Source organism: Copadichromis virginalis, linkage group LG22 (assembly GCF_057382275.1).
Source record: "Copadichromis virginalis isolate Kocher_CV1m ecotype Utaka linkage group LG22, C_Virginalis_male_GT1.1, whole genome shotgun sequence".
Lineage (NCBI taxonomy): Eukaryota > Metazoa > Chordata > Actinopteri > Cichliformes > Cichlidae > Copadichromis > Copadichromis virginalis.
In genome coordinates, this window is record NC_140638.1 from 23,432,251 (window position 1) to 23,504,339 (window position 72,089).

Here is a 72,089-nt window from a genome sequence, read left to right on the forward strand (position 1 = left end):
AGCACAATTTCAACAGTATGTCTCATTTTTTCTTCATGATAAAGAAACGCTGCTGTAGTAAATGAAAAAACCCTGTCAGCATGACTCTTTGGCCTTGAGTTGTAACAAGTAAATGCACAAAATTACAGAAATCTATCATTTAATTACTTTGGCATCGTATGAATGGCCATGGAGGAGGTGTTTGTCTGAAGGAAAAGCTGTAAAACTTGTGAAAATACGTTTCAAAATTGAAGTTCAAAATCTGGAAGCAATATTTTTAAAAGTTTTTCTCCTTTTTTCATTCTCTCTTGCACACAGTTTACTTACATCAATGCCATTCTCCCCGGGTGATCCGTCAGGACCTGGCTCTCCTGGCTCTCCCTTCTGCCCCTACAGCAAAATCCACACCGTAAAAACCGTGTTCAAGTAAATCACAAGTTAAAGTTGCTGCAAAATTAAACTGGCACCGTGACAGTACAGACTTACTGGTGGGCCAGGTGACCCGGGACGCCCTTTCTCTCCCTGCAGATAGACAAAGGGCATGTGTTAACCCAACTAAACATACAGTACACGCCATGGTTACACCTTTGTGTTCACAACTGTATCATATTCATCACCTAAATGCCTTTCATTGCTACGCATCGCCTCATAGAAATGAATTTAGGAAGATTTATCACGTCGCAAATTTCACGAGACAGCATGAGAAAAATGTGCCACATAAATATATACTGTACTGAGCACAGAGAGGTGCACGGGCAGATGTTAATCAGTTGCTCCAGTGTTGATATTATAAGCAATCTTTAGATGGACTCTGAAGTGTAAGCGTCAGCCACACTGGCTGCGTTTTCTATCAGGCTTTGATCCCACTGTTAAGCCTTTGGATGAGTGAGCAAAGAGTGACAGGTTTAATAAGATGCTAAACTGACACCATTTATTGATAGATAAAGAGCCTTTTAAAAATAGTTTTTTGGCTAAAATGCTAATAAAAAAAGAGACTTTTTACATTTGATTTGGTATTGAGCCATAAAGCATGCTATCTCCACACTGCTCTAGAGCAGCTTCTGTTTCCAACACATTTACACAACTTTGCCTGTTGTTAACCCTTTGAGTAACTCGCACATATCACGTTACTGTGACCCAAACTCGGGTCTGAGGCAAGGATCTCTTCTCAAAGACCCCTCTCTCTGCTGGGAACAGAGCTCTTTTGTGCCGGTGTTTTCATTTGCAGCGCTCTCTGCTGGTATGAATTCAGTACTGCGCCACACCTCCTGATTTGGTATTTCTCCAGCACAATGAGGAGCTTTGTGGGAAAACCTATTTGGCAAACCTGTGTGGATACTCACATCAATGCCATCTGACCCAGGAGTGCCAGAGGGGCCGGGTGGGCCTGGCGGGCCCGGAGGTCCAGGTGGACCCCTCTGAAACACAGACAGAGAGGAAAAAAGGTCAAACAGCAACATTTACTAATTCACTCTGTGCAGTAGCCTGTAGCAACAATCAGGATGCAGTATCATTGTGGAATATATAACTAACAGATGTTAAATATATATTGTAATATCATAGTGGATATTAATTTTCATGGATTTTTATAAAAATGAAAACACATTTGATGTATGTTTTATTTTACCAAATAAGGAAATATAACCTAACCCTCCATCATAGAACCAAATATCGGAGTGGTTACTGCAGGTTAAGGTGGGCAACTCTGAAAGCCGAGTGAGTTTAACATGGAGCATTGCAACAAAAATAACATGATAAAACTGGCATCTTTGAGGAGGTAAACACAAAGGATCGAGGAGGAATGTGGGAGGAAGGGCTAAAAGACTGGCACTGTTTACCCCCACCCAACCCACCCCCCTCCTTCTCCATCCTACTGCCTGTCTTGAACAACATTTTATTGCAAGGGTCAGTCCATCAAGTGATAAAAGAATAAATCCCACTTTGAATTCTTCAGGTGTTAAAACCCCCAAAACAAAACACAGAATGATCCTTGAAAGTGAAAACTCCTGTAAGTCCAGAAGATAACGTGTAGGTGTCTGTTTGAATAACAGCTTTCACGCTCAGTGGACAAAGTTTGTGTGTCGGTGTCAGTGCACACTGACTTTTCCCCCCCTTAAATCTGGCATGGCTGCAAAGATTTGACCCCCAAAAAACTGAAAAAATAAATCCCATCATTCTTGGTTAAATAGTGCTCCTCTTGGCCCCTGTAAAGGTAGCCTAGGTAATGATGAATCCGTGCCTTAAAAAAGAGGGGGCGCCATGGTTAGAAAGACCTAAGAGTCCGTGTACGATAAGGGTGATCCATGAAAGATCCACAAGATAGCTTCCACCCCTGAAAATCATTTTCTTCTACATTCATTCTATAAAGCTGGGTACTCATCACACTTATATCCTTGCTTCCATGCTGTGGTTATTTAATCCCTTCATCCAGCCCAAGATGGCACGAAACCTACAAGATCACCTGAAGATATCCATAGCCGACTGGACCCTTACCGAGGGCCCTTACCCCCTGAACCCTTGAGCCCCGATCAAGTTTTGAGCTCTTCTGTGCCACTCACCACTTGAGCCAAAACCAGGCACAAGGTCTGCAGAATAACCCAGGTCTTCAGCAAGGCAGAGAGAGCAGCCATGGTCCCTCTCCCCTGTCCGTCTCTCCTCGGTTGAGCAAATCCTCTCTTCTAGTGCCTCTTTCTGCTCCCTTACTCCTCTCAAGGCCGGCACAGTGCAGAGCTGGTGGAGCAAAGCTGTCAGAGAAGAAGGAGGAGGAGGGGAGGTCGGGGGTGCTGTGTGCACAGCCCACAGGATGGATGGCAAGTTGAAGAGGGTGGGGAGGGAGTAGGGCAAAGAGAGTAAGAGAGGTGTTGTCCAGCCCCCAGTGCTGGCCCCTGGAAGCAGAAGAAAAATTCTCTGTCTCAGGCTCAACAGTGTAAAAACACACACATACACACGTGTAGTTTCTAAATCCTGTTGGGCAGGATTTACCAAACTTCCCAAATTTGGGGGGATCTGAGCAGTTAATGACACTGGAGTGTAATCACAAGCATTTCATCAACTTCCTCCCTTATTCACATCTTGCCTTTTGTTTTGTTTTCTCGCACTGTACTAAAATAACCTCAGAAAAAAATGTAAATGGATGTGATTCAGTGAGTGAGGAGGCACTGGTGACTTTCAAGCTTGTTCACAAAAATGGGTGTCTGCATCTTCTTTGCTAACAGAGGGGATGAGCGAGCACTGCCAAATAATGCACCTGATCACCAAGCAAAGTCACTTACTGACATCTAGTGGTCATTAAGCAAAGAGCACGTTCGCTCCCACACTAATCCAAAGTGGCCTCTAAAAACTAGCAAAACAGTGAAAAATGACCTCACAGTGACCCCTATAGTACCGAAATTTTATTACACCAGCGTTAGCCTCTGTGGCCACTAGATGGCAGCAAAGACACATCAAGAGATGCCAGTGGGCCTCTAAGATCTCCATCAACGGGGCATTTGCTGTCCTCTGTGATAATAAAGACAGTACTGAGTATGTTGAGAGGAAATGCATTTATTAGTGAATTGAGATCCATTACACTTTGCAGGGGATCTCAACACACCCCCACGAACAATAAATTAGGGAAAACATCTCAGTGGTGGCTTTTGTGCTGGATTTGTTTTTCCCCATTTCCATTTGCAAATCTATCACTCGCTAAATCAAAATTAATTGGTATTACATTTTTCATACTTTACTCAAAGGATTAACTCTAAACTACGTCATGCTGAAAAAAAACCCCACCAAAAAAAAGTATTAACAAGAATAATTAAAACGCAACATGCAGAAAGCCATTTGAGTGTTTATGTATAATACATTTTACACTTGTCTTTTGTGTCAAAACAACGTCAATGTCAGCTTTTTTCTTTTAGAATATAAAGTATTCAATACAAGAGAAAAAAGGGTTCAACTGGCTTCTTAAGTCAGAAAAGGATTTCATTTGATGCCAATACTGTACATTCATGAAATAAGCCAAATTATTATGAAGATATAATATAAGGCGTGTGCTTTGTGTAGTCATATCTAAAAAGAGTGCACCGAATCTTCCTTTTTTCAGGGGCCATGAGCAGGCATTGTGGAGGCAGCAGCCCTCTGCTTTATTATGCCTTTGCGAAGTGTTAACTTCAGTGGCACCTCTCCCACAAATATCTTTAAAAAGTCAATGTCAGCGAAGTTCTGCAAATGAGAAATAGTACTTTCTTGTAATTCCCATGAGTCATTTCCTTCAAGCCGTTGACTGTTGCAACATCAAGTAGGAACTCATTTTAGATGCAATTAATCTGAGAAATACAAAAAGTGATTCAAAAGAAGCTCAAATGCAGAGTTCAGAGCTTTAGGCTGTAAGAGAGTCAAACTTAGTTTAATGAAAAAGAACCTTATGTATTGTTCCTTTTATGTCTCACATGCTTTTATAAATGGATATAGTGCATATACGTGTACAGTTATGTTGGTATTTTGCTGGTAAGTCTGTGGGTTGTGTGATGAGCTGTGAGAAAGAGGACAACTCTTTTTTTCTCTAATATCTACAATCATATGAAAAAGAAAGTTTTCGTATGACTCTTTATAATCCTGTTCAAAACGAACTAGACTGCATGATTCAGTAGCTTGTAGAACCACCTTTAGGAGCAATGACTCAAAGCAATCATTTTCTTTATGACTTTATCAGCGTTTCACATTGATGTGGATGAATTTTGGGGCACTTTTCTTTAAATGGCTTCAGTTCATTGAGGTGTGTGTGAGCATTTCAATGAGGTTGAAGTCTGGACTTTGACTGGGCCATTGCAACACTTTGATACTTTTCTTTTTCAGCCATTCTGTTATAGAGTCCCTTCTGTGCTTCGGATGTTGCATGATTCGATTTCAGTCAAGCTTTAGCGTTAGGACAGATGGTCTTACATTCGACTGTACTATGCGTTGGCACACAGAGAAGTTGATGGTCAATTAGGCAAGGCACCCAGGTCTAGTGGCTGCAAAACAAGCCAAAATCATCACCCCTCCACCACCACCATGCTTGACAGTTGGTATGAGATGCTTGTGCTGATATACTGTGTTTGGTTTTTGCTAAATGTGGTGCTGTATATTTTGGCCAAACATTTTTATTTAGGTCTTGTTGTTCCAGAACTTGCGTTCAAATGCAACTTTGCAAACCTGAGCTTTGCAGCCATGATCTTGTAGAGGAGAGACTTTCTCCTGGCAACTCTTCCACAGAAGCAGTACTTTGTTCAGTTTTTTGTTCTAATTATAATCATTAACTTTAACATTTAACAGACCAACTGAAGCTTGTAGAATCTGAGATCTAGCTCGTTGTTTTGTTGCAATTCTCTGAGCATCACATGTTCTGACCTCAGAGTGAATGTGCTGAGACAACGACTCCTGGGAAGATTGTGGCATTGTGTTAACACACACCTGAATGCTTCACACCAGCAAGCTGCTAAAACTTCCAGTTTTATAGAGGTGCTCACGCTTGCTGATGATCAGTCATTTAATTATCAACACCTGGCTGCTACTTACCTACTTACATCATATGGGAGCAGTAAGTGAGCAACTTGGATGTTCACAGGATTGGATACAGTCATGTGAAAACTTTCTTTTTCACATGACTGTAACATTCAAATAGAAACAACACACGGGCAAAATGCTGCATTGAGAATGGGTTCTGTATGAAATAACAATTCATATAAACACATTTGTTTCTTTTATTGCTCAGAGCTGTATGAGAAAACCAAGTGCTGGGAAAATCCATAATCTCTACAGTAAGCAAACTGCTAGCTCGAGGTTCATTGTGAACAGAAAAGCACGAGTGGTCAACATGTTTAATCAAAATTCAGACATCAGCATCATATCATCACATTATATGATCTCACATAAAATGATGCCACTCTGCCAGAACCTGCTTAGGCTCTTGACTCGCTGCCCACTGCAATACTGGATGCCAAAAGGTAACAGCCACTTTTTAAAAGCCAGAAGAGTTGTCTGTGGTTTGCCTTTGTTTCATTTTGTTTTCACTTGCTGATTAATTTTAGGATAATATTTCATTATGATTAAGAAACGGTTGCAGTTTTAGTGAAAATTTGCCCCATTCTCACTAAGCTTAATCATGCCAAAAAATATAGGCTTACTTTGTGCATTTTAAATGTGATGGATCCTTTGGGACCTTTAAAGATATCCATCTCATCTGACTATTGCCAGAACTCTGTCTGTCACAAATGATACCATTTGAGTTAGATGGCTTTGTTAAAATGCCAACAACAGACATACAACACTGAAAAAGGGGCTGGAATAACACACAGTGAATGAGCCTGGCAAATCAGTTTAGCAGACAAGCTCCCACGGTGCACCAGCATTTATCCGAGTTTGCATTTTCCCATCAAAATCTCGAAAGCTTATAAAACATTGCTACGACACACAGGCGCATCAAATTTCACGCAAAAAAAACTGGGTGTAGCAAATGCATGGAGATGCATCTGCATCCAAAAATCCCGCTGTGCTGATCTTTTCATGGGTGAAAGCTGAGAAGAATCATGATCCAGTTGTTGTCTTTCTCATTACAAATGACTCCCAAGCCTTCTCAAAGTTTGAAAACAGAGACTGAAAACACTGGCGTCTCCCTCCGTTCTCTCACTCCACCCTTTGCCTCTTTTCCCCCTCTTTCTGTTTAAACTCTCAAGGGGTGTGTGTGTGTGTGTGCGTGTGTGTGAGTGACTTAACTCTTGTTTTTCCAAATGCAAGTGATCACACTGTGGCTCACAACAAGATCAGTGCAGCATGCCACCCAAATTCATCACACGTCCCCACCCACAGCACCGACTCAGTTATTAACTGATCTCAACTCATACACACACACACACACACACACACACACACACACTTGTTTTTATATCTTAGGGAGGACATATATTTGACATAATGCTTTCTGTTGCCACTAACCCTAACCCTTGCCCTGAACCTAACCATAACCTAATTGTAACCCTGATACTAAAACCACATTTTGAGGCTCAAAAATGCCTTCAAACTCATGGGGATGGGCATTTTGTCCCCATAGGGACTGTTGGTCCCCACAAGTACAGTAGCAATCCAATTTTTAGTCCTCACAAACACACATAAACATACACACACAGAAAGGGCATGCTTTTGCATTCAAGTTGTGTCTAATTGATATATTATGACTGACCAGGGAGCTTTGGGTTTTTTGCCGGTATTCAGCCCTCTGCTCCCACTTTTCCTGAGAAAGACCTATTTCACACAGACAGAGCGTGTCTACTCCCCTCTCTAATAAGACGCCTGAGAGAAGCGGAGAATGGTAGTCATCATTAGACCCTGACACAAAGGCAGGAAGACACACATCCACCGTGTGATGATGACAGACAGGGTAAATATTATTCTTGAGTGCAGGTGTGAAGAGTAGTGGTGGAGTGATAATAAAAGAGGTCATTAAGAACTGGTTAGGGTTTTTTTCTAAGCAAAACCCAGAAGACAGTACAACTTCTGGCCGTCTGCTAAAATGGCATAGTTTACTGTCAGAGCACAGGGGAGTAGAGGTACACACTGACAGGCTGATGATATGCAGGCAGAGGATGTTAGTTTATATCGCTGTGAAGCGTATTCATTTAGGGTGTTTTGCGGTTGTTCTCTTGGTGTGAAAAACTCCACTCAGTTGGAGGTCGAGGCTCAGCTCATATGTAAAATTACTGAAGATTTCCGTGAGCAAAGGTATTTTAAGTAAAGGCATTTTGCGGAGTCAGTTGTGGAGCTGGCTCCGCAGTAGGGGTGTGCGTATGTGTGTGAGAGAACTAAATGTTCACAGGACAGAGCATTCATATGTTTTTTTCCGTTCCATGTTCAAAAGCTTTACTGGTCCTAGAATAAAAATAGTCATATCTATGCACACTTTGCACTGCAAGCCACTTTGAAAGCACCGGTCACCGAGAGGGTCACCCAGCTTCTCACTGAGCCTGGTACCTGAGCTGAACCTGATGTAGTGGCAAGACCCAGCTGCACTGTGAGAACTGGCCCAGACACATTGGCTGACTAAGTCGTGACTGCAGCACAGATTTGATGTGTGTGTGTGTGAGTGTGTGTATGTGTGCAGGGGGGATAAATAAATAAAACACCCTGTTTAGCAGAAGTTGACCCTAGTCTGAGCAAGGTGAGGGGTTTCTAGGCAACAGAGCATGGCACATGTAGTATGTCGGACCAAAGCCCAGACCTGTGCTTCACCACCAAACATAGATAAGGGATAAAAAAGGGGGATCAAGGATTGTCTCATGCTGTGGTTTCTTACTATTGTTTTTATACTGCGCTAGCTTTAGCCAACACATACAAATATTTCATGATGTGACATTATTATAGTAGCGAGATATTGTAGTTGTATCCCCTACAATTTTTCTCAACCTCTTGTGAAATTGATTTAAGTATTTGGATGATGAAATGCTGTTCTCAGCAAACATAATTGGTGAAATATATTGGCCTGTGGAGGTGGTCTGGCACAAATCGATGTGGTCTTTAAATCCTTTTTGGGCTCTCGGTGTGAGATTTCCAAACTTCAAACATTATAAATACCAACCAGTGAATCCACATTATCACAATAAATTTGTTGCAGATGTAAAGTAGGAACAAAGAGATTATGTTTAAAGTCTTCAGGCTTATTATGGATTAGAGTACCGCATGCGCTTTACACATAGAGCATATACAAAGGATGGACGCAGCAACCATGATGTCACACATTTTTTTTGGAGGGGGTGAAGTCGTGTTGTGAAGCCTTGCCATTTTGGTGTTTTGAAACCAAGGCACTCTCCACATTCACATGCTAGCCATTTGTCAATCACGATACAGGCCAGCACAACAGCATGCCCCGCTTCGATCTACTGTTTGATTTTAATGGGGACCAAATTTTTTAAATGAGTGTCACGTTGAGTTCCTTGAAACTCGATGCTAGCGGTTAAGACCATAAACAGCAGGAAGTCAGCATGAAAGTGTTTATGGAGGTGACACACCCAGGAAGCTGAAGACTTGTGTCCATCTGGATGTTTCAGTGCAGACAGAAAAGTTGCCCCCTGCTAGTCATTAAATTAGATTTCAAGAAATGCTAAGAGTTACGATACTTAGTTTTATCGCTCTGTAGTAGAAAAAAAGGCTATTGCACAACTAGATTCAATCTGAATTCCAGCACTTTGGAATTTGTTGTTGCAGTTCCTGGAGGTGCCGCTGTTGATGTTTTACTAGTAGTTCAATCCATTGCTTCTCCAGTCTGCATGCCTAAGTATCCTTGGGTAAGATACTGAGCCCCACGTTGCTCTCTGGAGTGTTCATCAGAGTAAGAATGTGTCTGAATGTTAGATTTAAAGCATTTAGGTGTAGAAAAAGTGATTGTATGAGTGGGTGTAAATGGGCGAATGAGGAAGAGTAGAGTAGAAGAGCACTATGTAAGAACCCGTCCATTTACCGTTAATTTAATAGAATTTATTTTATTTTATTTTACTTTAGTTGAAACTGTTGATTGATCCAAGTTTGACTTTTTGCACTGATAACACACCTAGCCTAGATATTACAGCACTGATCCTCTTCTTTACCCAAGTGTTGCATTCATTCCTTTCAATCAAAAAGCCCATTGTCTTTGAGGTTACTTTTTGTTGGACTATTGCTTCTCCTTTCTTCGGCCTTTGCAGCTACATCTCTTCTTACAATCCTTTAATCCTCAAGATTTAACATGGAAAGTCATTTATTAGGCTTTTGAAAAATGTTATGTATATTTATCAAAATCCGATTTAGCAAAAATAAACTAACCTTAAATCCCCTCTGCCCTGCTTCCAGCATAAACCCTGCTGTGTGCCATCAAGGTATCCATCTCATCCAAGAACAAAACCAGGGATACAGGTTGGGGTTATTTTGGACTACCGGCATATTCTACTTGAAAAAAAAAAAAGAGTGACATATGTTTTGTTAGGCTGATAGCTGTGTAGAACATCAAATAAATCACAATAAATCCATAATGCAGCAATGTCCAATTTGGTCTGAAAAAGCACTTCAGCAACACAATGGTCTCATACAACCGGCTCTGTGCTCCCTGGATGATCGAAATGAATGTCTCAAAGATTCAGCTGTATCAGCTAACTCTAACTGTATGCTTGTTCAACAGAAAGGAGGTGTGTAACCACACTGCAAAATGCGTGTCTTTCTTTAAAATTAAGATGTTTTTTTAAAAAAAAACAAAAACAAAAAATGTATCTTCATTTACAACAATATTCAACATGCAGGTTGTTTAAACGATCTCATGAATTTGTTACTGCATATATGATAAATGTGCTTTTTAACATAAAGATAAGTAAGATCTTGACATTGTAAGTTCTTTTTTTAATGGGGGGGGGGTTCCATCTTTTGTCTTCTGCTTATTAATATGCATATGAAACGAAATTAACCTCCTAGGACCTGACGTCCACATATGTGGACGTCACATTTTGGGTTATTTAGACCAAAATACTCAATTTTCCTCTACAAGGGCCTGATATTCACTTTCGAGGACATTATACTGCTACTGTTCTATCAAAATTTTAAACCAATATCCTCATATGTGGCTCTTATTTTTCTTACAAACAGAAATCAGGTAAAAGAAAATTCATTTTATATTCATCGGGTCCCAATATCAAAGAGAAATTAAAAATGCATGCCGTGGAAGACTTTGGGTCTTAGGAGGTTAATAAAGAAAAAACAGTAGTAATAGCACGATTCAGCAAGCTAGCCAAAAAGATTTGCACAACAAGAGTGATGAGAAAAACATTGTACTACACAGATGTAGCATTAATTTAGCAAACTGCTCAACAGTAACAAAGAGCACTGACTGGTCACCAAGTTCAGTTGCTGATTGTTTTTTTGTGTGTATGAGTGGAAGCGACTGAGGCAAGTCATTCCTATGTGTTGCATTGGGAGTGACTAACAAAACTGCTGTGAGGAAGCTGAGGAACACACACACAGACACACGCACACACACACATGCACACACACACAAAGAAAAGAAATAAATTGGAATTGAGTTTGGAAGTCTTATGAAACCAAGCTTTCCTTATTTATCACTGCTTATCTGTCTCATAACATTGCTTGCAAATCATTTACGCATAAAACAAGTAAAAAAAAACAACCAACAAACAAACAAGAATTAACTTCTAAATTACAGTTACAAAGTATGAAGCTGTGTAAACATGTTTCATAATTACAGTATTAACACTGAATGGAATGCACACAGGGATTATTAACAAAGGCACATTTAAACTGTTAAAGAGAGCTGTAATTAAATCTTATGCCTGCTGTGACAGTCCAGCATAAGCTCTGAATTGATTTCAGCAAAGAAGAAAGCAGAGCAGTCAATGCTTTTTTTAAAAATCTATATCTGCTTTATGAAATAGCCCGTGTAATATTTTAATAGGCCCATGATGACAGATAAAAGCCTACACATTTCCTTGAAAATATACACAATATTACTCTGAAACCCGTCCCAAAACAATAAATATATAATCCCTGGCACGGTTCAGAACCACACCTAACCTCTAAGCTCCCCGAAACATTAAAGCTCAACAGCCTCCACACGCCTCTTATCTGAGCGTGTTTGCCGCAACAAGAAATGTCTCTATACAACTGCTTTTCATATCAACTTTAAAGCTACGCTATTTCTTAATATATATTTATGAGCTAGACAGTGACACTATTTTCCGTCTCTGTCCTAGTGCCCAAAAATCACTTGCCTTGTCAATCACCAGTTAAGTCAGGAGAACATTTAAGGTACTGTAAGAAAAAGAGCCACAACCGGAACAAGTGAATTACACAATGACATGTGCTATGTTGAAACATGTTAAACTGCATTACAGACACAACAGAGTATTTTACAATATTGTATTAACTAAACAGAACATGAATTTAAATTATATACTTAAATTGCATTTACATAAATTGTACGACTTATTTAGTTAATCGTCAGCTCTGTTTTTGTTTAAAGGATTAAATTAAGCACAATCCAATGTGTTTAGGCATTTTTGTCAAACTTGCCAACAGTGCAGACTCCACTGAGACAGAGGGTTCTCGTTTAGTGATCTGGACCTACTATAACTGCTTTGGTGTACTTGGGCTAGCTAACAAGTTAGAAATAATTTCTCTGTAATTCGTGACAGAAAGCATTACGGACAAATAAACCACATTTGGGTATCATTAAGTTCAAATCCCAAATATTTTTCGCTCTAAACTTATAACCACAGATGTATACATGTTGACAGAAAAACGACACCTGGCTGAAAACGCATAAATTCACCTTCACACTTTCAACGAATTGCAACGGATCCTTTGCAGATATTGTCTTACATGTATTTTCAAAGTAGAAACATTTAAACTGGCGCCAACCAAAGTTCTCCAAACAGCACACTCGCACCAGTAATTTGAATCAACTTCTTGAGTAACACCAGATGGTACACGATCAGCTCGATATCGCACAGCATTTAGGTCTCGGTTTAGAGTTTTCCTGGGGTTTATGGCAATGTGCACTACAAATTGAGCAACGGGTCCTCTCAAGAAGCATACAACTGCATTCTTTTTCTTACTTCAAACATACAAATTTGGTAATAAGTAACAGGAAGTAATCTTTGCCTGCTGCTGCTTAGGGATGGACAAAGTGGGCCAGGATGGGCATATGGTTTGCTGCATCTTCAATCTTTTATTTTTTCCATCTTTTTCTCCGAGCAGGTTTGTTTGAAAAAGCACATCTGTAAACTAAAATCATCTTTCCTCCCTCAAACCTCACTGTGAAGAATTCTTACTTCACCTCCCGTGGTGATCACTTAAGATAAGACTTGTTAGTTTTAAGTTTGAACCGCAACCTACAAAAAAGCAAAAGCGACTTCTTCTCCTTCCTTCAAATTCCTATTTTTCTTCATTTGCGTTATCTCCCTCCCCTACTGCCTCGCATCCAGCCTCATCCATCTCTTTATCTTTCACTCTTTCAATCCTTGTCATTCCTCCCACCTCTCCCAATAACATGCAACCTTCAGAGCTCCTGCACCGCGCATTTGTCAATGACATTTTGGACAGAGTTGCCGTGTCTTTTCCCTTCATATTGCATGGTTGATTGAAACCCTCTGTGGCCAGTGATCCATATCACTGACAACATTTTACTTTAACACCTCCATCTGAGCTGATATTTCCTCAACAGAAACAACCCGGGTGGCCCGGCATTTGGCACACTGGATGGAAAAGCAATGACCAATCACTGGAGGTCAGCGGAGCCACGGTTGCATAATGGAGTTAAGGCAATCAAAAGTTGAATAACAAGGTTTCTAGATTTAAAAAGTGCAGCTAAAAAGGGGATGAAGGTAAAACAGAGACGCTGCCGTGGAAATGCAATTTCCTTGGGCGCTGCCAGATTGCCAGGCAAACAAACACAATGGAGTGAGATTTAGTTTTCTTTAAACAAGAAAATTACAAGGTCTAGCATCAAGGATGTTTGGAAGTAATAGCTGTTTGCAGGAGTAAAATTTGTATTCACTGCAAAAGCTCTACAAGTATTTGTCCCTGATCTGACAACAGGGACATGGAAATGGAAATGGAAAATGTTTAACATGACAGAGGCATGCAGTCAGACAAGCTTATGCGAATCAATATTCAATCGCTGCTGATAAGCTACGACACAGTTAATACCACGTTGGGTAGATGGGCCGGCGCCAATTTCATAGAACAAGTCACTATAATAAGCTGGCATTACGGAACACATTTTTGCATAATTGTGTGTTTCAGCGTACAATTACTGGCTTTAATAGTACATTTTATCCGTTTTCTCTAATCTCCCCCAAATGCAAACAGACGGAAACAACCAGTGACCTGCAAAAACCAGCCTCTGAATTCACAGGCTGAGCTAAAATTGATAGTTTAGATCATGCAAGTCTAAACAGCCTAGTGCTGTGTTTTGGTTCCCACCTGGTGTCAAGGCCACTTTTCTAAAGCCCGTATTGCAGGGGACAATACAATGAACAAACGAGGAAACGCACAGACGCGCGCGTACAGAAACAAACACGGACCCATTTTTGTCAGACAGAGCAGTCGTGAGTAGCTATCAGTATTGGAGGGATCTCAAGCCTTCCCTCATCACCATCAATCTGTCTAAATGACCCCTTTTCTCGGCTCTGTCTCCGCACCGCTGCTGTTGCTCGTCCATTTTGTCCTCGCATTTTATCTCCTTTCAGGTCACTTCAACATCCCCCTCTCTTTCTTTAATCCTTTCATTTCCCACCGCTTATTTGCATGACACCCCTCTCACCCCCCCCACGCACACCTTCCTCCCCCCCGTCTTATTTCTTTCTCTCAACCCTTTGCTCTGTGGTTTTCGTGCTCTTACATGTGCACACCTCCTCCTGTCTCCCCTTGCGCTTCTCCCCCCTCGATGAAACCGCTCCATGACTAAGTGAGCACTGGCGTGATGGATAGCCTAATGGGAACAGATGAAGCATTAAAACCATAATTCACAGGGACATAATGTTCAGAGGTTTTCTGTAAAATTTGCACTTGAGGTGTTCCTGCAGCCTATGTGTATTTGTGTCAGATTGTTAGATTAGCTACATTTATGCACTCATCTATGATTGGGATTTAGTGCCCATTTGTATGTGCAGACATGCACTGACTTAATGTTTTGCTAAAGTCTTGCTTTAGTGTTTTCTTTGGCGGTTTTGTTCAGCATTCTTTTGAAGGAATACATATTGATGATCATCGTTTCAGTCTTTCCCAAATGCACTGCAGCAAAACGCTTTGTCAGAGTGAGCTGGAAATGTTCCATTCTCCACTTCACGGGAAATCACATTAAATTTAGTCATATTAATAAAAAAGACTAAAATCTATTTTGTTGTCTGCTTTTCTCAGAGACTGCAGGTGTTACTATGCGCTCACTGTTCTATTGTAAGCGGGGTTGCCAACTTTCAGATAACAGCAGGAGTGAGATTTAGAGACAGTATTTGAGATTGGGGCTACATTTGTAAAAGTCACAATTTCAGTTTAAGTTGCCATAATATTATTTAGAATTATTATAACTTATTATTAAAGTTATTTCATATTTGGGGAAATGTATAACAGCTCACCTATCTGAAGCAAAGAAAAACACAGTGTCATTTATTATTACTATTACTGGCTTTTTCAAGTAATTACGGGTCCTATGCGTAGAGTTGCTTATATGAATCATGCTGCTGCCTAATACTGCTGCGTAGCATAACATTATGACCACCTGTCTAATATTTTGTCTGAGGCATGGATTCCACTAGACCCCTGAAGGTGTGCTGTGGTATCTGGCAACAGATCCTTCTGCATGTTACGAGGTGGGGCCTCTGTGGATCATATTTGTTTGACCAGCACATCCCACGATGCTTGACTGGATTGAGATCTGGGGAATTTGGAGGCCAAGTCAACACCTCAAACTTATTGTTGTGCTCCTCAAACCATTCCTGAACCATTTTTGCTTTGTGGTTTTTATCCTCTGTTGGACTGGACCACATGGACCAGCATTGCCTCCTCACGTGCATCACTAAACCTTAGCCACCCAAGGTCCTACCAGTGGTTCACCACTATTATGTGATCATTTTTTGATAAATACTGACCACTGCAGGCTGGAAGCATCCCACAAGAGCTGCAAAAAAAAAAAAAAAATCCAAAAGACCACATCATCTGCAAGGTCCTGAGACCACCCTCCACCCCTTGACTGTGTCAGATGTTATGTCCTTAAAAGTTATGAAAAGAATCATAGACAAGGGGCAGCCCTGATTGAGTCCAAATCCCACCTGGAATGAGTCTCTCTTAGTGTCAGGAATGTTCTCACTGCTTTTGTGCAGGAACCGGGGAGCCTGCAGGCCTAATACCCCACACTCCCAAAGCACTCCCCACAGGAAGCTCTAAGGAATGCAGTTGAATGTCTACTCCAGGTCCAGAAAAAACATATAGACTGGTTAGACAAACTTCCACTCAACCTTGAATATGCTGAGGAGGATAAGGAGCGAGTCCAGTGTTCAGCATCCAGGACAATCTGGATTGTTCTTCACTAATCTCCTCTCCTCCCCAGTACCCTGGAACAGAACTTCACAAGGAGGCCAAGAAGTCTGATCCACATGAGGTTTAAAGCCCCACAACATCCAAAGAATTATAGAACTCAGGGTAAACCTCACCCACCACAGGGGGCCCAGCTACCACCACCATTTTTTAAACTACATTGTTGACCAAAATTCAAATTCAGCTATCTACACTGAAAAGGTTTTGTAGTCTAGGATTATGCTTAATCCATGTCTGGGAAACTAAGCCTTAATGTTTTCTCAGTATCTGGATGCATTCACTGAGACTTGCTCATCTCACTTATCACAGGCTCAAGTCTTTTTCTTGACTTTCTAAAAGTTTATTTACAAGTGTCATGAACTGGCTTAAAATAGGGAGAGGCCATCACACATGGACATTTCAGTTTATATTCCATGTGAACTTGTAGAAATAGAAACTATTCAAAATGTGTTTGTTATGTAGAGGTCTTTGCTTTTCTCCTTATTTTAACAGAAGTACCATCATTATATCTGTTACACTGTGTGACATGTTAACTCTGTAGTGATGCTATGTAGGGTGGAAAAAACATGGTGTACAGCTTTTGTCCTATGCATTCGCCCATGAATGAGGGAGTTCAAAGCTTCCTCTTATTTACAGTGAAATGTATTTGGGCAACATGAGAGCGTGAGACAGAGAGAGAAAAAGTGGACGTGTCAAGCTAAAAACATGAGAGTTGGAAACCCTGACATAAGGCAGCACTGCCAAGCTAAAACCATCTGGGCACGGTGCCACGACTAGCTTTATCTGAATTTACTCTCCTTTTCATCTTACACTTCTGAGTGAAAATTCTAATTTCTGATTAACATTTAACACAGATGTGAAGTTCATCATCTTTTCCAGCTTAGCGATGCTGTTTAAGAAGTTCTGCTAAAATGGGATTAGCTTAACAGGTAGCTTTAGGCTAACTAGCACATTAGCTTTTAATTAACTCTTAATCACATATCTTAACGTCACAGAGGTGTGGTCACACTCTGTTGGTATTTTTTTTTTTTTTGGCATATTTCACCCCTTCCCATCTATTATGTGTAAGATAAGCAAATAAAGCTGTAGCTCACTGTGACAAGCTAACACACATCTAAAGTCCTCTGAAAAGGAAGCTAATGAACTCCAATTAGCGAACCCGTTACCGCCTCCATAGCCAGACACTGAAAGCATTTACTCTGTATGCACATGCTCAGACATACACACATAGATATGTGCATACTCACACACAAAGCACCCCCCAGATTAAAAAGCGTAAAGTTGAAAAGTGGACCCGGGTGCACAGTGTCAGGTAAAGGAAACAGACTACTGAGAGTGTGCAAGGTCAGAAGTCATACTGCATGTGTTCCACGTGAAATCTAATGTAAGTACAGGCACGCAAAGCCATATGTAGGGCATGCTGGACTGTTGACATGTTCTTGATACTCAACACACAACACAGTCAATCCTGAGAAAAGCAGCTGCTTTCAATATGTGTTTCATCTATAAACTGCTTTGCATTACCTAATCTCGCTGCAAAACAAGAGAGGTGCCTCCCAATCTCACACACACACACACACACACACACACACACACACACACACACACACACACACACTACCTCGCTCACACACTGCAGTTAGAAGCCTCTAGAGCAGGATCATGTGTGAAGCCACTGAAGGCTTGTCTAACCAGAGACAGTGAATGGAAACAGACCAGTTAAAGGTGACAGTAAACTTGATGAAAGAAATAATTTTTATTATTATTTAATATGTGCATTAGCTCATTCATTGCCATTGTCACATCCTTGCCAAGATTCACAAACCGATTCTGTAAAGATTTTTGCACAGGTCATCAATGGGCAGGAAGCAGCAGTGGTTAAAAACAGACCGCATCACGCTATTCATCTGCCCGTTTCTCGAAGTAATTGCGTGTTTTACAAGAGACAGCTTGCTACAAAAATGCTCTCTGGGCTGTGCATCAGGCATCGTTCTCATAACAGACTGCGTGTGTCACAGGTGAATCGAAATGCAATGTACATTAAGAAATTTATAAAAGGCAGAGCTGCAGGAGAGCCAAGTCGGGATGTTTTTGATTAGGAGAGAAGTGGTTCGCAAGCAAAGGATGGACAAGGAAGTTCAATGAGAGACATACGTGGATCTGGACATGCTTTGCCTAATGTTCCTGTTTTTACGAGCGCTGTTAAATTGTCTGTGTAGACTATTTGGCAGGTTTGAACACAGACTGAGCACCGCATTCTCACAACTCTTTACCTGTATGTGTTAAGATTTAGAGTTAAAGGGAGAAATTGCTCATTTGTCAACACCTTTTTTTTTAATCTCCATAAGCCATGATCAGTTACAGAAAACTGTTTGTCTTTCTTTCTTTTTTTTTTCTTTTTTTTTAAAATTGCAGTATGGTTGAGTTTTATTGTCAATAATAGATTGTTTTTTGGGGTTTTTGGCAAGTGTAAGAATTTCCTCTTTGGAATAGCCTATTTGCTTTGATAGGCAAGTGAGCAGAGGTAAAAACTCTCTCGTATCGAGAAAGAGGAACACCGACCGCTCTATTTGTTTAGTCTCCATGGAAATGAAGGCATATCATTGTGTACACAATCAAAGGGTCCACGGGTGAATCACTCTCTATGGCATTTGGCTTTCTATTCAGTCTCCGGCTCTGAATGTGGAGCTGTGTTTTTGCTGGACCTAACAGTTTGTGATTATGTCATCTTCAAGCACCTTTACAACGAGGGATTTGAACCACAAACGAATGAATACATAAGGAGTTTTTTAAATTTTAGCCGCACAGCATATGTTAAATGAGCGCTGAGCAGAAAGACCTTTCTCACTCTTTGGCTTGTCAGATGTGGTTCATTTGAGTTCACATTACTTCCAGTTTAAATTAGCTGAGCTAAACTTTGTTTTCTCTTCAGAGCAGTTCCCCTGGGCTTGCTGTTGCCTGGTTGCCTTGTTCTCCCAGAAACAGCACGACGGGAGACAGCAAAGCTATGCTACCATCGTCATCACTGTTTAACTTGCTTTAAATACCTGCTTTAGGTGCTTTTTAAAATGTGTCACATTTAACAAACAAATCTGTGGACATCTCTGAGTGACAGCTGGTGTAGAGGATGGTGTTTTTGCAGTAAAAATTATTTTAGAAGAATATATATTTAAAGGGAATCTGGTGCAGTTCTGCTCTTGCTCTCTGGTCCTTCCATCCTGCCCAGATGGAAGGTTTAGATTGCTGTGTGGAGTGATGGGGCCCACAGCGCAAAGCTGTACCATGGGGCAGATAACTCCCCACTGCTCCACTAGAATAACAAAATGGAAGTGAATGGCCATAAGTTTTCAGCAAGTTGGGATTCGGTGAAATAATCTAAAATTAATTTACATTTTTTTTCCTTGTGAATGTAATTTAACCAAAAATAAATACATTTAAAAAATGGTCGCTTGACATTTCTGTCACTTTCACCCGGGGGACAGGACATGGTGATGAGTGGGGCAGATTAGGAAAAAACCCAGCAGCTAGACCCAGATCAGGGAGGAGGGGACGCTGAATGTGACCTTCAAATCCAGCAGGCGGATTGATTCAGGTCCTTTGGGGAGCAGTGGGAAATACCTCGGCCTGACAGGAGACACTGAACTAAGCAACCAGGGCTCCCTTGGGAGAGCACTCGACTATAGGATCCCATGAATTCCAGACTCTGGGAAATTTCTTTCCACACCAAAACTTTGTTTGATAAAACAGAAAATGTGAGAATGTGTGACATTTCAGTATGAACAATATCTAAAAAATATTGCTGTACGGTGACTGATCAAAGGAGATATGCACTTGTGCTGTGTATGTACTGTGATCGGATGAGGGACAAGGCTACATGACTTTTATGATTTAATTGAAATTCACTGTACTGCTATTTCTTTTAAATATTTCGTTTTGGCCTTTTGAGCATCATAAAGGGAAGTACCCGCCATTATATATGTCATGGTCCCCGTGCCTGCCCAGCCGGCCTCACAAGGCTACACTTGTGTTTTTTTTCTCTTTCTCCCCCTATCTCTCTGCCTGGGCGGAGCTCACAGCTGGCTCCCGCCCTTGGCTCTCACAGCTGTTGGCGATCAGCTGATTATCCGTCTTCTATTTGAGGCTGGGTCACAGATCCTCTCATCGCGGGATGATTGCGCTACTGACGTTAGTCTACCTTTCCAGCTCCCGTGGTCTTACACCTTTATGCCTTCGTGATTTGTGAGTGATATCTCCCTTTCCCTGTTCCAGCTTATCTTCCCGGACCTGTGACCTCCCCGCGGTACGAACGTGTGTGAGGACGTGAGCGAGCGTGAGAGAGAGAGAGCCTTCCCCTAATCCCCTGGAACCCTGAATTTCCCGTCACTGTATATATTATTGCACGGGTGTGTAAATAAATTGTGTTTTGAGACATCAACCTGCTCTGCGCTTGAGTCCCTGCTTTCAGCCCGTGACAATATATGCAAAATTGAAGACATCTTTATGCCATTTGACAGACTTGTTCCTGTTTGACTCAGAAGTGGTGGTCCATTACGACCATTTAAACATTAATGGGACACTATTAAATTAATAAAATAATCTGATCGACTTCGCATTGCTTTGTTTAATAAACGTAAAAAAACATGCAGAAAAAACAACACTGCTCCTAAGCTCATTAATGAACTTAAAAGTTTGACAGTGAAAGTATTATTTCTTGTGTTTTATTTTGATAGTGTTTCCTATCCTCCTAGTGGAGCAAACCTGAGATTGGAGTTTGCATCAGCAGAATTGATGTCTGCAGGGAGAAAGATAGATATGGAGTATCCAAACAGTGGATGCATTCTGCATTATGACCACTTATAATTATTGCTCGTTAAGAGCATTTAAAATCTATGAATAATTTAAAAGACTTAAGCTAGCTTTTGGCTAAAGAGTTCCAAATTTAGCTTGCGTTGGCATTTGATTCAAATAGTCTTTTAGTTTCACAGCACCTACTATTTTATCATTCTATAAGAGGCAATGTTGTTTCTTCTGATTTCACTGGTTATATTTAAAAGTAGGAAGACATCTTTTCAGCCATTCTTTCCGATACATCCAAACAATCTAGATTTACGAAAAGCGTGACACTCCAGAGGGAAAAGTATGCAAATCTGATTTTGGAGCAAACCATTTCTTTAAGTCTTCCAATTGTATCTGATTTCACAGATAAAATTAAGTGTGATAATATTAGCGTTATAGAAATGGATGTAAGGTTGGATGTAGGTTTATAAGCAGTTATTTATTTTATGAAAGAACACTGGACCGCGTTCAAACTCCTCTCAACGCACAGCAACAGTCACTTTTCACTTCAACTCATATCCAGTTGCTTAACTGAAAGCAGACTCTGTTAAATGTTACATATTAAATATTTACTTTCATGCTGTCATTGAACACTGGAACCGGTCAGATGATACATGGAGTATTTGTCGACATTCAACAGACCTGAAGCAGCACGATTGTTTAAGCCATCTCCATAAATAATCATATTGATGTATTTCTCTTTGGCGTGACCCTCTTAGATTGCAGCCTGGTTCATTGCTGTTCATTCGGTCCCATCTCCTGCCAAAAAGATCTAATCCCGTCTTTCTCTTCGGCCTGTCTTTATATGAAAAAATACGTGCAATAAAATGTGGGCTCTTTTTTTATTCTCCAGAAAGAGGCCACAGGGGGGAACAAGGTTCTGAGTTCTCCCTCTGGATATTGTGGTATCATTGAGTTTGCACGAGATCACTACTCTGCTACGTCTTGTTACCCAATACACTTGCTATATCACCTCATAGAAGATCGGTCTCACATGTAAAATGTTTAACACATAAAAACCAGTATCTGTGCCTCAGTGGGAAAACTGAGAACCAAAACAAAACTCTTGAATCCATGTTCTTTGATTTATGCAATTAAAGCAACAATTGACTGTTCTCCATAGCAAGAAGCAAAAACGACAGTAGTTGGAAATCATTTAATAAGACACGAGTCAGTCTGATGTATGTCTCACTGATGTCTACAGAGAACGAGGCCGCACTGAATCAAACAAAACCAAAGCAATAGTCTGAGGCTGAAGTAAATATTTTTTGTCTTGTTTTCTGAAGATTTCACACTGACTCAGCTCAGCATCACTCAGATGGGTATGAGCTGGTGTGCAGATCCGAGTCACTGGTATGCTGAGTGATGTGGCCGCACACTGAGCTTTAAAGCTGCTGGGTCATTAAACGTCCACACAACAGCAGCGGAGTGGAATGTGCGACATGTTAAGGGTCCAGAGTCTAAAACACTGGAAAATTATATATGAGATTGAGACGTTCATACTGTACACTGGCTGTCTTAATGCAATAGAAAAAAAAGACCCAAATCTGTGAATTAGGAAGTCAAGTATGAGTCTCTCACTCTTTGGGAGTATTGATCACAGGAAGCAAACTAGAAGCCTTCAAGTCGGATGTGTGACGGGCCAACTTCCTTTCCTCTTATCCTTTGAGAATGATGTTTTCAGCTTGTTTGAGTCAGTAGTGCTTGATCACTGTCACAGTAGAGTATTGGGAAGGAACAAAAAAAGGATGTGTTGAAAGTGAGCATGGTGCCCTGTGGTGTATTCACCCATTCAAGCTATGATTAAGTGGATCATATGTGCTGTAGTGTGGACCGAATCTTTCACAGTGCAGCAGGAGATAAGGCAGAGGGGGCATTTGTGACACATCAGAGAATAGCAGTAATATGAACGAAACATAATTGTGTAGATGGGGAAATGGAAATGGATGGAGAGGCAGGTTTGGTGAGAGAGGTCTGGCTGCGCTGTGGGGACACTTCCGGAACAGGCACTGCTGTGAGGACAGGAAATAACACACACAGATTTGTCCCTGCTTGCCATAATAGGAATGGACATGGCGGGCTTATGCATGTTTTACCAAAATATGACAAACTTAAACAACACAGCAGTGTGTATGTGCCTTGACACTTAAGGTATAAGCCTATGCATTTCTTTTGGTGAGATTTCCTGTCTTCGTAGTAAAAAAAACCTGAGGGTGGAGCTTGCCTCAGTAGCGTCCCTGGAGTGGAGTGTCTGCAGGCAGAAAGATAGATATGGAGTATTCAAACAGTGGAGGCAATATACATTATGACCACTTACCATTATTACTCGGTTGGAGCAATAAAAATCTATGAATAATTTAAGAGTTGTGAGTGCTTCTTCTAAAGCTTTTGAATGAAGAGACCTTTATGTTTATTTTAGCTTGTGTTGTCATTTGGTCAAAATTGTTATTAAATTTTAGATTATTATTGTGTTATTATATTATTGTTCTCCAAGATGCAGTACCTTTACTCCTTATTCCACTGCTGCAATGCATACAAGGGCTTTTTTCTTAGCATGGAGACTGTATAAAAACATATATAGCTACTGTCATAGCATCCATTGGTTACTGATACCATACACTGGTACTGTTGTAAAAGGCCCTGAGATAATCTTTTTGGCTAGTCTCATCTGATCTCATCAAATGTGTCCAGCCAGTTGTGGATCTGATTGCCAAATTAATACTATGTGATGGTGCCAGATTCTCAATCACTTGTATACCATATTTATTGTCGTATGTCTGTGAAGGTTCTCAGTCATCCAGGTCATTGTAGTCAAAGGAGCTTACAAAGAAAAGCGTCTGGAGTTCTTTAAGTTGCTTGAAGATGTTTCACCTCTCGGATGAGTATTTATTGTCCCTTTTCTTCTCATGGTTACCATAATTTACTAAATGCACATCAGGTAGTCTTTAGTAAGGTTTATAACTGAACCTTTAACGCATTAGCAAAGTGTTTACTCAGGCCGTAGCAGAAGGATAACTTATTTCCAACAAACATCTATACAACCACATTAACCAGAGGAGTTTTCACTAGTGAGTATTGGAGTAGCCTTCAAAATATGTCAAGTCAAGTTGGCTTTATTGTCACTTCAACCATATACAGTAAGTACACAGTGAAGCGAAACAACGTTCCTCCAGGACCAAGGTGCTACATGCAACATAAATTTACAACATAAATTAACAGAAAACACTAAACTAGCTAACTAAGAGGCCTGGTTAGCTGGCTAGCAGAGACAAGACAGACTGACCTAACATAAATTACAACATAAATTAACTAATGATAAATGATAAATAAATAAATAAATTAATGTCAATGCATCCATCCATCCATTTTCTCCTCCACTGACAGCACTTGCAGGCCAGCAAAGATGAGATCCTGAAATCACCAACGAGGAAGACTTTAGCCATTTGGATACCCCTAGAATTTATTTAAAAATTACGAACAGAATCTGTGACAAAAGTCAACCCTGGAAAATTTAGACACCCACTTGGATTGAGTTCAACTGATTGCCAGCAATGTGGACTAAGCTCTCACTCTGGTTGTATGGGATTTGTAACAAAGGGTCAGCTATCTCATTCCTCCTGAGCACCTCCAACAGGTACCACATGAGGGAAATGTTGGAATGCCTTCTCCAAGTCCACAAAGCACATGTAGACTGATTGGGGAAACTCCCACAAACCCTATATAGAGCTGATCCAATCTTCCGAAAGAATGAAACCGACATTGTTCCTCCTGAATCTTAGGTTCAACCAATGGATGGGTTTTCCTCTCCAGTGCCTGGTTGTAGACCTTCACAGACAGGCTGATTCATCCACCTCAAGGGCTCTGCCACCAAGGAGCTCTTCAATTACCTAAGTGACCTCACCACTGGTGATAGGCGAATCATTACCCAGATTCTTTCTTCCTTCACTCAAGATGGCTGCCTCTGCCTAAGCCTGGTTCTGCCAGAGGGTTTCTTCTGTTGAAAGGGAGTTTTTCCTTCCCACTCTTGCCAAAGTGCTTGTTCGTATGGGGTCATCTGATTGTGAAGGTTTTCTCTGTTCTCTCTGTATTATTGTAAGAGATTAACCTTACAGTATAAGTCTTGAGGCACTATACAGAGTGAGCAGAGCATCGCTTTTGCTTCAAGGTGGACCAAAAATCTTGTTCTGTGACCTCACTGAATTCTTCCCACACCCATGTTTTTGCTTCAACTACTTCCGGAGCCACACTTCTCTTGGGCTGCCGCTACCTTTCAGCTGTCTCAGGAGTCCCACAGGCTAAACAAGCCCGACAGAACTCCTTAGAGCGATGGATCCCTTCATCTCCCGTGTCCTCCATCTGGTTCAGGGATTACCACCATGGCAGGTAGCAACCACCTTGAAGCTCCAACTCCATGTCAATACCTCAACAATACAGGTGCAAAAGGACAATGAAGTCCACAGGTGGGACACCCTCCAGTACACCTGGAAGAGAAAATGTCCAAAATGTTCTCTTCTTCTTTTGATTATGCATGTTTACAGCAGAGCCATAGTAATAGGCTTGTTTCTGCTAGTTTCATTTGGATTGTAAATAATCTAAATGAAAGACTGAGCAAATATCAGTTTAGCCAACAACTGAAGGCAAAACAGGCATCGTACTGCAGGGTTTGAAAACACCAAACTAGTATTAATCAGTACTGCAACATAACAAACGTGATTCCTAATCAAAAGATAAGAATTTGACATAGTCAGTTTTTTTGTATCGTTTCAGGTAAACATGTTCTTTACCAAATAATAATTGACATGCCAGTAAAACGGTTTTAAATTAAAAAGACACAGGAAGTGGAGAGAAGGAAAGAGAGAATGAGAAGGAGCAAAAGGTTTTCAAAGAGAGTTCCTAGTTTTTGGCTCTTGTGGTGAGCTGTGTGTAATTTTTGCAGCTTCCTCTTCTAACCCCCCTGCAAACAGGAGTAGCGCAAGAGGGAGGGAGAAAGTAAAAGAGGGAAGGGTGGTTGACTGATTATGTGCTCAAGAGGTGTGTGTGGTGAGGTACACAGCTCTCTCTCTCTACTGCTTTAAGAGCTTTACCGCTTCAGCCAACATCCTGAAGCAGGCCTCTCTTCACTCCTCTCCCCTCTCTCATCCAGACCAATGTATGGACTCCAGGAGCTTGAGTAGACGGCAGTGAGGAAAGCAACTTTTCAAAAGAGAGATAAACGGTGGGAGGGAAGTCTGCTGTTGGCTTCCTGGGCTGAGCTGCATGTGCTGGCTGGCCGGGTGTTGGAGTTACAATAGGAAACAATTGCCTTTTTTCCTGTGTGTGTGTGTTTTTGTATCCACCCCTCACAAAGAACAGCTGGACTACGAACTGGACTGGAGAAAGACTTCTGGATGCAGCAGCAAAGTGGAGGATCAGCCAAAAGAGGACAAGTGAAAGTGATAAAACAGAGGCTGGAGCAGCAGGAGTTGGACTGAGAATACAGGAAGAAGACAGAGGCAGAGCATTCAGGGACAGAAAAATATAGAAAGGGCAAAAGGAGAAATTGATCTCACTCCCTTGCCAGTTCTCCCAGGTGTGGTGGAACCTTCTTCCATCTCTCTTCTCCCATCCCTTTACCTCTCTTGACCCTGACATGGGCCGCCTGCTGGCCCTGACCTTCACCTACCTGGCCTATGTGCTGGCCATCGCGATTGCCTCAGAGCGCCAGCAGCACCGTGTGCAGCACGGCCCCTGCAGCTACACTTTCATCCTCCCTGAGGTGGAACACTGCCATCCCTTAAAGGACTTCCAGGTCACAAATATCCTGCAAAGGGACTCCCCACCTGAGGCCGAGCCCGATACAAGCCAAACCAAGGAGAGCAAGGCCCAAAAGGAGAGGCCTTCCTGGCAAGAGAGGAAGCTGCAGAGTCTGGAGAGTGCCATGGAGAATAACACTCAGTGGCTGCAGAAGGTAAGGTTTCTGAACTGTTGACTAAGGCGACCACTTCCTCCTGCCATACCGTGTTCTTCTTGTCTTTTTTTGCAATGTCGCTTTCAGCTCGCAGATCTTCAAACTAAATGCTGTAGAAGCACCGGATGTCCACAGAGTGCTCCATCCGATAACATCTGTTGACAAGCCCTCATTATTGATAAGTTCACTGCTTAGCTGGGATTTCCTGGATGCTTGCTGTATGGATATCTGGCTCCATGACAATACCTAGTGTATGAGTGTGTGTCTGAATTTAAGACCACTGGGATGTCAGAACTCCCTGTTGCATGCAAGTGGAAGAAGAATGGATAAAAAAAAAGTTTTATAATATCATGCCAAATATGTCTCACATGGTTAAACCTTCTAAATGAGTGTTTTCGCCCCCACGAGCAACAAGTATACAAAACTTCTACTCTTGACTCATGTTTTAGTGGATTTATGAGCCAAAGTCAACTCAAATGCTCTCTGTACCAAACCCAATGTACATAAAAACAGTATCATCCTTTCTCAGTAAGATGGTGTTGGACACATTTTGTCCTCATTGGATTGTTAGCCTTTGTAGCTCCGGTTGACTCAGATTATGACTGAGTAAAATGAAATGATGTAATGTAAAATGGCTTCACAGTGGAGTTTCCATTCCTAAGGTTATCTGGGCAGGGAATCAGTGTTGGGCCATTGTTTTGGACAGACTGACTGAGTGACTGACAGGTCACCCCTCTCCACCCATCTGTCTATTCTCGTCTCCATCTCCGCCAGTATATTTATGGTATGCGTTAATCCCCAGTTTGATTATAAGAATTTGTGTTGGGTGTTTAGACTGGCCGACTGAGTGCAAACACATATCTGAGGATATGAAAATGTGGTTTTGTGAATGCCAAAATGTTTCCTCCGTTGCTGTCACTTCACCCTTCCCACCATATACACTCATTTTTAATTCTTTCCTTTCCCTCCTGACAATTCTTTTTAGGGCTGGGCGATATGACCCAAAATTCATATCTCGATATTTTTTAGCTGGATGGCGATATAAGATATATATCTCGATATTTTTTTTAAGCCATAAAGTAAGAACAAAAAGAGTTCTTAGTCAAAGCTGTGTCCCAGATGTCACACAGGCACTTTTATTAACATACAGCACAGATGTACATGAAAAATTACTCAAAATTAAATTATGAGCATTCATTAAATAATAATGCTCCATAAATAAAAGAAAACAAGGTTGTTTTTGTGCTAAACAAAGAGCTCACAATTGTGCAGTCAAAATGTAAACTAAAAGACGCTGAGCGTAATAACAAAGACAGACAGATTTTACAGCTGCTCTGTTCCCAAGTTTTACTGTGTGACTGATAGCCTGGAGTTTGAAATCCGCTTCATAACCACGTCTCTTACAGGTGCCATTTATGGTCCTTATACACACACAATACGGTAATATTACGTTGATGCACAGTACGTATCACTCCGCGAAGCTCCTCGGTAGCCGTAATGCGCCGACAATCTATCAAGCGGTGCAGCTCCGTAGCTTACCAAAGTCGTACTCAAACATTTTTGACAGATTGCTGAACGCCGTGTACCACATAAAATCGGTTCGCGGCCACCAAGCACAACCAGAATTCATACATAAGGCGCGCTATCAACTTTTGAGAGAATGAAAGGATTTTAGGGTTAGCGCTGTTAGCTCGTTAGCGCGGTTAGCTCGTTAGCATGTTTAGCTCGTTAGCACGTTGACGCCGTCCAGCCCCACGCATGGGGCGATGCGCAGTAACTCGTTAACGGAGATTTGCCGTGTCCGTCTTGTCGCTGCCTGCACGTGAAGCGATGGGGTAGGAGGGGGAGTTGTCTTCAGTGAAGGCGAGGCGGAGTAACGTTGCGTAGAGACAAAAGTGGACGAAAGAGAGGCAAACTTGCGGCTCCACAACTATAATTATAACGTAACATAGACTATATCGATATAAAGGATATTGTCACATCTTATATCTCGTATAAAAATATATCGATATGTTTTAAAAACTCGATATATCGCCCAGCTCTAATTCTTTTCCATCCAACTTTGTCATTTCTATCCGCACCTCTGATGTGATGAATGTGTCTCATCGATCATGAGCTCTCAAAACCTTCTCCCATTCTGCTCACGTTCACCTGAAATGGAATCGAAACACACACATAAAAGCACACACTGATATACCCCTGTGTATTCGCTCTGCGTGATACTCCATCTATGAACTGGAGTCACGCCTTCCATAGGAAGCATCTCGTGGGGTCATATTATAAATATATACGTGTGTGTTTGAAATATGGAAAAAGGAAGAAAAAAACACTTTGTCCTCACGCATATCGTTTACAAAGCTCGAGCTGAACTGTAGAATTTAAATCTTCACATGCTGCTCTCATCTTGGACTCATCTTGGACTCTAACTTTCCACTTTCTCCACCAGAGATGTGATATAAGCGGCTATAAACAAAAAGCAGTAAAACAGTCCCACAACATGTTCAGAAAAGCCTCTGCTGACACACATCGCGCTCCGTTGCCAACATCCTCCACATAACGTCTGGAATGAAACTAAACGATCCAACATTTCAACAAGTAACCCCCAGCAGACTAAACTGATGCATAAATGATCAAACTGTAGGTGGGATTTCAACAAAAACACAGCATTACTCTAGAGAGACCTTTCTTTTCAATTGCACAAGGGTACGCTGAACTTTGACCCCAGATGGCAAAGCTTTTTCAGCACCTTGTGAGGCTCATTAAGCCTATCTGCATTCTGCAGGTTTTGGAGGAACGTGGTGGTATGGATCTGGAAGAGCTTCAGGCACATGTATGAGTGTGTGTCGGTGTTTCTGTGAAACCTACGATCTCCCTCAAAGCTCCCCTGGGATGCTACGACCCTTACTGTGAGCTTTCTACCAAAACCCTATGAAAGAAAACACACACCCACGCATACAGATTTAGGAGCACACACACACACATACTAATCCACCATGTTCCACAGAGTAAACTCTGAGTGAAGTCCAACAGGACTGTATTAATGCTCCAGATTCCTCCTGGTGTTTCCAAGAAGAAACTGGTGTTTGTTTTCTTTTGGAACAACCCCCAACATCACCCCCATCGTGTCCCTTTTGCTCTCTGCTGCCCTGAGGGCTTGGCTGCTTTTCTTAGTATGTTTCAGAGGCTGTGGTTATTATGCTAATGCAGAAATATTGCACAGATCAAGGTAGCTAGCTGACCACTGGTGACCTGATATTTTGGCTGCTCAATATTTCATTAAACCAAAGTATTTCTACCACATTACTTACATCACTCGATTGGGCTCCATTAACTTTCATAGACTTACACACATTTTTCCTTCGTAAGTGGTCTGATTCTGACTGCTGAATTATTAAATCTTAAGTGCTCATCTCAATTACAAAGACACAGTTTCACTTATGCTGCAGTTTTGTTTAGTTGAGTTTTTCTTTTTCTTTACCACAGTCTGTGGGTGTCTTGGCAGTCCTCACAGCAATAAATAAAGTGACACCGAGACAAGAATAAAATTCTGCCCTCATGCTACTGGCTGTGTTGGTGCTTTGAGCTAAATTGTAATGTCAGGACCCCAGCTGTCCGATTTATCCAGTAATAGATCCAGACATTGCAGTCAAAACTACAAAGGTTAGTGTTGTCATGGTGTTAAAGGACAATTCAGGGTATCTCCGAAGTTACTGGGATGCATTTTTGGACTTTCTAAAAATATACCTATCCCTAAAAAAATATTGCATTAGCTAACATCTGGTAGCATGCTTCTGTTCTTGGTACCAGACCCATCATTAGAAAAACATAAATACGAGCATAAGATGGAGAGATGAACATCACCCTGCAGCAGATAATAATGCAGATATCAGTGACAACAGATACACCACAGGTTAAGCGAAACACAGGATGAAGGGTGGAGCTGATGTAGAGGTGGGTTGCAAAGTGGCTTGGAGTTGTCCCGCAGCTGGAGATAAACAGATCTGCTGGGACCTCAGTTGAACTAATGCTGTTTAACATTGCTGCCAGTCCATCTATTAACTACTAAGATGTGAATAACATGATGAAAAATCAAAAAGTCTGGATTCATCAGGTGGGTGTGTCTGTTTTTTTCCTGACAAGCAGGAACTGCCAACCCCAGGTGAAAAACAAAATCAGCAGCCACATTGATTTATATTCTTTGTCGTTGCCCTGTTCAACCTACAGAACATGGTGTCAACCAGAGGCAAATCTTTTAACAGACTTTGCTGCTGTGAAAACAGGTCGCAGTGTGAAATGCATCTAGAGTTTTTTGTACACTGCACAGCTTAAACAGACTCTCTGTCTCTTCCATTGCATAGAGGTGGTGGCAGAAAAAATCTGTATGATTAAAGAGCAAGTCACAAAAGTTTCACACAGAAGCTTCTCTAGATTTCTGCTTTTGCACTGTCAAATCACTATTTCCATTCTCGCAGTCGTACCCATCCTGTTGCGCCTCCGTCTATCATGGTCATTTGCCAAAACAACGTGCACACATGTTTCCCCTCCCTTCTGCAATTGTAACCAAGAACAAGCGCGTCCATTTGCTCAGTAATTAAGATATCAGGGAAGTCCTATGATTTTCTCAGCACCGATCCCTTCTCTCTTTCGTATATACACAATAAAACGGAATTATGTTACATCCCAAAAGCAATTTATCTGGCTGCATAGTGCAGCGAGCGACAGCAACAGCGAGCGAGCATTTGGCAGAAGGGGGATGGAGTACATCAAGACTTCTGAATTGAGCTCTGGAAGAAAGGATGTAATAGGAACACTTTGGACAGGCAGGCCGATAGCAGCCCTGAATGCATAAGGCTGATTACGATGCAGGGATCTTTGGTTCTTCTTTGGAGTCTGCTTTAATCCGCTTGGTAATCTCTTCATAACCTTCATTATGAACGGATTTCCCTCCCCCCCCCCCCCCCCGCAGTCTCAGTTGTCCTAAAATAGTAAAATATGAGGGAGGGATTTACAGAGAAAGATTGAAGGGAGACACTTTAAAAGAATGGGAAAGTTCAAGAGACAAAGAGAAAGATTACTAGCAAGCAAACAGTTTGAGTGCAGATTCATCTCTATTATCCCACTTAAGTTAGTATTGTTTAAACTTAATAGAAAGAATTATAATGACCCCATTCCTCCACATATTTTTTTAGGCGAAGAAACAAACAAGCAAACAAATAAACCACCAAACAAACAATTGTCTGGTTTGAATTTCCTTCGATTTTTGTGGATAGCCACTCATTAGCTGGATAATTTTGAGTGCTTTCTCCTCAGAGACTTAATTTTCCACTTGTGTGGTTTAATGAGTACAGTCTGATCTTTTCTCCCCAGAAAAATCATAAATATTAATGTTCTCGAGTTCGATATTCTACTCTGCTTTATTGCAAAAGGCACAGGCCATTGCCCGTTAAACGTCAAACAAAACTGTATCATTCACAGTAGAAAAAGTGAAATTGGACTTCCTGATGCCGTTTTCTCAAACAGACCACATTAATAAGAAAATCTATTTATTGGAACAAGATGGATGTCATCCTATTTTTACTCCCGGTGTAACATATGATGGGTTTTAGCCAATGCTTCTCTCTCGGTGCTTGTGATTGATTACAGAGTTTAGGTGACTATCCCTGAAGTCCTGCTCATGAATATCTTGATGTCAAACTCCCAGTATATGCTTTCGCTTCTCTTTCTGCATACCCACTGAAATGCCTATATATTCCATCATTTTATGAATGTTAGGTGATTGGCCTGAGGTAAACCTGTAGATGGATGGATAGATGAGTGGAAATACACTGCAAATGCCCCGGGGATACTAAATTCTGTGACTCCATCACAGTGTCTGAAAAGATTGAGGTAAAAAAAAAAGGGCACACGACTTCAAGGTTCAGTCTTTCATACTGCATCAATGTCCTAGTGAATACATAAAGCACATTGCCTGCTAAAATCAAGCAGCAATCCCTTGGGGCTGAAAAATGAATTGTCAAAAAACTGCAGTTCCCCTAGTGGCCATTTGAGGCCAGCTTCAAGTAAATCAGTAAGCCCTCATAGACCTTTGTGTTAAAATGCTCAACTTTAGCCACTAAAATAACCTTTTACAGCCTGGCAGTAAATACAGTGCTCATCTGAACACAGATCCTGCCCCAGGGCCGTACAGCTATCTATTTCCTTATGCGGTCGATCATTATCTCTCTACTATTAATAACACAAAGAAGTGAAAGATTTCTTCCAAATCTCTCAACAAAGTCATCCACTAGTGTCCTGCACTCCTCCTCCTGCTCATCACTTAATGACTTAGAGTTGTACTGAAAGTCTGAGGTGTACAAGATGAACAGGAATGGAGACAGCAGCAGAAGTGATCCTTCTTACTATTTAGATGGGAGTAAACCCTCTGCAGTATGTGGATGATTGTATTTAGATTTGTTCTGTATGTAACTGTGGAAGGCCAAGAGAAGTTATTCCATGCATTTTCAATAGGACCAAAACTAGTCTCTCCAGTACTTCTGTTGCATACAATATGAGAGCAACTGCTCGATAGTCTTTATGCTCTGATAGTGTTGACGTCTCTGGTGCAGGAACCAGACAGGATGTTTGCTATCTACTCCTTCTTCAAAATGGCGTCATAAATGGCGTTAGGATCACAGACACAAGGCAAGCACCAGGAGGAGGCCAGGAGTCTTAGTTAAGTAGGGGGAGGAAGGGGAAGAAGAGGAGAAAGGAAAAAAAATCAGTAAAGGTAGTGTGTGTGGAGGGCTGTGAACTAAACCTGCAAATGAGGTAAAAAGGTTTACCTCATTTGCCCTCTCCAGGTTGCTCACTGGTTGTCTGTCTGTCACCTTAAAACCAGTGATTTGTTTTTCATTCTTCTCATTCTGCTCAACTTTAACCTCCAGCTTCCTCCTGTAGGAATCCTTGCATTTCCTCAGCTTCACTGTTAGGTCCCTCTGAACTCTCCTCAGTTCCTTCCCGTCCCCATGTTTAAAGTCTTTCTTATTATTATTCAGGAGCCTTTTCAGGCTACTAGTGATCTGAGGATTATTGTTCGCAACTGCATGGATTGGATTTTTGCAAGGCCTACATTAAGTGTTGTGACTGTTGATTGACCGATGTGCCATACACACAGCTTCCTATGCTATTTACTGACCACAGCTGCCAACAAAGGCAGCTGTAGCTGGTAGTCAACTACTGTCTGAGAGTCTTCACCTCTGTCGTTTCCAATCACTTTGCTCACAACTTAGCACTCGACTCCCTCTGGTCTAAATGTGGTGGTTCTGACTCCATAAAATTAAAATGCTAATACTGAGGCTTCACAATTTCCACAAACTCATGGGTGACTTCATGGTGGCCACCTCCATCCTTCATATGCAGTGCATGGATAAAATCTGATTATTACCAACACAGAATGAGAAAATTATCAGCCTGTTCTCCCCACAGCTGGAGAACTTCATCAACGAGAATGTGCGCTCCGGGGTGGAGGAAATAAAGAGAACTGCGGTACACACCCAGACAGCTGCCATGCTCGAGATGGGAACCAACCTCCTCAGCCAATCAGCAGAGCAGACTCGTAAACTGACAGATGTTGAGACCCAGGTAAGCCTATCAGCAAAGACCAGAGCGAACCTATTTGCAGCCAGTCCAAATGAAAAACTGTGGGGGCCACACCCATGCAAAAACAAATGATGTCACTTGGGAAACGCTCGGTGAACAGCTAATTAAATGTAAATCAGATGTAACCCGCTGAGAAGCCATGCCCAAAGGTGGCGGGAAATGCTCTAAAACAGCTTGATTGACACAGTGAGTCGAGCTTTGCGTCTGACAACAAGCCAATTAAAACACAAAGCTTGGTAGCACAACACAGATGTGTCTTCAATTATGCCACAGATTTTGTTATTACAGACCAGGCTGTTTTTGGTCCCGTTGCTTTCTTTCTCTCTTATCAAAGCTTATATAAAATTTGCAACCTGTGCAAATAATCCGAGCAGCTTTGTTCAAGTTTTTGTTTTAACCGCGACTTCAAAACATGTCACAGGTGCACATGAGATCATCCTTGCTTAAGTTTTGATTATAAGATCAAAGAAGGCAATTTCACGAGCTTTGTGATGGACAGTTTATCCCCAAGGGTCCTTTTTATGAATTCCCGGCGAGCGCCCTTTATTTTTCCACTCCACATCTCTCACCGTTCTCATTCAATCTTCTTTAATGTGTGATAGATTTTTTTTCTTGCTTATTGTTTTTTTATCAATCTATAGGTGTTAAACCAGACAAGCCGCCTGGAGATTCAGCTACTTGAGTACTCACTCTTCACTAACCGGCTGGAGAAACATATACTTCTGCAGACTCAAGAGATCTCTCGCCTCAGTGATAAAAACAGGTGAGAACACATACACACACACACTTCTCAAAAGACATTAGAGCACATTTTAGAGCACTTGAAAATGCTTCATCAGTAAAACCCTCCCTAAAACTCTACGTGCGATAATGAGTTTTTCTTTGATTTTTTAAAAATCTGTCTGTAAGACTTGGTTCGTGCTATTTTCCTCATCGGTTTTTCCTTTGCTAATGAAATAAGATGAAACATAAAAAAGCAAATACTCCTTTGAAAAAGAATGCTTTCTCAGGAAAAGGCCACTTCATGGGTATTTTGAAAGGGAGACTATAAAAGCCCCGCAGAGATTAATGCACTGTATATGCACATGCATAAACTGGCCCTTCCCATACTGCAACTGCAAAGAAATATGTTGAATGAGCTCATCAATTGTGAACTAGAGGGCAATTAGACATAATGCGCATTGTATAAGCGTGTGTGTTTGTGTGTGTTTGCTAGTAAATGGGCAGTGCAGTTAGGAGGGGTTTCCCTTTCTTCTCTCTAGGAACACAGGGTCAAGTAAAGGCCAGGAGGTTAAGGGCTGGGCTCTGGGTGGATTGAAAGGGAGCCAGTTTTCTTTCTTTCTTTCTATCCGCTTGTTTATCATTCCATCCATCTCTACCAAGTGTGACCAACAGAGAACACAGTCCTCCAGCGTTCTAGCATCTGTTACACATCTGGCCCCGCTCGACCCCCCGTTCTGCCCTTCGGCCCTCATCTTTCAAGACGGTGACGCAGATCGGACGTGTAGATAAATGAATCCGTCTTGACAAGGATAAACTCCATGACAGGGTGCATGAAATTAGAAATGTAATAGCAGATTTGCGGAGAGGCAGCTGTGGAATGAAAGGGAAATAAGGGCTCCACTAGTTGGATGAGGCTACTGCTGCTGAGCATTAAGGGCATGGGGCCAGTTTTTGAACTGCTGCCAAGCTAAGAAGGGGCAGAGAGGCATGTTTGCTTTCATAGGCATTATATGTGAACTAGTATTGGCAGGAAGTACAGCACACTGCAGCAAGACTAGTACCAGTGTATATTTTAGAATAATAATAGTAAATAGCAGAATATCATAACCAGAACAGTATAATTGCCCAGGTCGCACAAGAAATGTTCCGTCAACTTACACAATCATTGAAACATTGCTGTGCTGCCTTTATGCCATGCTTTGCACTGTGATTGAAGCAAAGCGCCCATAATGGAGAACAATTTCTCATCGAGTGTTTTCCCACAAAGCAAAAAAATAAAATGGAAGTGAGTGAAAAGAAAAAAAAAGTGGTTTCGATTGATCCAGCTTTCTTTCCCGGCCACATACTGAGCTGCTGCCTAAAGTGGGAGATTGAAGATCCATCTGCGTGTTCACGGAGCTCAGAAGTAGCTTGTTCAATCTAGGTGGCTGGATTGTTTCAATAAATAACTGCTGCAGACTCATTAGTCAAAGCCATAAAGATCAAGCTGCAGGGATTTATGGTGCTCGTTTGGACGTGGGGGTGTGCCACTTGTGTGGCGCGCGCGCGCACGCACACACGCACACACACACACACACACAATCAGGTTGTTACCTCATTGCTATGATCGAGCAGCTTAGCATGCAGGCCATCTGCGAGTGCTGCTGTGGTACAGGTGTTTATATGATGTTAGCCCAATGAGACTGTGGAGCTGATGTCTATTAGTCATCCTTGTATAAATGTGCAAGTTTGTGCAGTCTCCACTGTGAAAGGTAAATGCTGAATGGATGGATTCTGCACCCCCCCCCCCCCCCCCCCCACACACACACACACATGCTTTTAATCTTCATCCTCCAAACAATATGCATTTAACAATGGTGTTAGTGCTGCTTCAGATGTATTTTTCATTAATTTTTTCCTCTCTTTTCAAGAATGCTCTATAAAGTAGAAAAATTCACTTTCTCTTTCTTTGCTTTGACAGTTTTCTGGAACAAAGGCTCTTAACCTTGGAGGGTCGGTATGGGAGGGAGCTAAAAGGTCTGCAGAGCGAGAAGCAGCAGCTTCAAGAGCTTCTCGAGAGGCAGAGCCAACTGGTCAGTCAACTTCAGCACGAACTGGGCAGCTCTTCTCTTAACAGCACCTTACTACAGAGACAGCAGGCCATGCTCACAGATACTGTGCAGCAGCTGCTCGCTGTGGCCAATCACTGCAATGGTAAGCCTTAGTAAGTTTACTGTGCAAATGGCACTATAAATATCAATTTCTAAACAAATATAGCCAAAGGCAGCTTGTAATTAACATCTGAGACATGCTATATATGTACATGCTTACACTGCAGACACAAAAGGCTTAAAGCAGAGTGTAAAGCTTCGAGAGAACTCACATATGGGGTTGGGATTTGTGTGCAAAACCCGTAAGGTTGCCATCTGTAAACACATGTTTGCATGTTTCTTCAGAAATCTCCAATATGCCCAAGGAGGAGCCGCTTAGTTTCAGGGACTGTGCAGAGATCCTGCGATCTGGAGTGAAAGAAAGTGGAATATATAGCATACGCCTCCACAACTCCACACAGACTGTCAAGGTAGTAAGACTTTAAAGGCCACTGGCCTTTTCTTGCAAATATCACCTAACCGACTCTGACATGAAACTTTCTTTTGGTCTGTGTGTCTCACACAATTTAACACTAGAGTTATTTTAACTTGGATTAATTTTATAGTTTTTTTCCCCAACCCAGAGTCATTATTTTGAGCTGCAATAAATACAGGGAGAAAAAACAAAACTAGTCTGATGTCATGGTAATATACTAGGGATTTGGTGTAGAGGTGATGGAGATGTCATGCTGTGTTACAGAGAGCTAAAATAATAAGCAACAGGAGCATTATGCCCTGCAGGCTTTATGGTGAGCGAGAGTGCACTGCAGAATGCAAAGTCAGAAAAGCCTAAGAGGTACCTCTACTGATCTCAAGTAACTAGCCCTTGGTAAGTCAACCATGACATCCACCAGCAGGCTATTCATATTCTGAGTCACATCTAGCATTCTGGGGATCTTAACTCTCAAAGCCTCACAGGGCAAAAAAGACAGGCTGAAGCAGTGTTGTTTTATTCATTATTTTCAGTCTAGTTAGCTGTTGGCACCAACTCCTACTGCCTCTGCCCCCCTCCCCCACCCCCTGTTCTTCCTCTTTATTTCCTTTGGGCAAGGCAGCCAGGTGTTAGGCACTGGTGCCATGTGTTTCCTGCCAACTGGGGCCAGTGTACATTTCCACTGATACAAGTTAGTACTCGTGAAATCATTGCTGCTTTCAATCTACGCCATCTAATTCAAGTTGCAATGTGGCTGGCAAGCTGGGTGGCTGCATAAAAGTGGGGCACATACAAATTGCCCTATTTTCAAAGCCGAAAGCCAGCTTTCTCTACAGACAAAAGGAATACAAGAATACATGTTTAATGCATAAACTGGATATATGAGGCAGATTTAGCGGGCCATCCATTAGGCTCTGTGAATGATAATAATGATTACAAAACCACATAGTTAAGGGTCTGTTTTTTTCTTCTTTTCTTCCTTTTTTGTGTCTCTTTTCTGTATGTTTTTGAGAACTCCATTCGTAGAAAGTCCCTTTATCACATTGACCATAAAGTCATTATTTTTTTTTTCTTGAAAATCCTAATGACCCTTGAGCTTCCAGTGCTTTATTGTAATGGATTTGGCCCTGGCATGCCTTTCTTGGCCAATAACAAGTCTATTTGGAGTATTAAATATGAATCTGGTCTAAATCAGAGTAACAACCACATTTGGGAAATGACTTAAATTGAGAATTCTATTTCAAGACCCTGTTTTTGTATTCGGTGTGATGCCTTTAAGGTCAGAACATTGGCCTAATGTGCCAGAGTATAATCACACAACACTGCTGGTCTGCTGTGTATTTCAGGGTAAATGAAATTCTCGGAACCATCTGAACACTTTAATTTCTTACTAAAAAAAATTAACCTGCATTGTGGATGCTTATATGCCGTGACCAGTTCTCCCTCAACTGATCTGCCCCTCCCTGAGCCTGGTTCTTTGGGAGCTTTCTTCCTGTTAACGGGGAGTTTTTTTTCCTTCCCACGGTTACCAAGTGCTTGCTCAAAGAGAGTTCCCTGATTGCTGAGGCTTTCTGAGTTGTTATGATATACAGCACATTGTGGCCACTCTTGTTGTAATTTGGTGCTATATAAATAAAACTGAATTGAGGTTTGGTTGGTTGAAGACATTCAAGCAACTATTGGTTGTATCCACATTCCAGAGTGTAAGATTGTTTCTGAAACACAACTGTCGCTGACAACATTTATAATTTGAGGAGACAACATTTTATAGATATTCAAACATAGTGCCAAAGAACACTAGTCCAACACTGCTTTGAGGTATGGTGAGTACAAGCGTTCAATTAAAATGAATCACTGAAGTATCTAATCTTACCACCCATGGGAGAAATTCATTTAGCACACCTGAAGGAGGCTGGAAGAGGTCCAATTAAATACCTCAGATATCTAAAGTAAGTCCCTGGACAAGTTTAGATTTCAAGATCTGTCACGAGACAAACAAGTAAAATGAATTCATATTAGTTTGTCCAAAAATCCATGGAAAAACCTGCGGCCAAGCAAGAAAGAAAGCAGACTGTGTAACCAGAAACGCAGAAGCCTCGTCCTCAGCTGCTACACAAGGGATAAGAGAACATGGTGAGGTGAAGTTTTTTCTTTCCCACCTGGGTTGTATCATTGTGACAACCTTAGACGCAGAGTTCCCGAGGTTTCCGAGGCATGCTTTAAATAACAGAAAGGCTGCGGTGTGTTTTATTTCTTCATGTCAATTCTTCACTTAGTGTAGACAGCTTTGGTTCCTTAAGAAGTGACATTTTCAGATTAATCCCTCTTTAAGGATACATAGACTCAGGAAAGATTAGACGTCAGTCTCAGATGGTTTAAAATGGGAAACATAGGGAATACTCAATGTCTGACATATGTTCATCATTTGTATCATTTGTATGATACTTCATAGACTATTGAGATGTTTTAGAACATTTTTTTTCATTTTTGAATATAAAATAAATACTTTTTGTATGTCATTAAATTAAATACTTATTTGCAAAGTAAATCTGCTGCAGGACTTCCTGCATTTTAGACTCTTTTAGTTGATTGTTTCGAATTTACAGCATCAGACTTCTTTCTTTTCATTCAGTCTTAATGCCATTTGAAAAAAAACATCTCCAATGGATCTGCTCTGCACCAACTTAATGCCAACCAACAATCAGTGACAAGCTGGTTAACAAAGCCAAGCAGTTAGCTGATAAAAAGCCAGAGAGCCCTCACAGCAGATGGTGGGGAATACAGGATCGGCATTCACCAGGTGGCTTGAAGCAGGAGTCCAAATGAATGTTTTGCCTCTTCTGAATAGAGAACAATCACTGTGGCAAATGCTCTATGTTCTGTATCAGCTGCAGTTGCTCTGATGCTTCTTTAGTGGGATAAAAACGTATTGATGCACGCACAAACTTGAAGGGGACTTAATGTGGTGGTTCTTGGACTACCAAGAACAGGTCTTCTTTAAAGACAGCTTCAGATGTACTTCTTGTAGACACTCACCCCTAATGAATAATAGCTTGTTTTAGCTGTTTTCTATTTGCAGGTGTTTTGTGATATGAAGACCAGAGGCGGGGGTTGGACGGTGATTCAGCACAGAAGAAACGGTTCCGTCGACTTCCATCGTGGGTGGAGGGATTACAAAACGGTGGGTTCCCCAGCCAGATGGCAGGGCCACTTTTAAGCTCAGGTCTTATGGTATCAGTATTGCAGGACTGGACAGGAGGTTTCAATAACTTTCCACGGGTGCTTTGACACAGAGAGGTGAGGGAAAGCAGCTCGCCTGTGATCCCGGGTGACCTGCGCTTGTTGTATTTGGCCGCCCTTATGTTCTCCACAGCCCCCCCCATGTTATTGCACCTGCTCTCACTCCCTGTCCCAGCCATACTCCCACACATCCACATAAACAAAAATGCACAAACACACACACACTCACGTGTCACGCAGCACTATTATTTGCATCCATCCTCAGATTCCCCTAAGCCTTCCTGTGCAGGGATATGAGTGCGTTGATGAAAGAAACCGAATTTCCAAATGCAAAGACCACCCTAAAACAAACTGGATACAATACAATTGCGCTTGAGAGACTGTGAAGTTGCTCCAGCGCTTTGGCTGGGAATCGAGCATGTTTTAGCACCTTTGGCTTTCATTTTGCTTGGAATTTAAATAATGCTCTTTTTTTCTGATTCCATTTACAAAGTGTTGCACAACAACAACAAAAAAGCCAGTGCTTGTAAAGCTTTTACAGACAAAACAAATTTGGGATTTTTGACTGAATGGAAGAGCAATTTTTCTTTCACCTATGCCAAGAAATCAATTGTCATTGCTCGGTTTGGAAATTAAATGCATAGCGGAGTGTGACTGCAAACAGAGAGAGTGGGAGAAAGAGGGGAACAAAAAACGCCTTAAAAACTATTGAAGGACAATATTTTTACAAGTGGATGATAAATATTTGGCTCCAGCTGTGGCGTGGGAGGACAGGGGCCCCTGTAGATGCCAGATAACGTATGAACCATAATGCTTCACTTGCCCTGGTCCACACACAGTATTCTCAAAGAGGTTGTCTCAGAGTTCATCGAATTTTGCACCCAGACGTGCTGGAAAGATAATAAATGTTCCACAGCTCTTTATTTGAACAAAAAAAAAAAAAAATACAGCAAAAAGCAAGTTTGACAGGGAAACAAGGTAACTTATATTTAAGACATAAACATTTTTTTTTAAAGCCAGTCGTGTAGCTTAACCCAGTCAGTTATGTAGCACCACAAAAGTGAGACCGATGTGTCACGAAAGGACGGGATGTGCCAAGCGCTGACCCTGGGAATTCAATGGACCTGGCCGAGTTGCACCGAGCTGTTTCCACCTCCTCGAAACAGTCCTCGGTGTGTGTGTGTGTTTGTTTGGGGTTTTTTTTGCAAAGAGCACACGAGGGGGGCAGCAAGTCAGACACAGGAACTGCATTGAACATTGAACAGTGGTCAATAAAAAAGAAATTACCTGTGCAGACCAAATGCCTCACTTCTGAAGTGCTCCCATTTTGGGCTGAAGCCCAACAGGAGATGGCTCAGAATCGCATGGCAGATGTAGCACGACAGACCCACGCTCGGTGTTTTCTCATGGTGACACACAGATGGTATCTGACAAAACTGGGCTTTTCTGCAAGCCATTTCATTCCCCCATATTTAGCAGTTTGTGCTCAGTTACAGACTATTATTTGTATTATTTCTTCTTAGCACTATCGCTCACTATTTCCTTACTTTTGTTTAATCCTCTTTACTCCTTATGGAATATAGGACTTAGACAGTTTGTCTCCACATCACATCCTGTGCTCTCTGAAAGTTATTTTGGCGATTGGGTCAGCAGCTTTCAGTTTATCCATGAAAGATTGCCTCCATATCTGCTTGGGGCATCCTCTTCTTTGCTTTCCTTGGGCTTAATTGTGCCACTGAGGATTTAAGGAAAAGGCAATTGCTATTTAGAAAAGCAAAATAACTGACTATAGTTTATACAGTACAGTGAATACTAAAATTACTGTAACCATCAGATTTAAAAGTAACGTTTGTAATGAGCAATGTCGCCTTGATGTTTCTGGAGGTCACTTGATTTTGGTAGTACTACCCGAATCTTCACTGGACAAACTGGCCGTGTTAGACTGATTCATGTGTGTTTATATCAGTTTGGGTCAGTGTAGACAGAGTTTGTTTGTATTTTTTGGATTGTTTTTTTTTTGTTTAAGCGGTTAATGTGCTGTCTTACTTTATGATCAAGCCTAGATCTGTTTATTTTAACTTCGTTTATGGGCACAGACATCATTATTTGACTTTTTGTATGATGGTTTTCTTGTTCTTCGTGCCTGACCGGCTGGGTCTCTCACATTACACCAGTAAAATAATGAGAGAAGAAATGGCTGCTAAGCCTATAAATGCACAGAGATCTCAGTGTGAGGTAGCTGATATCAGTCTGCATTATTTATGAATTCCAGCTATTATTCACTTTTTGCCATTGCTAACTGTTGCACAACTTCTACATTGTACAGTGCTGGGAAATGAAGTGCAGTTAGCTAATGCTAAATTGTTAATGCTATAGAGAGTAGGGCTGATTCTTATATATCGCTTTCCAACTGTCCTCGAGCACTTAAAGCACTTTATACCTGTCTCATTCACACACACAGACACACACACGCTCACCTGTGCCTTAGTTCTTTTTATCTATATTGACACAATCCCATAATGAACACATCAGGAGAAAGTCAGGGTTTAGTATCAAGTATCATTTAGCATGTAGACTGCGAAGCAGCCAGGGATCGAACTACCAACCAGTGTTATATTTTAGGCAGTGGAGTGTGTTTGTGTGTGAAGGTTTTGTATAATTTATTGCTGTTTATCAATAATACTAAAAATATTGTTATTGTCCAGGTCTAAAGTTCAAACAAACAGCCTACAAACTCACAAAGCCAACTGTTATTTTAATTTGTATTTTACATTTGCTTGAGGAGATTTTGTGCTTTGGGATTTTGAAGTAAATTAACATGTCAGCTGACCGGTCTTTAGCTTTGGGAGTTGAGTATTTCACTTCCTTTATTCAGTCTTAGCCCATCAGAATGATATGTTTCACTTCTTAAATTGAGGTCCATTTTCATATTAACTCTGAACATACTTGGCAGGCTGCTGATAAAAGCATCCCCCCCTTGTTAGGATATTTTCTTTTTTCTATTGTGTCTTTTTCTTTGTGTCTAATCCAGGGTTTTGGAGAGTCGTCTGGGGAACACTGGCTGGGGAATGATATCATCCACGAGCTGACCAGCTCCCAGGATTACAGTCTGCATGTCCAGCTAAGAGACAGAGAGGGGAATGAAGCCTATTCGCATTATGACCACTTCTACATAGACGGAGAGGACAAAAACTACAGGTAACCAAAAAGCATGAACTGTAACTTGTGTTTCTTTAGCTTGCAGCAATGCTTTTCTTGTCTTATTGAATGACTTGGTAATTAGTACATGATTGGGCAAGACTTGACAACATGCCCACTTAAAACACCCACACTCTGATCGAAAATTTAATTATTTCTTTTTCCCACTTTCTCAGAAACATGACATGAATCGGCTCTTAATGAAGGTGTTTTATTTCAGAAGTCAGTGTAAGTGCTATATTAAGAGCTGTCTGTTGTGAACACTATAATGGCGGTACAGTGACACCTCTTCAGCTGTCACCTTTGATGCGGGCGCGGGACTCTCGGATTAGAAGCCGTTATCAACGGTTAAAATTCGTCTCTATGTTTTCATTTTTCTGGGGTTTTTTTTTTAAATCTGCGACCGCTGAAGTGGAGGCAGCAATTGGACTGTTTCTAAAAGAATGTCATTCAAAATGATGAGCCAAGTGGAGGGCAAGCGGGCACTTTTAGTTTGCCTCTATTTTTCTTTTCCCATCAATGCACCTGCTGTTTCCCCCTGAAAATCCCCAAAGCCACATCCACTAGAGTATAACAGGAACACTAAGCAATACCTGCTCGCAGCCAGAAACTGACAACTCACACAAAGCCCTTTGGTAACCCAGCAATCACTAACAAGATTATGTGTGTGTGTGGGGGAGTCGGGGTGGGGTGAGGTGTGAGAATGCCGAAGCCATGTAGCTTCTAAAACAGACAGAAATGTAATATGAGGTTAGATTAGATAGAAATTCACAGGAATTTGCCCTTGTTTGGGGAACGTTTATGGAGATTGATGCTCTGAGAGATGACAAATCATAATCATATGTGGAGGTATGCTTCCAAGACGCCTAATAGGGCAGCAAAATTGCATTTGCCTGAGTTTCATCCCCATAATTAGCGTGATGAAACGCAGCCTTTCAACATTTAGCTGTAGGCTACACTGTGTGAGTTGAAGCACCTGAGTGCATATAACCACGTTCTGTCTAACCAGTTCAATGTGCATCAGATTCAGCTAGCACCCCGAAGAAGCTGGGTTGTTTTTTTTATTGCAACTCCCCAGCTGGAACTGTGGTGCTATGCAGCTCGTCAGCCAGAGCAGTTCTCATCCTCGGTGCATTCGGTGCACTCCCCAGAGCTGCATCAAGGTCTTCACCTAAAACTCAGTAACAAGATTCATACATTAATCATCGATATGACAGACCACCTTTCCCTTCGAGGAAGCCAAGAATAGCTGCACTTATAGCAGGGAAAGTAGTCGACATTCTTTTAGCGTAACTGTATCTCTGTCATTAAGCCATACAATAACAATATAAAAGACAGTCACCTTGAAAAGGGTTAGCCTGTGGTCTGTGGTATTGGTATAATAGCTGAGGGAAAAGAGAAAAAATAAAACACATCTGGAAGTCATGGCTAATGCAAATGTTTTTCGGGGGTGCTGGAGGAGCTGACACCTTCTGTAGGCCACTCTTTCCAGTAGCATATTCTGTAAGCTTGCTGTTGCCATTCTGACTAATTTGATTGGTCCTAATTTGCATCACATCATTGAATTAGCATGAAAAAACCCATCCTCATGCATGGCTGAACCTTTCCCCACATCTTGACTGGTCGTGACAGACGGCTTAACCTGGTTCTGCTCACGGATCAGTTGGGTTCTCTCTGTATTGTTGCACCACTATACCTCACAATATAAAATTTAAGATGAGTATTGTTGGGGAACAAAAAAAAAGTAATTAAATTTGATTGAAATTCTGTTAATGAACTCTGTGCTGTTCTAGCTTTTTTCCTGCCCCCCAGCACCAGCACCATTATCTCCTTCACCCCCCCTTCGTCTCACGATGTGTTGTCCTGCCCTGCGGTGAACTTACAAATTCAAGAGGAGGATTCTTCACTTAGTCCTCACAGACAGCGTGCCCCAGGCTACATGGGAGGAGGAGAGGGGGGTCACATAACTCAGGGGAGAGTGTGGCACTAACTAGACAAAATGACAGGGCAGAGGAGATGCCAAACAGCGAGACTGACCTTGTCTGCTCTCTTTAAAGCAGTCGTGATGTGCGCGCACACACACACTCTCACACACAGATGCGGAATCAGACGCAGAAACGCACACACACCCAATTGCCGGGCTGGTGTATGAAAATAATTGAGCGAATCAATTTAAGTTGGATAGAGATTTCTTACAGGCGCCGCTGCTTCACAAAGCACAGCATGGAAGAAAAATAATGAGAACTTCTTTAGGTTACTTTTTATACTGATGTTGAGACAACAATGGGGTAACAATAGGAATGCTGGAGTCGTACTGTACATATGATAAAAAGGATATGATATTATATTGTGGTATATAACTTTACATATTTCTATTCATCTGTTTCTTTTTGTTTTATCTTTGTAAAATAATAAATTAACAAATTTTATTTGAATTTAATGATGAGTTCGACAGGCTTTCATCCAAAAATACACCCCTCTTACAGAGTTTCTTAATAAGAAGAAGGAACGGTGAAAGAGAGGAACATCGGATTGTGCCCTCTTTAGGAAGCGGTTTACTAAAACCAAATTGTAAAGTCAGATATTGCCAGAAGCTGTGAAGAATCAAAGTTCGACAAAGGAAAAGTGAACAGTAAGAAGCCAATTCGTCAACCTCATCCTGTTGGTATCCTGTGGTATTATTGAAATACAGACAAACTGGGTTAGTAAACACAACTGTGCCGTGTTCAGTTTAGCAGAACACGATTGGATTACTTTAGAGATACTGAGCTTCAGCCAGTTTGGGGGCAGTTTCCACTCATTGTCATTTGCAGCATCCAACAAGTTGCCCAACATGGCTTTAAATAATGAATAGGAGCGCCTGCAGCTGAGCTTTTTTGCTGAATTTCTATATTCATTTTTTTTTCCTCTCTAGCCTTCATGCCGAGGGCTTCAGCGGCACAGCTGGACGAACCAGCAGCCTCTCCCACGCTGGAAGCCAGTTCAGCACCAAGGACAGAGACAATGACCGCTGCACCTGCAAGTGTGCGCAGCTCGCGTCAGGAGGTAACGTTGCATCAGTCACCTGCTGTCGCTCAACCCACATCATCTCAATCTGTCTCTCCTCATAACCCGTCTTGTAAAGAAAAAAAAAAAACGATATCCACTCCCTTGTAAATGTCCTGAAGTGCATTTCATTTCCCTTCTGCGCCAGTATAAAGTTACTGCTGACTTACAGCTGTACATTTGGGTGTTACATTTCATGAGCTTGCATTCAATTAATTCTGACTTTTACCTTGAACTTTTTGCCACACTTCCTCTTCTGCAGGATGGTGGTTTGACGCTTGTGGTCCGTCCAACCTGAACGGCATATATTACCCTGCCTCCTCCAGCGTGGTTCGCTACAATAGTATTAAGTGGTACTACTGGAAGGGTCCAAATGTGATCGCTACCATGACAACCATGATGGTTCGCCCAGCTAATTTCTGATGATGTTGGCATGTACTTGCCACCGGATTGTGAAGTGAATGTCATCACCGTTAAACAGAAATATACAATATCCAAGAAAATGTGTATTTTTGGGAAGACACTCAAAGAAGGCTTTCGGTGATTTCAGCTTGTGGACATTTTGGAGGGGTGCTTTAGCAATCGCCTGGGGACATATATTCAGACTCACCGCAAATGACTGTGAATTCCTGAGTGAGGAAATCCATGAACCGGAACTATTCACAAAGGTACTCGGGCTATATTTTAATAAGGATTGTTCAGCTGTGAGAGGAAGGAGACAGAGTATGAGCTTGGCTACAGACAAAAGAAAAAAAAGAAGAAATAACACATCACTTTATGCAGTTTAAAAACCAGTTATGCAACCCCTAATAAATGATGAAACTTTAGAAATGTTATAACAAAACTTACTTTTAAGGATGGATAGAAAGTGAGTACATCAGAGAGACAGCTCAGGTTGAGCAGTTTAGAGATAAAGTTAAAAGAGGCGAGGCTGAAATAGTTTGGACAGAGGAGGAGGGACGGTGGATATATCAAACAAGGATGTGGAAGAGGGAGCTGCAAGGCGGGAGGAAAACAGGAAGACCACAGAGGATGTTCGTGGGCACAGAAAAGGAGCATTAGTGTGCTAGGCATAGGGTGAGATGGAGGTAGATGATCTGCTGTGGCTAAAAGATGAAGCAATGAAAACTTTTGTTGTGTATTTGATGTAAGATAATTTGGTGACACTTTATAACAGCCATCATTAATAAAGGATAAATTAATTTTTGTTTATTTTGTACTTTTTTTTTTTTACTGCTTAACAATAGAATAATAATGAATCTTATTTACTAATTGATTAATAAGTGGTGTGTAAATCAATCAATCTATGAACATTATCTGCACGGCTATTGTAAAGTTTATAAAATGTGTTACACTTGGTTAAGAAGCACTGTGGAATCTATAACAATAACTTGGATGACTAATATAAACTGGTCTTTATATTACTTAGTCTCTTGTCTCCTGTTATCACTGTTTGATATGAGTATCTCTCAGCCTGTCATTACAATGTAAATATTGCTGTTTCCTATGATACCATACATAACGCAATATTTAACTTGCAACATGATTATCTTATTACAACACGAGATAGATAGATAGATAGATAGATAGATAGATAGATAGATAGATAGATAGATAATAAAAAGGAGATCAGAGAAACCAAGAACCCCCCCCCCCCCCCCCCTCCAAAAAAAAATGTCTTGAATGCTTCTGTATTTCATTTCACACTGACTGCTTTGTCAACTTGGATTTGGTGTTTGTGATATCTGTAATGTGCGCAGAGCGAAAGATAACCTATTCTTTAAAGTTTTACCATTGTTCATAAAACAACGCCATAAAGAACAGCAATAATATCAGCCTCTGCCCTTTGCGGTATCTTCAGGCTTTGCCTGCTTCTTTCAACAACCATATTTCATAATGTTTATTTGTGAGAGATTTAGCTGATAAATGTAAATCATACTCTTTCACCGCTGTGATTTGCTTTGAAAAATGAAACATTTGAAATAACACCTATAAACATAGCTGTAAATTACATTTGGACTTTGCCCAAATAGTAAAAACATATACAATTTTACACAGTTCCTACAACCCACAGTGCAAAGCTCTCGTCTCCATCTTGCTACATAAAAGTTGAACAGTCCGATAACGCTGAGCCCTGCAGCGCTCATTAAAAAGTGAATGGATGGAGACAGCAGTCAGTTAACTGGCAGATGACACATGTGGATGATAACTGGCAATCTATAATCTTATGTCACAGAAACAAGCTTTCTTTTACTGTATAATGAGTTTAAATAACATGGAAACAATGTCAGTGGAACATTGAAGTAGTGGACACACATTACCGGGTCAAATGGTTGCCATCTATTTATTACAAAAATGTATGACAAAAATAGACTATAGTAATAGTCACTCACCCATTCAAATCATTAAATTCAGGTGTTCCAATTTTGAAAGAATGTGTCCCTCTCAGGAGCTCAGCTAATTCCTGTGTGGTACCATCATAGGATGTGTAACAAGTCCAGTCATTAAATTTCCTCACTACTAAATATTCCACAATACACTGTTGGTGGAAGTGATTGGGAACGACAGCAACTCAGGTATGAAGTAGTATTCCAAATAAAATCATAGAGCGGGGTCAGTGGATGCAGAGGTGCTTGGTGCTCAGAGGTCACCAACTTTATGCACAGTCAAGTGCTAGTGCTCAAGAACAGCACGTAGAGAGATTCATGGAATGGGTTTCCATGGCTGAGCAGCTGCAATGCCTTACATCACGAAGCGCAATACCATGATGGACGCAGAGGAGTAAAGCACGCTGACACTGGTTAAGTCTGGGTTTGGTGGTTGTTTGATTGCCAAGTGTAAAGTTTGGTGGAGGTTTTTTGTTTTTGTTTTTTACAGGAGTTGGACTCAGCCCTTTAGTTCTAGTGAAAGGAACTCTTAACACTTCATCATACCAAGACACTTTGGACAATTTCATGTTGCCATCTTTGTGGGAACAGTTCACAAAGATGGGAACATGAAATGGATACAACATGACTGCGCACCATGACTGCAAATACCATAAAGACATGAATGATGGAGTTTGGTGTGGAAGAACTTGGCTGTCCTGCACAGAGTCCTGACCTCAACCTGACAGAACACCTTTGGGATGAATTAAAGCACACACTATAAGCCAGGCCTTTTCATCCAACATCAGTGTGTGACCTCACAAATGTGTTTTTGGAAGAATGGTCAAAAATTCCCATTAACACTCCTAAAACTGGTGAAAAGCCTGCCTAGTAGAGCTGCAGTTATTATAGATGCAAAGGGTGGGGCAGCATTATATTAAACCCTCCGGGTTAAGAATCCAATGTCACTCAAGTTCATAAATTTACCCTTCATTTCTAAGATACTCAAAAAAGTGGTTGCAGCTCAACTTCATTTATACCTGGTTAATAATAATATCTACGAGAGATTTCAATCTGGTTTTCGCTCATGTCACAGTACAGAAACTGCTTTACTTAAAGTCACTAACGATCTTCTAATCGGAGCTGACTCTGGTCTTCTCACCATTCTCGTCCTTTTAGATCTGAGTTCAGCCTTCGACACCATTTCTCACTCTGTACTTCTAAGCAGACTTTCCTCTCTCGGCATCTCTGACACGCCCCTCGCCTGATTTCAATCATATCGCCTCGACCGTTCCCAGTTTATTCAACTAAGATCATTCCGCTCTCGTCTCTTCCCCGTCACCTCTGGTGTACCTCAAGGCTCAGTTTTAGGCCCTCTTCTCTTCATAATATACATCCTCCCTCTAGGTACCATTTTCTGCAAATTTGATCTTCAGTTTCACTGTTTTGCTGATGACACCCAGTTATATCTCTCTTGCAAACCTAAGTCCTCCCTCCCACCTCCCTCCCTTTCAGAGTGTCTATCCGAGTTAAAATCCTGGTTTACCTCTAATTTTAAAACTAAGATCCTCCTTATTGGCGCCAAATCCAACCTTTTGAAGGCGAACCATTTCTCACTCACCATCGATAACTCCACAGTTTTCCCTTCTCCGCAGGTTAAGAGCCTTGGTGTCATCCTAGACGGTTCACTTTCCTATAAATCTCACATCAATAATCTCACCCGTTCTGCCTACTTCCATCTACGTAACATTAACAGATTGCTTCCTTCTCTTTCCACCCAGTGTACGTCCATTCTTGTCCACAGTCTTGTTACCTCCCGTATTGACTACTGCAATTCTCTTCTGCATGGTCTCCCCCAAAAATCCCTCCATAAGCTTCAAATGGTTCAGAACACTGCTGCTCACATTATCACCAGAACCCCTCTTACCAGCACATCACCCCTGTTCTTCAGGAACTTCACTGGCTCCCTGTGAAATTCCGGATAATATTCAGACTTATTCTGCTCACCTTCAAGGCCATTCATAACCTCGCTCCTCCTTACCTTTCTGACCTGTTAACCACTACCTGTTCTGCCCGTTCACTTCGATCTTCTTCTCCAGCTTGCTGTACCTTCCTTCCGCCTCACCACCATGGGAAGCAGAGCTTTCAGCTGCTCTGCTCCCAGGCTGTGGAACTCTCTGCCCCCAGAAATAAGAAACATTGGTTCTCTCCCCCAGTTTAAATCACTATTCACTGTAAATCCACTGTTTGTTAATTTTATATTCTGCTTTCGTTTTATTGTTCTTATTCTGCTATTGTTTTACTAAGTGTTTTATCCTATTGTAAAGTGTCCTTGGGTGACTTGAAAGGTGCTCATAAATACAATTTATTATTATTATTATTATTATTATTATTATTATTATTATTATTATTATTATTATTATTATTATATATTTTTGAAGGCAGATGAGCCAGTACTTTTGGTAATACAGTGTACAGTATATCCAAAATCAGGAAAATTCCTAAAAATGACCCCACAAGTTGTTTATGCAAGATCTTATAACTATCTATATTATGCTTTAAAAAGGCTTTAACCATTTTCTTCCAGCCATGTGAATGGATGTACCGTGCGCTCCTCATCTTTGGAATGACCCATGTCCCCCATGTAAGATTAAAAACATAAACATGTTTAACATTTTAAAATGGCCTAATTTAACCTCAATTAAGAACAGATACTAACAAAACAGTTTTTGTGCCTAAATCTAACAAACAAGCATGTGAAGACAAACTTGAAAGATGGCAGCCTCCTGATTTACTACTCTATTAAGAAAATCTACTACACTGGCACTGTGCCTGATATCTTAAAAGTGTGTGTATAAATATATGCTACAACACTATAACCTGTGGAGAAACTAGACACATCATTACTAGTGGATCCGGGGCCAGCAGCCATGGATGAAAGGCTGTATATGATCCACATATGATATATGATCCACCTGATCCACAAAACAGACTTTACAAGCAGGAAACTACTCCCGCCCCCCCCGCGTGCACATACACACACTCACACCCTGCTTGCATGCAGTGACCCTCTTGCTAAACAAGTTTATTACGACCTCCAAGAGCTGGACAGGCGATAGATCACAGCAGGGGAGGCCAGAGGTGAATCCATCAAAGCGACTTTAATAAAGACCACTTGATTTGGCCTGCTGGCTCAACAGCTAAAATGGTTGTGTTCAGGTCCAGTGAAGCCTACCATAGTCTAGGTCACAGTGTGTCTGCTTGCCTTGTTCCCAGATTATTAAAGTGGTTATTTATTGGCAGAGAGAAAAGAACACAGTAACTTTAGAAATGTATTATTATATTATCAACATTTGTGCCAGTGTGTTAATGATATATGTTAGCTCACAGAAAGGGGATTTCCCAACAAAAGGAAGAAAAGTGCCATCTCCAAAACAGAATGTGTAAAATGCTCTTTTATAGGTTGAGATTGCACTTGTATCTCTATTAGCCTCTCATACACAATGCAAATAGTTCTACAATCTAATACTTAATCTCTTCTCAGGCAGATTAATCACTGCAAATCTACACTGTTTGCACAAGCATTGCTTAGCCCAACACATCTCAGTATTAAATTCTTGTTTTCAGAGGCACTAACATCCCATGAAATGGTAATGCAGCGGTGCTTAGAAAATGTGCAAGACACATTTAAGATTTCCCATTTTAAATGTTTCTGGCATCATTTCTGTAAATGACTTGAATATCTAACAAAATAAAAAATGTTCACTGTGTAAAAGGCCTGTGATCTTTTAACCCAAACTGCTAGCTCCACAGATAATAGCTATAAGCTAGCTAGAAATGTCTATGTGGCAGTTTAGCGCAATTTACTTCACTTGCTTTTTTATGCTAGTGTTTTGTGCTATGCTAGTTCAGTCCTTACTTTCTATCCTGGTTTAGCAGTGAATCAATGAATCAGCTAACAACAAGAATAAAGTTTGCCCGCTTTTTGGCAAACACACCTATAAAAGGTGGATGTAACCACTGTTAACTCAACCAATCGCATTTGCCATGTTGCCATGCTGTTTATAGGCGTTAGAAGTGAACCTATTTGAATGAAACAACACAGCTTGGTTACTCAGCAAACCATATCACTCTCAGACTTCTTGGCAGTTTGGAAATATATTTTGTTTAATCTATAAAGGCAAACAGATAAATGGGAACGCTTTAAAATAGAGAGATTGCTGTGGGTCTTTGTGATTTTGCAGTTAAATCATTTGTGTTTCTACCAATAATCTATCTATTAGCACAAAACATGTTTTGTATGTAATGGCAACCTTGACCACGTTCAACTGTGATAACACACTGACTCCATCATGTTGCCATTTCATTGCCATCCTGACACAACAAAGTAGCTTTGATGAAGTTGTGAAGCATCCATTTCAAAGGCAATGAGATCGCAAGTTCATGGTTGTAATGATTTTGGTCGTGCCGCAGTCTTCAAGCACTGCCTTCCCCAGTGTGACTGTAGCATAAAGTGGACAGATAGCAGAGTAGTATAGATCTTTCCACTGATACCACTGAATCCAAGTATTGTTTTAAAATGCTGCAATATCGATTTAAAGTCATGCTTGGTAAGTAGAAGAATGAATAAAAAATGGACTGAGAATACTCAAACTTGACAACAACAATACAATGTGAATATTCAGTAGCAGTTGTTTTGCTGGCTTTGTTTGCCTACTGCATCAGCAGTATTGTTTCTGATGATTGCTCGTGTCAATAAGCCAACTTAGTCCAACAAAACTGAAAGCAACACAGATAAAGAGTGATACATGAGCAGATGGGTGAAAGGGCAGAGGAAAGGGTGGGCAAGCACTCCCATATATGCTGCCCTGATGTGTATATTAACCTGTGTGAACAAAGCGTAGCCTGGGCAGTTTGTATTCTGTTGGTGCTTTAAAACTCGCCTCAGGATTTATCATCCAACCCAGCTAGACAGCTCGATGCAGAGAAGTAGGAAATGTACACACTGCAAGAGAGAGAAAAGAAAAAAAATGGTGAGGCAGAGCCAATTGCTTGGAAGCCCTCATCTCTCTCTTCTACTCCATTGTCTTTGATTCATAAGGGGGGGATATGATGGTTGGCCAGGGCAAGGGCTAGGTATGGCATTTTGGCAGGAGGTGGAAAGAAGGAGGGCTAAGGACCAATCTATAACAGTCGTCGTTGCGTTGTGGTTTACTGTGTCAGCATGCTGCCCATTTAGCAGTGGTCATCGAAAAAGCAATACCATCCGTATATTACCTTGTCGCGTGCGATACATCAGCTCCTATGTCTTTTGGGTTTTTCTTTATAGAAAGAGAAAAGGGAAAACAGCAGCTGTCATGTCACGTTTGAAAGGGGAAAGAAGGAAGAAGGGAAAAATTGCCTTCTCGGGCCACTTGGAGGCACTAGTGGCACAAAGAAACCTTATTATTGTTCTCTTTTATACTTGGTGGAGTGTCAAGTGATGTGGATCTGGCCTGCCACTCGTGCACTCTGTCTTTCCCTCCACCACAGGTCTGGATTATATAAGTGTGCATTCATTAACACATCTTCTGCCATGTGCTCCCTTCCCAGCAGATGGTTAACTGAAGGCTACAGAGGACATTAGGGAGGAGATTGGGTACTACCTCAGGAAAATCACTTTAGAAACCCTTGCACGAAAGAGGGCTTTAACTCAACTGGTGACATTGAAAAGGGTGAAAATACGTGTTTGATAAAAGCTATGTTAACTTTTATGCTACTTGAAAAAAATTAATAAATACAAACCTTTGGTGTCAAGAAACTGAGATGTTGTTCAGGGTATAAAAATCATAGCTGAGTGCCACATAATGATGTAGAATATAGCTGAATTTTTTATTATTGTTGTTGTTATTATTTGCTGTTGTCAAAATCCAATCATCAATAAAATACCTCCAGTGGAACTGTCTGGTGTTTCTCTTCTATCAGCTTGCAAATACCTCTCTCAAAAAAAGAGAAGAAGAAAAGACTCCCTCCATTCATACCTCACTATTATGCAAACAGCTTGTCTTCTCATACTGCCTGATGTGTAAATAAGACATAAGGCAAGCAGACAGAGTTGATAGGCTCCATTGCTGTTCGGCTAAATATTGGAATGGGCAAGACTTGAGATTTGAATATGGTATGATCGTTACAGAAGCGATGGTTCCACTATCTGACAATCAGCCTTCACAACGGGATATTTACGCATTACCGAGTTTTCTGGGGACAGAAGCAAAAAGAAGCAAAAAAACAACCAACCAAACAAAAAAAAAAAAACCACATCACGACAGCGGAGGCAATCCCTGGGACAGAAATGCATCATAGATGAAAGAAAGAGTGGTAAGATGTGTTCATAAATGTAAACTCACTTTATGCAGCAGTATACCAAAGAATGTCATGGAACACGCACAAGCAAATGGGTTACACTGTAGATTCTTCATCTGTGACTTTAAAAGAAAATACTACAAGGGCCAGTTATTGAACACAACCAATCATATCACTTAGATCACACTAAGCATCACTTGAATTTTACAGAGTTTACTGCTGACCAAGTTCAGCCGTTAATCATCACCATCTATGCATTTTTCAGATGGATGCTTCCTGCAGCATAATGTGCCATCAGATGCATTAATGTGGCCGCGGAATATTGGTGTGATGCTATCAAATCAGCATGGGCCAAGATCTCTGTGGAAGGGTTCCAGCGTCTAATCGAGTTAGTGCATGAAGGAACGGAAGGTTGTCTAAGTGGAAAAAAGCAGTGGTGTCTCTCCAAAGGAAAGTTCTGGAAATATTCTTATATCATGTCATATTGTTGTCCAATTCTATAAAAAGGATGAATTGAATTGGTTTATTATTATGTGTTCTCTATTTTGGTTATAGTCTGTGAGTTCTGACATTTGAAGCCTTTGATTTATAGCTTTCAGGGTTTTCTTTGCTTTGGTGTGCATCGTGTGCCTCTACACTCAGTCTGAGTTTTTGTTCCTTTTGTATCCTGGTTTGTGTCATTTGTCTTGATTAGTTTCAACTGGTTCTTGTTCCCCGACCGTTTCCCTTCCCCTGATTGCCCTCTGTGTTTTTGTGTGTATATTTCCAGTTTCCATTTGTTCTTTGTCAGAAGTCTATTTGCCCACCTTGCCTCATTTTTCTCTTTGTTGAAGTATTTACAGTAGATCCCACTGTTTGCTTTATGTTTTAGGCTTTCATATACTTTGTTGGACCATTTCAACAAACAAAAGGCTGGTTTGAATTTATGCACATCTGTTTGTGAGTCCTGCATTTGAGTCTTAACTGCACCCAATTTGACACATTTAAACTTTGAACATTTTCACACACCAGATTTTTCTTTTAATTCATTGAAGAATTTTATAAACTCATGTTACAAATTGCTTCAGAAAATAAAAACAACTAAGTGACATAAAGGATATTCCACTATGTACTATGCTAAAGGAGATAAAGTAAGCACTGAAGCTTTGCTTAGTATTCAGAGAATTCAGTCAGCTCTTAGTATGCCTTCTTAACGTATCACCTCTTTCAGAGACGTACACCCCTAAGAAAAACTATTCAACTGCAGCCCTGGTAATATGTTACAAACCTCAATAGTGTTGACTGAAAAACAATCAATGCAATGTTTCTATGTTACTATTTTTCTAAAGCATCAGATAAGCAAAATCTGGAAGTGCTGGAAATCTTAACCATGTAATGACATATAATTAGTTACATTAATCCTAATTGTCAGTTATTAAATGGAATATGCAAGAAAAATCATCACTGAAATAAAGAAGACATTATGTTATATACTTTGTATGTTATGATTTGATTTAATAATATCAATTATGGCTGCTGCCGCTGCCAATGGGTGGCCGCTTTGTACTGGTAGGTATGTGTGACATACTTTGGATGAAAGTCAATGACTCAGCTTATGAGTTGCATGCAAGAGCCACAGTCATCATTAGGGCAGAGAGGGCAAAACATCATACAGTAGTTAGTGTGGGTTACAGCCCATTACAGACAGTGGGAACTGCAATTACGTGCTTTGACACTCATGAAAATAAAGGAGGGACAGCATGAAGAGGTATGTGCCTATTATTTTATGGATGTAGCAAAACAGCTAAACAGTGAAAGCAAAGTAAGTACACATAGTGTCCAGCACACCATACAGGAGCCATCAATGTAGCAGTGTGACAGCAGTGATTATTCCCTGAATAATTGCAATTGCGCGATAAATTTCTGCACAACGTGATGCGATCAATCACAATTACAGTTTTAATTTCTTGACAGCCATACTAATAGCACATGATGGCGCAGACTGACATGTGTGTCTACTATGAGGGGCCGTACAAGCCAAAATTTATTCTTTCACTCTCACACACATACATTCTTCTTCCACACACATATATTTTCACTCTCACACACATATATTTTCACTCTCACACACATATATTTTCACTCTCACATACATATATTTTCACTCTCACACACATACATTCTTCTTCCACACACATATATTTTCACTCTCACACACATATATTTTCACTCTCACACACATATATTTTCACTCTCACACACATATATTTTCACTCTCACACACATATATTTTCACTCTCACACACATACGTTCTTCTTCCACACACATATATTTTCACTCTCACACACATATATTTTCACTCTCACACACATATATTTTCACTCTCACATACATATATTTTCACTCTCACACACATATATTTTCACTCTCACACACATACATTCTTCTTTCACACACATATATTTTCATTCTCACACACATATATTCTTCTTTCACATACATATACTTTCACTCTCACGTAGTTTTATTTTAATTTTTATATTTAGATATTTTTATTCTCATGTTTACACATATTTAACACACACATTGCAATATTATGCTCTCTTATACATGTATTTTAATCTACATATTTACACATTTGCACTCTAACATACATGCATTTTCATTTATGCATTCCTACATTTTGCTCTCATTTACATGCATTCAAAATGCATTTAATCTTACAAATAATATATGTATGTAAGAAGAGAATGCATACATATCTGAAGAAAATATATCTATGCAAGAGAATAATGTATGTGAATGAAAGAGTATAGTGGAAACGGAAGGCTGGGTGTCTGTACCGCTGTGATTGGCTGAGAAGCACGCGCGGGTCACTTTCTAGTGTCTGACAGCATGGAGGGGGGGAGAAGAAACTCGAGTTCTTCAGCAAGCTGTCGGGTTGTTAAGAAATATTTTATCATCTCCTGAAACGGTCACATCGTTGTCCTCGTCACTTGATCGAGATGGGACGGGCTCAACTGCACCCAGTGTTACCCACAGCACGGTGGAAAGTGAGATGAGGGAACTTTTTAGACCAGCTAACACCCGGGTATCTTCAACGAGTCAAGTAGCTACACGGAGTTCGACTGGAGTGGGGCAGTCTTTGCGATATCAGACCCAAAAACACTTTGGCAACTGGAACTGCAGATCAAGGAAAAGGTAAGAACAAAACAGTTTGCCACTTAACTATACAACTGCGAAATACAAAATACGAAATGTGCTTTGCTGATTTAGCAACGCACTTTTTTACCCTTATAAATTTTTAGCCCTAGCTAATTTATTCAGCAGCATCCACATTAAAAACAGTAAAGACCGTGGCATTTATTTCAATATTAGTGGCTGTTTGTACTTGTGACCCGAGTGTAAGTTGATGCTTACTTTAAGATTACTTTATTAAATCTTCTTTATTAATGTGGGAGGTGGTAGCTACATTAGCCTGCTAAATAAAAGGTTGGGTTAATTTTCTTTACGTACATTTTCCATTTTTTTTTCAAAGGCAATTTATAGGCATGCTATTACTTTATGCATTTTTTTTCTTTCAAATTATGTTTCTGTTATTTGTGTTTGCTATTATACTCAACTCTTACATGCACAAGCAACTTTAAACATATTCAAGTGGGCTAAATGGCTAGCTGCGATACTGGTTTTTTTTATATAAACTGTGTAACATTTTATTTTATTCATAAAAGCTTAGCAACAGTTTAACGTGTAAGCTGGTCACTACCAAGTGACATTAGCAACTTTCTTAAGGAACTGATAGTGTCTAAGTATAGGTAAATAAAACAAAAGATACATAAATCTGAATATAGTTTCTGTTTTGTTTTATAGGGCCAAGACACATTATCATGATACTTTCAACAAAGATGTCATCCTTCTTCCACGGCCATCAAGCAGTGTTGTTGTCAAGCATCGCACAAAACAACATTTACATGAACAAGGGCATATATTGAATGGATTTGAATTCCAAAAATCCTGGGACCAGAAAACTGTCTCTGAACAAATAAGGGACGCCTTTGGAGATAAACTTTCTATTGATGTAAGGTAGGTTGTGCTAGCAGTCGAAACCTAATGCGACACAGCTTTTGTCAGTAGTCTTTTCGATATCTAGGCATTTCAAAGCTTTACATAACGATTTAAGTCAGAGAACAGGTAGACATGAATCAGTAAACTAAAATAAAAGAACCAAATCAGTTATCCTTTCTTGAACACTCCATTTTTGGCATACTTTTTTGACATTTGTATAAAGTTTACTTCTGTTACTACTGGTTTCAGTCTGATTCAAAGAGGAAAACAAGATTAGCTCTAAAAAAGTTATTGGAACATTTTTGCTGTTTTGGATTTTAAACATTTTACAACTTACTGTAACTGTTTTCCAGCCTGGAGTTTCTGATGGCTTGTGGCAACAGACTGATTGCGCCCAAACTGCGAGCAGGACAGGAGCTGGATGCAAATCTCATACATAAAATTTATAAATCGAAAGCCCTATACATCAGACCATCAAAACCAATTTTGGTACGTTATTTGACTTTTGAATGAATCTACATAGCACTGTACAGTAATAATATGAAGACCAGAAATTGGTGCATAAACAACCTTTGAACTTTCTCATGTCTGTTCTTTTTAAACTTGCCTTTCACCTTTTGTAGTTGGATAGAATAGTACCAAGTTAATGTTCCTTTTTTAAAATGTTAATCCTAAGCTCTGGTATTGACTAAATTTACAGCTGCTCTGTTGGACTGTTTGTGAATTATAGAACGTAAGACTACTGCTGTTCAGGAGATGTGTTACAATTTTGTCTGCCTAGTATGTAAAAGTAATTGTGAGAAAGATCTATTAACTCTTGAAATTTCTCACCCTATGGTAGCTGGGATAGGCTCCAACCACCCCACCTCTGATAAGAATAAGCAGAAGAGGTTGGATATATGGTATTTAATGTTCAAATTCAATATATGTGAATTATTATAATTATTATTTTATTTCTAAGGATGATATTACAAGCTACAGCAGTGAGGAAAACTGTGAAGAAAACCCTGTTTCATCAAGGCAGCTGCGCTCATCATCTTCAGACAGTTTTGCCAGTTCAACAGCTGCCTTCCAACCAATCTCTGCTCCGACGCAATCTCCTGCCTCATCAGTTTGTAATGGAACATTATTAACGGAAACTCCTGCCTTGACCCATGAAAGTAGTATCTCACACAAGTACAGCAGCGCTTCAACAAACATTTCCTTCAGCCAGTTACCAGTGTCTTCATTGGAAATCTACCCTTCCACTAGTCAGCCTTCTACCTCATCATCTGCATCTTTAAGTGATCCAGTTCTGGTCCTGACGTGCCGAAATACCTCAAGCTCACCCTACCAGACCAGGAATCCAGAGAATCATTGTTCAGCATTACCCTCTACATCAACACACAGTCAATCTGTAAACTACGATAACTACCTTTCAATCATGACTCCACTATCTGACATGTCTTCTGATGATGAGGAACTTAACCAGGCTATACTAGCAAGCCTGCAGAGCGAAAGGTTAGTTTCAAATACAAATGTTTTACAGTAGCCAATTAAACACACCATATTTGTTGCAATCCAATACTGTAACCAGTGTTGTGAAGGAGTGTAATCCATCCTCAGATATTTATATGCATATATGATATTTATATTTGCTGTTAACAAAACAGTTTTTTGAATAATGTCTACAGAGTCAAATGATAATGCTGTATTGCTGGCAAATTTTATTTTATTTGAAATAGGCAGCGAATTTTTAACAGCCTATCTGACAATGAAATGAAATTTACTTATTGTGCATTGAAACTATTTTTCTTTGCTCTAGTGCTTTCTAGTTCTCCAAAACATATAAACAATATAAAAAGCCACTGAGCAATATACTCCTTTGTACATTTTGCTTATGATTATGATAATTTCCTTTGGTGATTAATAAAGTATGCTGATTCTGATTTTGACAAAACTTTGTATGTCCTTGTAGCCCTTGTATGTGAATGTTTTTACTGATGTTCTTTTCAATATTTTTTTCTTTTTTTTTTCTTTTCTTTTTTCTAATCCTACAGGACTTCAAGTTGTTTGGTATCAGCAAAAGATATTTTGGAGGAACTTTCTGCAAAAGTAAACCAACAGAAGAAATGCAAGTTCAACATTAATAGATCAACAGTCCTGGATGGAGCAATTAGAGGTTTTAAACGAGCGACATATGATCCATGCCACACAATTTCTGTCAGGTTTTCTGACGATATGGGAGTACCTGAAGAGGCTGTTGACTTGGGTGGACCAAGAAGAGAATTTCTAAGACTTCTGATCGAAGCTTTGCCCCTGTCTCCAATGTTTGAGGGTGAAGAAGGCAAAATGAACTTGGCGCTTGATAGTGCTGGTATGTATTGATTTTAGGCTGATATCCCTGGAGTAATGCAATAAAAAAATCATTTTTATGAAGTTCTTGTCAAGCGCTTTCATGCATCTATTGACATGTAATGTTTTTCATTATTTCTAGCCATGAGGGAGGACAGGTACTTCATTGCAGGCAGAGCCATTGCAGTAAGCCTTGTACATGGTGGTCCACCAGCAGGCTTTCTGTCCCCAACACTCTTCTCTTGCCTTGTTGATGGCCCAGATTTTGCTAAACCAGTTTTAGAAGATGTTGCCGATAGTGACCTGCGTGAAAAAATTAAAAGGGTAAAACTGATTTGTCAGTTGTTGGATAATGTTTTAGTATTGTGTGCATTTCGTTCTACTCCATGTATTAATTGGGGCCCATTAATTTTTTATTTTTTTATTTGAAGGTTAAAGAGTGTAAATCCTTTGAAGATCTGATAGTAGCAACTGAGCCACTTCAGGAATACTTAGCCAATGCTGGCTGCCTGAGGCCGCTACGGAGGCTGGAAGACAAGGATCTGCTTATACATGACATTATCATGTTCCAAGTAATACACAGAGTCCGTGGTCCATTTGAAAGGTATGTATGTATGTATTTATTGTTGTCCAATAAGTAACTCAAACCCATGCTGATTGCCTTGTATTCTGGGAATTTTGTGTGACATTTCTTTATGTGTAGGTACACCATGCCTCCAAAGGTGACAGCATCACATGAAAAATGCAGATTTGGGATATACACTTTTGATGATGTGAATAATCTGAAGTAAAAATTATTGTATATATAAATTCATATGTTTTAGATTATACTTCTTGGATCCATTCATTTTTGATGTGATTTGTGATTTTAAAGGTAATTCTGATTATCATTTAGATTTCAGGATGGACTACGGACACTTGAGGTGCTGGACAAAATCCAAGATCACCCAGAGAGTTTTCGCACCCTTCCATGCTGGTCACCTTCAGTGCTTACAGCTGACCTTCTTGACAGCCTCTTTACCATCCGCCTTTCTCCGGCTGGGAGCAATAAAAGGCAGGCTGAAGCAGTTGTCATTAGTTTCTGGAGAGACTACCTAGCAGATGCAGAAGGTAAATTTAGCGTTTTAAGCATTGTGTTCAATTTATAATGCAGTGCATCTTTTCATTGAATCAGTTAAAAGTAGAAATGCTTGCTGTGTTTTTTGTCTTTAATGCCATTTTTGACAGTATTGCTTTTCCTTTAGATCAAGACGGAACACAGAAGCTGGGGACAATTTTTGCCTTCGCCACTGGAGCCAACACTGTTCCACCAATTGGCTTCTCTCCACAACCGTCCATTGAATTTCTTCACCAAGAGCCAGATGCACAAACCATGTCTAAACTACCCATTGCAAACACGTGCATCAATTGTTTAAAGTTACCACTTCATACCTCTTACAAAGACTTTCAGGAGAATATGGACTTTGCATTAGGTAATACACATGGTTTTGGAATAGCTTAATTCCTGGTCAGGTTAGTATGCTAATCTGAGTTTTGCACTCAGTTAAATTAATGAGTGTCAACCATTAAGTAATTCTAAGAGAGAGGGGGGGGGGGGGGGGTGTTTTGAATATCATTGCATTTTCTTTCCCAGAAATCAAACAAATGTTCAAAATGTTCCACCTAAAACACCAATTAACACGCTTGAGACCAAGCTGAATTTACTTTATGTTGCCATATTTCATATGTCACCCACCTATTTTGTGATTGGAGGCTCTGTTTTTGCATTGACCTTTTAACAAATGTTCATTTGCTTCAAGTCTTTTTGCTTGTCAGGGTACCATTCTACAAGTATACAATAGTTATATATACTAACATAATTCAATAATAATTTTTTCATTGCATTAATTTATGTGCATTGTGATTATTTTTGTTTTCTAGGTTTGTACTTGTTTGTTGCTTTTATTCTCTGGTGTTCTTCAATATTGTTTATCTGACACTTCTATTCTATTTGATCAGTGATCCATGTTTGATGTATTGACTGTATGACTGTATTAATGTTAATGTTATCAGTTTGAGTCATCTTGTTCCAAGACAATACATCTGGTGATTGTGATGACCAAAAACCTCAATAAAATGTGGTTGCACAAATTTATTTTTTCTTTTAACAAGGTGTTTTAAAACAAAACATGGTTGTAAAATCTCAACACACTCACATAATACAACTCATAAATTCTTTAAAATTGTATACAAACCGTAAACATGCATGTAAAGGTTGATAGTAGCATTCTTGAAATTTAAAGCTGTGACTAAACTTCTAATAATACTGAACTAACAACAGTCTTGGCACTGTATTCTTTTTAAGCTGCACAACCACAATTACAGTAAATGAAATTTCTCCAGAGGCCTTGTTGATATTTTAGGATTGTCTCTCAAGAAAACGAACAAGGTTGCAAAATAAATCTATACCGTTATTGCCATCATCTTCAAATGGATCAAAGGTCTGTTGAAGTGTAACCATCATGGTGTCACTGATGGAAATGTTAATTGATGGAACAATGACATTATTGTTTGTCTCCAGCTCTGGCAGTGGTCTGCATTCATCAATACCAAAGTCATTTTCACAAATACCATTCATATTTGGGTTATGTATTCCTGCATTGTTGATAATGCCCCTTTGCCACAGCTGAAGAGGGGTTTGCCCTCCTTGTGTTGAAAGTCCATGGTTATTCCACTGGTTCTGAAATTCTGTGGCAGCTCTTTGAATACGTGGCAAATATATATAATGAAGACAAAATAAATGGACCTCATTAAGTGAATCTAATACACCATGCTCCTCCATAAAATTGAAAAGATTAACAAAATGATATGAGACCACTCGATTTAATTCTGCCCATAATCGCTCAATTCTTTGATTATGCACAGACCTGCCAGTGATAACACTATGCCTGTTCAGTCCTTGCCTGTAAAGCATGAAACGGGCAACACCAGTGTTTTCTAGTCCATGATCACATCTCACGCTGGATGGCATTCCAAAGTTCTGAACACCAACCATGAACAGTGACAAAACACTTGATGCCCTGTTGTTATCTAAACACGCAAGGTAGATGATGGTTCTACTGAAACCATCCACACAGCCATGGAACACCATCCTCCATCTCACAAGTTTGTGGTTTCCATCTATATGCCTATAGAAAAATGAAATAAGTAGAAGTTATGTATGGGGAAACTATGACATGGTCAAGGATATGCACACGTTTGAGTAAATAAAACAATGAGTTATTTTGCTTTAGATAATCCATTTCGCTATAGACTTAGAATCAGGACTGTTTTTCTGTTAGAATTTTCTCACCATAACTGATTGGGGAAAGGAACACTGTACAGTCGTCGACGTATTGCATTGCGTCTTCTGAGGGAACGTCCAAAGGGCTCAATTTCTTGTAGACTTTGTCTTACACGCCACCTTTGGATTCGTAACCCACGTGATCTCAAGCTGCCATGCACATATCGTTCACCTGCATTTGTGGTATACTGAAGGATTTCCCTAACAACCCTGTTCAGGTTTTCATCGGATAATGTTGCATAAGTCAGTGGCTCAATGCCAAGGTCCTCTCTGTGCCTGTACAGAGTACGGGAGCTAACCCCTAAGCATGTTGCAATGCTTTGCCAGTTCATTCCAAGAGATACTAAATGAGATATTTGCTCTCTTGAAATGCTGTATCGCGGTCGACCTTGAGAGCAAGTCATGAGAGGTGGAGGTAGCAAGACAAGTCTGTTCTCAGATGTAGTTCCTTGTCTGGTTTCATAAGCAGTCAGTAAAAAAATTAGCCATCCATTTAAGGACTGTAATGTATTCACTGCTTCTCTATTTCTTGCATCGTCAACAAATCTTGAGATGGACAAAATTCCAGATAAGGTTTGAATGTGATCACCAAGTTCTCTATGGAGCCTCTGACGAACAAAAGAATCTGTAGCTTCTCTTTGAATTTGTTCCAAACATTCTAATACATTATTTAAAAATGTTCTAATGTCATTTTCATTACTACTTACTCGACAAATTAACTGCAATACTAGCAAAGAAAGCAGGACAACTTTGAACAGCTTCATTGCTTGGTTCTTCTGGTTTAGGTCTGGGTATGTCAAGTAAGTTCTCCAAGTGTATTACATTTCCTGGTTTAAGAATAACTTCCTGCTTAAAGGATTAACTTCCTGTGTTAGGAAATGCAGATGTGAATGTCAGAGTGTATGTATGCAAGGGTAAAGGATAAACACTGGGATTGTATGTGTATATGAGTATAGGAGTACAAATATATATGTGTTGAAAGGTAAAGGGTATGTATATATATGTATGACTAGAAAGGGCTGCACCTGCAAGGAGAATAAATATATGTCAACATAAAAATATGTAGCATTAAGAAAAATAGAATACATGTGTGTGAAAGGAAGATTAATGGATTTATGTGAGAGTGAATATACATGGATATGAATTAAGAATAAAGGTGTGCGAGATGACAATATATGTATGTGAGAGTGAAAATATATGTATGTGAGAGTGACAATACATGTGCATGAAAGAAGAATATATGTATGTGAGAGTGAAAGTATATGTGCATGAAAGAAGAATATATGTATGTGAGAGTGAAAATATATGTGTGTGAAAGAAGAATATATGTATGTGAGAGTCAAAGTATGAATTTTGGCTTCTACGGCCCCTCATAGTCTACAATGAAAATAGATACTGTACTATTTTTAAGTATTCCGATCTATATGCATACACACCATACTGCCATTATGCTGTAGTATAATACTGGTCAGAGCAAAAAATGTGCAATTACAGACTGAAAAAAAGATACAAAGCATATAAAACAGGAATGCTTAAACAGGACAATTAACAAATGCCAGCATGCTGCACTTTTTTTTACTGCAAGATTTGCAGTTACAGAGTTGCATATGTTAGCATAGAAATTTCTGCATCCATTGTAACCTAGTCTTGCAGTTAACATGTCTACAAAGATACTGTATTTCACAACCAGCGCATGCAGATTATTCTCTGAGGTTGCATTTTTAATTTTATGAAAATGGCAGCCTGTCTCTTGGGCAGTGTGTGTCTGGCCAGGTCCTCTAGGATAGTCAGAAGGAGGGATGCTGTTTTCTGGAGCACACAACCATGACAGTGAGCAGTCACCATGAAAAAAATAACAAAATCCCCAAAAAGTAGTTTTCAAAAGTATATAAAGTTCCCTGTAGTGAAATACAGCAGACTATATAACCTTATAGACAACAATAGGGCATTTCTGGTTTTATTTGATAATGCTATACCAGCAAAAACAAGGTTTATGGTTAAATAGTTAACATTTAATCTACTTGTGGCTAACATGTAGGTATGTTGCTATTAACTAAACTCTGCTATGATTCCTCCTCGGGCCTGACAACTGTAAGGGTAGATTAGCTTAAGCTGGTGCCAGACTGGATGAGCCAGAGCAATGCTCTTTTCTGCTGTGATCAGTTATTGGTTAATAGGCCAGATGTGGGCTTGGCTAAGTTGCCAAGTCTGAAGGTTTTTCAAGTACTTTAAGTTTAAAACACAAACAAACGCTGAACTATATTTTTCAACCCCAGACTGAAATGATGAAACTCTTTCAAAACGTGATCTTGTAATGAACACATTACATTTACATTACAAGGGCCGATTCCACTGAAGGTGGACATGCAAGCTGAAGGCTCAGCTTCTCATTCTACTTTGAAATAAATAGAATTATTAAAATAATTAAAATTCTGTATTGGGGTGATATGGTTCTGTAAGGTCTATAAGATAAGACGCAGTCTGAAAATTCAAGACCTATATGTAATGAGATGGATTTTGGCCAGTGAAGAGGAGACAGTATGAGATATATATACTCTGTCTTTCTAGTTCCTATCAGTTATGTCATAATAGCATTTTGGATCAACTGAAGGGGTTTTTTTTTCTTGTTTTTTTTTTTTTTGCACAAACAGTAGTTGAAATATGCCATGTTTTTGCTCTCTCTTAGCTGATTATGATATGTTTTCCTTCAGCAACCACCATAGTACATAATGCATTTTAACTGGGAAGAGTAAGAAAACAGAACTCAGCTGACAGCAATCTAGCTGTGAGACTACACACACTGTAACGTTTAAGGTAGTACTTTAAAAAAAACAACATTTTTCTTAGCAAGCTACATAATTACGCCAATATAAATGTAACAGAAAGTGGTAAAATAATGGAAAATGAAAGGCTGACATTGTATAAGCCTTTATTAATGAAAAGACAGAACAGTTTTGTAATCTGCACCATGTCACAGTCAATGCTCATCCACTGTCATGCTGCTGTTTTACTGAGTCTTGTAGGCTGATCAGGAAGTGTACAAAAAACAGCACTGAAAAAAATGATTAAATGCATTAAGGCTACACACATTTTTTTTTTTAATTCCTGCCTTTTAATTATTATGACAAGATAAGAAATTAAAAACAAACAAACAAGAAAAACACAGACAGCAGGCTTGGCTGCAATGAGAAGTTCCAATAATGCCATGTATTCAAATCCAATAAACAGTAATTTCATTCAAAAGCAGAGCTACGGTACCAGCAGTCTGAGGCCTGGGACAAAATGCACTGATGCCTAAATAAAAAATAAATGTGACAATGAGTGAGACTGATTCATTATTTAGATGAAATCACGTATCTTCTTTCATAAGGTTCATCCTGCCTGGTGTTTCGTTCTCATGCATACTTGCAGCTTAAGTCCAACCTGTGGCATCCTGCAACTTTTAAACTGGCAAGTCATCTTGATTGAAAGTAACATCTCCTACCATAGCTGGACTGGCCATCGGGCATACCGGGCATTTGCCTGGTGGGCCGCTGGCGATTTTTTGTTTTTATGGGCCGATGGATTTTTTTTATTTATTTTTTTTAGGAAGGGTATATATAATGAAAGGTGTTGGATTGGCCAATTGGTCATGATCGACTATGGGCTGGACCAATTACAGCCGAGGAGGCCGTAATTGCTAAACAAGGGGGAGGGTGCCTCCCCCTTGTTTAGCAATCACGTGATTTTCGCGCATTGCATGCCGGGAACTCTTGGCAAAACAATCCAAGTACCGCATCAAATGCAAGAATTTGCAGCACCGCAAAACGTTCATTCTCCGGTTCCAATACCTTCTTGTTTTTTCTTTGCCGCACAAAAAAGGAATGTACAAAACAAAAGGAGAACAATGCCGGTCAAAGACAGACTCGACGAAAAGACAAAGAAAAGATACGAGGAAAAATCAGAGTGAAAGGGTTAGACCCTTACGAGCACACAGAGTGGACAAAAGATGTTAGCGTGCTGCCCAATTTTCACCACGCTCATATTTATAATTACACGGTTCTTGGAGTGAGTGCACACACTCATGAAGTTTAGTAACTTCAGGTCACTGCAACAAGCCCAGGTACAGTTTACCGACGGATGGGTACAGGACCTTGAAATGCACCGTGTAGAACGAAAGACCATCGTACGAACAAAGGTAAGTTTACCAGTCTCACAAATCGTCATCATAAATACACATTCGTTAACAGTTTATTAATATAACCTTTGAGCTCAACGGTAATTAATTAGTAGTGGAAATAATTTCTGGTTCGCGTTACAGAAATGTAGCAGTGACAATAATATTGTATGTTGTAATCGCACTGGACAATTAGTGATACAAAACAACTGTTTTATCCTGTGAATAAAAGTATATGTTTTTGTCAATGTACCATGGTAATAACAGAAGCGAAACGCAATATTGTGTCAGGACAATTCACTATTTATGCACAATAAACAAAGGAGCATAGCGCGACAATTTCTGTTCAGCGCCAGACTTGCTTGTAACCTATTTCACCAATTATGTTAAGAAAAATGACGCATTAACTACTACAAAACTCTGACCTTTGTGGGAATGCTTGGATCAGACTAACATGTGAGCTGGAGTGTTCTGAGACGTTATATTTGGTATATCCAGACCATCCGTCAGCTTTTACTTCGGAAACATGGCTTAAAAAATTTCTCTTCAACGACATAATCCGATAAAAAAAAACAAAAAACGATCTCTTTACCCGTCGGCTTCCCGTGGCTGCCATGCGACCGGCTATTGCAGTTAATAATACAACAGCTTCTTGCCATTTTTTTGGTTTCTTTTTATCGCTGTGTAACTGAGTTCAATTGAAAGCCTGCGTGCGCTAGTACCTCTTGCCACAAATTCCCAGAATCCTTTGTGGTTTTACCCCTGAATGACGTCACATTTTCAATCTTTATCCTGGTGGGCCGGTCTCTAGTCAAAATGCCCGGGCCGATTTTTTGTCCCAGTCCAGCCTTGTCTCCTACAAATTTGACTCGTACCACCTGTATTTAAAAGGGTATAATTTCAGATTTTCTCTGCAGCATGATTTACAGGACTTGGATCTGCTCCCTAGTCACTTAATAATAGAACAAATCCTGTGTGACAGTCTGACAGCATCCATTGTGATTTACTGGGATATAGGAACGTGTTCTGATTTGAATGTAATATATCTTACTTGTACACCGTAGAGCATGTGACAAATTCTGTGTCATTTTTCCAAAGGAGCCTTTGGAATCCCTCTCCCCACAGAGCATATCACGAAACAGGTAAAACACATCTCATTTTCGCTGTGAAGCCACATGCACATGTGCTCCCCATCCCTATTTTCCTCATTTATACCTTTGTTGCTTCATCCTTTCCCTCTCTCCATGCCCCTCTGTTTTCTCTTTCAGTGCCGCATAGTCAGAAACACACTTTCATACACATGAACACCATGAATCACAATACACACTCGTGACTTTTGGCAGTGTTTTGTAAATGGCTTTGATCAATAATTGATCAAGGGAAACTCCTAACTTTTTAAAGAATGCACTGAGCATGTGAAGGCAACCGCTTCTCCCAAGACTCACGCAAAGACGAGCACCGTGCAGAGCTCCACAGAAGTGCCCATCTCACACATGTTCCACACTAACATAACACAGGATCGTTGCATGTTGGGCATTACCTGTATCTCCGGGACCTGCCAAGCCATATAGATTCAAGCACAGACAATGGGCAAAGGTAACATGTCACCCACTGAGATCTTAAATGTCTCTGGAGCTGAGATCTAAAATGTCATGGCCTGTGGGTTCAACTGCTTTCGGAAAGTCAATTTTGCTTGAGGAATCCATCCAGATTCAGTGGCTTGTCTGTGCCACCGCCACTTGACAGCTCTATTTTCTGGCCCATGAAAAGGACATGTCAGGTTGTCTCGCGCAGTCATTGTTTTTGTCTGTTGTGTGTGCACGGATGCAGAAGTGACGCATAAGGAAGATGACAAAAAGTGGAAAAAAAAAATCCTTGTTTACTCTTTCATCTGCCATCTCGTCAGGGCAGCTTAGCGCAGAAAGGACTTAATCGCACAGTGGATGTCATCTCGTTTTTAAATATTTGCCAGCACCCCTCCAATGACTACACAAAGTGCTACGCAGAGGGATGAGATTTGCGGCTACCGGCTAGGATAGGTTGTGCGTTTGCCGATGCAGTGCTTACTCTTTTCTGTAGTGCCTTCAGTGCAATTCCAGTGTGAATTCATTCACATTCTCGTGTATTTTTTTCCCTTGTTTTTGCTAACACTGCCCTGCAGAATGGATTCCTTTCCATTCATCTGCCCTCTCTCTACATACCCAGCCTCAGGGACCCTGAGAAGGAGGAGGGAGATTTAAAAAAAACAAAACATGGGAATGTAGAATACCAGC

General features: G+C 40.4%; 3 protein-coding genes across 3 annotated transcripts in view; 2 read left to right on the top strand and 1 right to left on the bottom strand.

Moving 5' to 3' along the window:
- Positions 1–2,708, bottom strand: part of col9a2 (procollagen, type IX, alpha 2) — a 19,640-nt gene extending 16,932 nt beyond the window's left edge. Inside the window, exons 1-4 of the mRNA XM_085446451.1 lie at positions 2,538–2,708; positions 1,323–1,397; positions 466–501; positions 307–369 (exon numbers count right to left, since the gene is read on the bottom strand). Coding sequence (XP_085302577.1) covers positions 307–369; positions 466–501; positions 1,323–1,397; positions 2,538–2,609 — 246 coding nt within the window. The 5' untranslated portion in view covers positions 2,610–2,708. The remainder of the gene's footprint in view (positions 1–306; positions 370–465; positions 502–1,322; positions 1,398–2,537) is intronic.
- Positions 2,709–25,998: 23,290 nt separating this feature from the next.
- Positions 25,999–48,642, top strand: angpt2b (angiopoietin 2b). The gene is made up of 9 exons (XM_085446470.1): positions 25,999–26,845; positions 34,310–34,465; positions 35,125–35,246; positions 37,167–37,399; positions 37,642–37,766; positions 40,848–40,949; positions 44,040–44,206; positions 47,121–47,251; positions 47,514–48,642. The coding sequence occupies exons 1-9, from the start codon at positions 26,528–26,530 to the stop codon at positions 47,672–47,674; spliced, it is 1,515 nt and encodes a 504-aa protein (XP_085302596.1). The 5' UTR covers positions 25,999–26,527; the 3' UTR covers positions 47,675–48,642.
- A 10,299-nt stretch (positions 48,643–58,941) lies between these two features.
- On the top strand, positions 58,942–64,472 carry LOC146683387 (uncharacterized). Its single transcript, XM_085446522.1, has 9 exons — positions 58,942–59,140; positions 59,810–60,022; positions 60,358–60,493; positions 60,966–61,504; positions 62,044–62,360; positions 62,481–62,662; positions 62,770–62,942; positions 63,234–63,448; positions 63,583–64,472. Exons 1-9 carry the CDS (start codon positions 58,998–59,000, stop codon positions 63,837–63,839), a joined length of 2,175 nt encoding a protein of 724 aa, XP_085302648.1. The 5' UTR covers positions 58,942–58,997; the 3' UTR covers positions 63,840–64,472.
- The last annotated feature ends 7,617 nt before the right edge of the window (positions 64,473–72,089 follow it).

Bases quoted from the DNA above. Each gene is read 5' to 3' on its own strand.
- LOC146683387 (XM_085446522.1), top strand. From the start codon at position 58,998: ATGAGGGAACTTTTTAGACCAGCTAACACCCGGGTATCTTCAACGAGT. The intron at 60,494-60,965 runs GTACGTTATTTG...TTTATTTCTAAG, and splicing joins GACCATCAAAACCAATTTTG to GATGATATTACAAGCTACAG. The intron at 63,449-63,582 runs GTAAATTTAGCG...CTTTTCCTTTAG, and splicing joins CTACCTAGCAGATGCAGAAG to ATCAAGACGGAACACAGAAG.
- angpt2b (XM_085446470.1), top strand. From the start codon at position 26,528: ATGGGCCGCCTGCTGGCCCTGACCTTCACCTACCTGGCCTATGTGCTG. The intron at 34,466-35,124 runs GTAAGCCTATCA...ATCAATCTATAG, and splicing joins TGACAGATGTTGAGACCCAG to GTGTTAAACCAGACAAGCCG. The intron at 44,207-47,120 runs GTAACCAAAAAG...TTTCCTCTCTAG, and splicing joins GGAGAGGACAAAAACTACAG to CCTTCATGCCGAGGGCTTCA.